Genomic DNA, 72,089 nt, shown 5'->3' on the forward strand with positions numbered 1-72,089 from the left:
TTGGTATTATAAAAGTAGAGAACAAAAAAATTAAAGAAAAGAAAAATTAAATTAAAATAAATTATGTAATATTAAATCAAATTTCAAAATATATTTATTATTATATAAAAGATATAAGTACTGGTAAATTTTGTATAATGTAATATAAGTATACATAAATATTAATTAAATATTTGTTATATAATCAATTATATAACGTAATACAGTAAAGTATATTTATATATTTTCGATACAGTGTTACCTTTTACATAAAAAAGAAAATTGTAAAAATGTTACTTTTTCTTTTGAATGTAATGTAAAAGTGATACCTTTTACTTTTTTATTTGCATGCTTCTTTCTTTTATTGAATAGCGTTTCTGAAGAGTTTTCATTAATCGAAATGAGATTAGAGATAAGTTATATGGAGGGAATAGTATAATTAGGTGGATTTAAATGCAGTTTTATGAAATAAGATAGAAGAGTTGAAAAGGGTGGAAAGGGGATTTTGAAAAACGAATATATGTATTAATATGGTGGTGTCCGTGAAGTGAAAGAAATTTATGCATAGTTAACTCAAAGTCCTTTGGAACATGTTGGGCCCCGCTAAACAAAGATATTTGTAGAGCACCTGTCGGCATTTCTTTTAACTAGCAAAAAACACATATGCATAGTTTCATAGAAATTTAAATTAAAATTAATAATATTTATTTTAAAAATATATATAAAAAATTTTAAAATAATTTTTAAATAAAATAACGGTTAAAAAAAGAGGTTTTTAGAATTACGTTTAAAATAAAAGAAATCTAGAAAAAACGGTTAAAGATATATTAATTATAAAATAATTAATTTTTTAAATTAATAATTAAGAGTAAAATTGAAAAATGAAAAGTGGACACAAAAGAATAAATCATCTTTATATATTGTTATAGATTAAAGGTGACAGTCCAACAGTTTGGTCCGACCCGCCCATAGTAGATCATTTTCTTTTTATAATTTGTTTTATTTTTTTTTACTTTTAAAATTTATTTATATATAAAAAATAAATATTAAAAATATATCTAATTGTATAAATGTTTTATAAAATTTTAATTAATTAATTAATATTTTTAATTAAATAAATTAAAATAATTATTATATTTTCACGTTAAATTATTTTATTATAATTAGTTAAATTATTTTATTATAATTAGTTAAATTATTCTATTATAATTAATAAAAATAATTTCATTTATAAGTATTAAAGATTTAAATTATATTACTACATTATATTTATACATTTAAAAAATAATAATATAACAACTTTAATCTTTTAAATTACTTTTACTTTTATTTTTAATTTAAATTTAACAAAATAAAACAAAATTGGATTAGTGAAACATGATAAATGACTAGTCTTTGATCTGTCAATTTAACTAACCAAACGACCCGACTTGTTTTTGACCCATCAATTTGTCAGGCTAGGTAGATCGGGCCAAGATGGGCTTGAAGGTTAACTCATGAACCACAGTCCATCTTGACACCCCTAATTTTAATCATGTTTATTTGTGGTTTTGTATTTTCTTTTAATAAACTTGAAAAGATATATATTTTAAAGAATAGTTGAAGATCGGATAAAAGTAAAAGAAAGGTGAAAGAGTATAAGAATATAAGTATTACATAAAAGTTTTATATTAAATAAAAATAAAAAATTTGAATAATATATGAGAAAAATAAAATTTATAAATATAAAGTTTTATGTCAGAAATGATATCATGTTTGTATTTTAAAGGTGATCAATCACTTTAATCTATTTTAGTAAAAAAAATCTCATATTTATCTTTGTGTTCAACTTATACGAAAATAAATATATCTTATAGTAATAAGATTTAATTGTAGTTAGGATAAGCGAAAGTGTATTAAGATAAATAGATGGAATAAATAAATCTTATTATAGTAAAAACTAATAATAAAACCTAAATCATACTTATAGAAGAGATTGTATTATGATAAAAAATCCAAAGTAAAATCAACTCATATTGATAAATATTTATGAGCAGAGGGTTATAGAAATCTAAATATTTTGAAAGTTACACATAAAATAAAAATGAATATATATATATATATATATATATATATATATATATATATATAAAGTGAAACCCAAATGACAAATATCTATAATAAACAACTTATATATCAAAGATGATAAATTTCTACAATATTATTTTCACAGAGAAAAATTTTATGCTGAAAGCATGCAAGGAAGTTGAATATGAAAGAAAGGAGATAATTGGTGATGGTGGGACGAATTGCCATAGATAGAGAGGCACCACAACAAATTGGAAGAGGGACAAAGAGACATTATTAGCTGTCTTCAGAAAAAAAAAAAATTATCTGTGTGATAGTAACCAGATTTTTTTTTCTTCTTGAGTCATATCAGAACAGATTTTTGCATGTGATAGTACCACTCAGATTTTTGAGTCATGTATATCAGTTTCATAATGTATATATAATGATATTAGTTATTTCTATTTATATTGTTAACAAAAATAGTAGGCATCACTCTTCCAATGTCGAAAACATGTGCTTGAAAATTAAATTGTGTTTGACTGGGAAACTAAATTTTGAAATTGAGCTTTCGAAAACATTTCGTGCGAACAAGCATTCAAGTAGTTGAAAATCCATAATTGTTAGACCGTGCAAACTTTTAACCAAAAAAAAAAAAATGTTCAAGACAACTGGCTTTTTAGGCATATATATCCTTACATGAAAGCTTTATTACAAAATAATCCCTCAATAATTAATTTTAGCTATTACATTTGTATTTAGTTTTTTTTCCTTCTAATTTAAATTTTATTTTTTTAATAAATGTGATTAAACAAATATTCGCATAATATCAGATATAACCGAACATCTCTCAAATTTATATAGGAGATTCTCCATCTTAAATAAAGTATGCACTTAAATCAACAATTAAATAAACTATATACTAATTAAATATTAAAATTATCATAAATTATCAAAGATTTAAATATACTCTTATCAAATAAATGTTTTAATTTTGGTTAACCGATTCTTAACTTTAATTCAATAATATTTTGAGTTTTGATTTGTTTTATTGAAGATTTTCAATTAAGATTGTTTGTATATTTATTTTTATCTTTATTCTATTTGTTATTTTAAAAAAACTATCTGGGTTTTTTTATGGGACACGTGTCTAAAGGTCAGATTATGTTATTCAGACACTTCTTAGGATCGTGTCTGCTCTGGCGTATCTGTGGATAGGGTCGTATCAGTCTTAATGAAAGGTGTTAAACACTACGTATGCACTCTGACTACATGCTTGTATATGTACCGAGTCAAAGCGGAGAAATATGGTCACATCATCATGTAGGAGCTTCCTAGCTCCTCATCGATGTTCTCCTCCTTCATTGTTATTGTCAATGTAATCGTTACCTCCTCTTTCTCCCATTTTCTCCCTCTTCTCCTTTTTGTTCTCTTCTTCTTCTTTTGTTTTTATCACCTATTTCCTTTTAATTTATAACAAATATTTAATTAAATTTGACGAAAAAAAATTATGTTCATTTTACCAATAAATTTATTATTGATTTTTTACAAACTTTATTAGCGACGAATTTACCAATAAATTTAGAAATAAGAAGTTATCGACAAATTTTAAGACATGGTAAAAGTTGAAATGGAAACTTTGAAGCCCTTTTACTAACTAAGTTTCTCAATAAAAATATTTGTTAATAAAAAAAATTTTGAATTAAATTTCTATCAAAATATTTTGTTGGTAAAATTACGCTAAATTTTATACTTTGAGCTTTGACCATTTCATAATAAAACCTATTGGTAACCAATTTTTTGAAATACATCGGTGATCTATACTTTTTGATTACTGACATATATTTCAGTCACTAAATATGTCAATAAAATAGGCACCAAAATTTCTACCAAATTTGGCGGAATATAATGATAAATTAATCAATGGTCTGTGAGAAAAGGGAAAGAAGGAAAAGGGGGATAAGGAGAAGGATGCGAGTCGAAGGCAATAAATGACGGAGTAATGATAGTGGTGTGGTGGCGACAACGACAATGGTAGAGGGAGTGGTCAAAACAAAGGATAAAAAGGAAGAATGGGAGGATGAGAAAAATAAAAAGGAGGAGGATTTGACGACAGATTGCAAGAATTGAGCTTGAGGAGGAGGAGAGGAGGAAGAAGAAAAAGAGGAAAAGTTAGACATGGAAGAATAACCAAACCATAATATTTTTGGATGAAAAAAGTTTATTGATAATTATTGACAAATATTTATCGTCAAATTTTTATTTTCAGTAATTACCAACGAATTATTACCGATAGATTTGTGGTTGTCGTTAATTATTGACAAAACTTTTTATCTTTCGAAAAAAATTATCAACGATTTTTTACCATCGATAGGTTGTCAATAATATTGATTTATTAACAAATTTTAGGCATTAGTGACAAATTTTGACCATATCAATTTTTCTAGTAGTGCTTGTAGAACTTAAAAAAATAAATTATGAGAATTTCAAAACTAACCATAGAATTGTTGAGCCTAAGCTTTAATTACTAAAAGATTAAATATGTTTGTTGATTTTAAGTTTTAATTCGTCTATATGTCAAAATTTGATATATTTTAATTTTAACCTTTAAAATTTAATGAATATACTTTCTTTAACCAAATAATGTTCTTTTTGTTACATGTTGACAAACATTTCAAGTTAACATTTTAGTTTAAATGTGTCAAGGATATAAATAAATTAAGCGACATATGAAATAATGTTTAACATGTCATAAAAATTTAACTCAATAGAATTGTGAGGACTATACTATTCATTTTAAAATTTGGAACAAATAAAATTTTCAATTTCACATAAAAATTTAAGTACTACTAGTATATTTAATCCAATACTAAATGATATAATATTATATATGATCATTCCACAATTTTTATCCCAGGAATAAACAGAAGATATAAAAAAAAAACTTAGAAAAAGCTTCGATTTATCTTGATTATATTTAATCAAGATCGATGAATAGAAGAAAATTACTTTTTTTTTCTCATTGAAAGTTCAAAGACAAAATCTAAATTTTTTAACGAATAATGAGAAAAGAATTCTCATTCAACAAAAATATTTACAACTCGAAATGATTGATTTTGGTGAATTCAAATTTAAAGTTCATTTAACCAATCCATTAAAGCTTAAAGCCTCTGATTACAAAAATTATACAAAAAAATACGATGTCCAATCCAATGAGTTAAAAGAAAAATTATAAAGTCCAATAAAGATTCAAAATAAAAAATTGTAATTTGAAAATAAAATAAAATGGTTTTAATTTAGTTTCTAAAATTAAAATGTGAGTTCTGTTTGGTATATGCAAAAATAATCTGAAGCTGAGGGAATATAATAATAACGGGTTTTTGAAACAAAGGATAGCATGGTTAGGCCACTGCTCTAAAACCCTAAAAATGGAACTTCAAACCCTTTGTTGCGCTCTTCCCTCTCAACCCATTCACTCCAATCATCGAACTCTATCAGTGAGTAAACCTTAACCTATTCATCCCAATCAATTTCTATGTTACCATTCTAACTCTTCTATATGTTACTCGCAGTCACCACCGTTCGCAACCCACGCTTCATTCTCTAATCAAAGGCAAACATTTCGGTTTGGAAACAGTTCAAAATGTACGTTTTTTCTGCCCCCAATCACTGTGTGTGCACTGCGTTCGTGGTTGCGGAATAACACTGAAAATTAGAAAAAAAAAGAGATTGATTTTGGTGGTTGAAGTATATTGGGTCTGTTTTGACACCAAAACAATTCAACACTTCCAAATTTTTATTTCAGGTTTGAAATGGGTGATTAGGGAACCTGCAGCATTGGGATTGAACAAATTCCAGAGACTTCTTGTTCATGCTTCTGATTCCAGTTTAAATGGAGGTTTGGAAGTTCATCCAAACAAAAGTTCCAATGTGCCCGTTAGTACGTTTAACGGGGTAGAACCGTTTCATGGTAAATCAGGTTCTGTCTCTTTTTGTGGGTTGACACACCAATCGGTAGAAGAAGGGAAATTGGAATCTGCCCCCTTTGAAGAAAAGGGTGGCTCTTACTTATGGGTCTTAGCTCCTACGGCGTTCATAGCATCTTTGATTCTGCCACAGTTCTTCGTTGACAATGTGGTCGAGGCTTTTCTTAATGATACGATATTAATAGGTATTGGTAGAACTTTGTGCTTTCTCTCACTGTCTTTGAATTTTGACCTTTTACGGCTTGATTTTTGAAATTGGATGCCATTATGTTGCATTGCTATGGTTTCTTGCTGCATTATGTCCAAACATAAAAATCTCATTAACTTTGTTAAGACCAATGTAAACCTTTTCTTTCAAAAGGTCAACAATCTCAGTTCTAATGCTGTCCTCTGATTCTGCTCAAACATTATTGCCAATGTATCTAGCATTACTCTTCTTATGTATTGGGAAAATGAATTATATTGGTATATAATGGATAACGTGAACCTCATCGACTATCCAACCGATCCCAAACCAAACATGTGGGGGAGAACAATGTCAATGTGAGAAGAAATTCTTAGAGAAAAGCATAAGAGATGTGTTAGGTTTTTAAGGAGGAGTATTACTGGAGAGAACAAATATCAATGAGATCTGAATCCAACCACATAAGGCATTGTATTTATTCTTATATAGTGCTCTACTTTTTTATTTTTAGCCAATGTAGAACTTAGACTCACACTTGGATTTCTAACAATCTCCCTTGAGTCTTTTCAACCACATTGGTACACTCCCCTCCAGCGGAAGCATTTTCAACCACAAGTACTCCTTTTCGGCCCTTTTCTATACCGCCATTCTTCTTAACGGGACACGCTTATCTGGAACCTTTGCCAAGAAGACTTTCGATATTAGGACCATACTGCACTCGTCTGAGCCGGTTTTAACCATCGTCGACTTTGATACCACTTGTTAGGTTTTTAAGGAGGGGTATCAGTGGGGAGAACAAACACCAATGAGATCTGAGCCCAACCACATAAGGCATTGACACCACTTTCAATCCAAAACCTTAAGGCAATGAGTTTATAGGTCTTTATTCTTATATAGTGTTCTATTTTTTCATTTCTAGCTAATGTGAGACTTAGACTCACATCTAGATTTTTAACAAGATGTTAGTTGTTTAGTGTTCACATTGTTATATCTGGAATAATAAACAAATCACAACAACTGTACTGATTTTGAAAATGTCTCATCCTATTTCATTCCCCTTGCATTTTTCTGTATTTCTGCAATTTGTTGGTGGTGGATGACCGTAAAAGTTAATAGTCACTCACCAGTCAATAGAGTTCTCACTAACATCAGAGAAAAATTGAATTCTCTGTTTCTTTTATATAACTTTTAGATGTTTTGGCAAAATCTTCTGTTTCCAGTGTGTTCTTTGGACAGTGTACTGCTGAGCACTATTCTGTACTTCTCATAATATTGTTTGTAAGAACCTTGTAAACGTAGGGGAGATACATCTCTTATCAACATTTCTATAATAAAATGCAGATGCAGTGAGTTTGTTCACTCATGATGCCCTGTTCTACGTTGGACTAGCGACATTCTTGTATGTGACTGATCGTGTCCAGAGGCCTTATTTGCAGTACAGCTCCAAAAGATGGGGTCTTATCACCGGCCTCAGAGGATACTTATTCTCCGCATTTTTAACAATGGGTTTGAAGATTGTTGTTCCTGTTATTCTTTTGTTTGCAACCTGGTCATCATCACTTGGCATGGCAGGAATTGTTGCTGTAACTCCTTTTTTACTTGGCTGTGCTGTACAATTTGCATTTGAGAAAGTTTTGGACAATCGTGGGTCAGCTTGCTGGCCACTAGTCCCTGCTATATTTGAGGTTTGTCTTCTTTCTTTCAGATTATTTAAGAGGATGGTTTGTAACTGAAATATTGCTTTACTTGTAATTAGTTTTATTACATTCTGAATGGTTTTGGCAGGTATACAGACTCCATCAGCTTACAAAAGCTGCTAATTTTGCTGAGAAGTTGTTATTAGCTTTGAAGGATCTTCCTCCGAGCCCAGAATTGGTAGAACGAACTGGAGGATTGTTCGCATTGATGATCTCTTTTCAATTACTGGGGCTTGTGTGCCTTTGGTCATTGATGACGTTTCTTTTGAGGCTATTCCCTTCTAGACCTGTAGCAGATCATTACTGAGTTTGGCGTGGATCATGGAAGAGTGTTGTATATATTTGCCTAATGTATTTGAAAGACGCGGCTACATTATTGTTTGATTAACTTTTAGTGCAGGCTCTTCATTGAGAAAATCTTGTCGTTGGTTTTCACAGGTATTTCATTTTTTATTTTACAGGTTTTCTTATAAATAAGAACTCGAAAATTACCTAATCAATTTTAGCACCTTGTAGCCAAAAAGCCTGAATTGAAAACGCTGAAGAAAGAGTACGAATAAGGATATGAAAAAGAGAAGAGAAAAGATTTTTTTTTTAATATATTAATAAGATAAAAAGTCTAAAGATACAAATATATTTTGCTTTTCTTGTGACAATGTCTTTTAGCCAAAACCGTGGCACGTGAAATAAAATAAGCTTCTCAATGAACTAAAATGGATTTTTATACAATGTAGAAATGATTTCATGTAACTTCATTAAAAATAATTCTTAATTTTATATATAAACAAATTTTATTGTAACTATTTTTTTTTCTGAAATTGTCTATAGAGAAATTTATTTAAATATAAATTTCAAACAAAACGTTTTAACAAAATGTAATAAATGCTATTTTCAACAACTGACCATATAATGAAATTAGATCACTTTTAATATACTATTATGGGTTTTGCTAATCTGTGGGGTCTTGTTTACAAGTATTCGAAAGCCAGAGATGAAAAAAAAAAACTCAATTTGCACGAGTTGAAATAAAATTGAACGACTCGTAAAATCTAAATTAGTAGAAGAGCATTACAGTGCACCACTGAACTATTTAAACTCAAGAAGACAATGCTATTGTTGGCATCAAAAGGTGGTTTTGGATTTTCATGGCGCCGAATTGATGTGGCAACTTGGAACACATTAATTAAGAAGTACATGTATATTAATTAGCAACTAAATATACATTCTATTAATGCAAAACCAGTCTAATTCATTGAAAAGTTCCACACGCTATATCTTTTATTCAAGCATCTTAACAAATAATAAAATATTGTATTTTTATGCATAAACTATCCTTTTAAATTTCTTAAACAGTGTTTCTAGGTCATTTGTTTACACACTGTCAATTCTCTAAAAGTAATCTTAAACAGTATAATTTTGAAAATGGTTACTGTAAAAGCTTATTATAAACATTTTTAAATTATTCAGTTCACGAGATACCAAACAGTAATAAAAATATTAGAATTAAACATGAGCTAAATATTGACAGCATTCCTTTTAGGATGCATTTATGTTCAAGTAAATCCAATTACGTTGTGGTAAAAGTGATTACAGGCCAAACAAAAAAAAAAATTGGAAAAATGATAGAATGTGTATAAATAAAGGTTTACATGGAAGCTAAAAGGTCTCGCAACTCCGCCACAGAAGGGACTGACTCAGCAGGGTATATCTTGGCAACAAGTTGGACAAAAGTTTCGTACTTATCAAGAAAATCTTTCTGTAATAGTTTTGGGGGGAAAAACAATAATCAGAATTTGTCCTACGCATTTGCGTTACTACTTCCACCTCCCTTCCACAATAGTTTCGACTCCAAAAAAATAATAATGCAACATACTGTAAATACGAAAAAGTTTGAGTACAGCGTACCTTGCATTTATCCCATAAGGAAGGTAAGAGTTCCTCAGAAGTCAAGTTTTTCTGCAACTTCTTATACATGGCAGCAATGGACTTGTCCACCTATAAACCCAACATATTTCACGACGTTAAGTATGTCGTTTACGAAAAAGTATTCAAAGGAAAAAGAGGCACACCCCCTTACCCCGGATAAACTGGACTTTAACGTCTTCCGTAGATCCGCTTTTGACAGCCCAACTTGGAAAGGAATCTGATAAGAAGATACATTTTTATGACATAAGATTCCAGGAAAAGAATTTTAGACTAGATCTACAGTGTTTAGTTCAACCAATGTTGGAGATATGTTGCAATCAATAGTTCACTAAGTTCAGTAAAATAAATCGAATTATACGAATTTCTGATCGATCAGCAAGAGTGTATGGAGATTAACAAACTTAATTATACCGAAACAGACCTCTTCAGGTGCGACATTATTCAATATCAAGTCTTCGATCTTTCGAGCAAACTGGAAAAGGCGTTCAAATTGCTGTCCAAGGAAGAAAAGCATAATGAGTTAACATCTTATAGGCTATAAATTCAAGTGCGGTTGACAGTAAGACATAAATAGAGAATAAAATACTTACATAGTAGATAATCACACTGATATGGCGTGTACAAGCTTGCTCGTAGGCTTCACTAGCCTGATGATAAAACTTCGCTAAAGTTGGCACAACATTTGCAAGGTCATACAAACTGAGAGAAAAGAACAAAATCATGAGCCGAAATATGCTTTTGTCTCTGTATACAGAATTACCTACCAAAAAATGGACGATTGAAACAGCCTCTATTTAGCCAGGTGATGCATAAATGTTACCTATTCTGAAATGCCGCATAGTTTTCTATAAGAAAAATATCTGCATACTTTGGATCTGCTTGTGCATTTTTTTCTAAAGTTACAAACATTATGCTGACCTGTCAAGCAACAATTCCCCAGTAAACAACATACCAATATTGGTCACATGTTTAAAAAAAGAAAAGAAAAATGAAATACAAAAAAATTATGATTTAATACTACTTGGATAGCAAACAAAAAGGTCTAAAGCAGTATCCATCAATAAAATACTATATGAATTATTTATCAAGAAGCAATGCCTATCCTATTCCTAACTTTCTGGGAAACTTGTTGTGTATGATCGTTTAAATCAGATCATGTGTGAACTCTGTGACTTATGGAGAATCTGGATCAAGACCAGAAAGTTCCACATTGAGAGTTAATTCTACCATAAGTGAAACGAAATGGGAGTGTCTGGGTCATGACCACAAAGTTCCACCTTTAAGAGTTAATCCTACTCGAACTCAAATGAAGCAACATGAAGAAGAGACATTTGAAGGAGAAAGTTGTTACTTGCTACACTCAGCCTTGACAAATGATGTTTTTACAAGTATAATGAATTTGGAGACAGCCAACCAAATATGGGATGAGACATCACAAAACAAAACAGTTCTGAAAAAGAACCACTTACAAATTTTGTGTATGCTTGGTCAACCAAATCCCTCGACTGTCCTGCAACAAACTGCTCCATCCGCGTTGCAAGGGCTGCAAATCTATATGCAAACAAGCGACACATTACTAAACACTAGACATGAAGATAGACACGATATTTTAAACACATTCACCAAATAGAATCGGAGTCACCTTAAAAATTTCAAAAATATTCTTTTGAAATATCATGCAATTTAGAGAACCTTGTTAGAATCTTGAAGACATGTTAGAATTCTATGTATATAGCAGCTTATGATATCAGGATCAATTAGATTGATTCTCCAATTATGTTATTAGTCTAAAATAGGGTAACTGAATATTCTACAATTTTGTTTTCTCCCCTGTATGAATTGAATAGCTACGTTGTGGTCTAAACACACGGAATTCGTCATGTCTTCTCGATTTTTCTCTTTTGAACATGGTATGAAGAGTCTACGAGAAGAAGGAACCCCAATCCATGCTTTTCCGGGTGGACCCACTGCTAATAGGTGTTAATTTTTCAGAAACAGCACTTTTTTCAGTTTATGTTTCTTTTCTCGTCGTCATGTTCACCTCCGATAATACTCTTCATTGTCGATGACTTCTAATGAGCTTTCCAGCAAATCCTTTTTGCAACAAGACTCGCCCTGTTGGTTTGGTTTTGGATTTTTGGTCCTTCTTCCATTCTGACACTGTTTGGCTGGTTGATTTCTGTTTAACTGTTTTCCACACTGTTTGACTGTTTTTCTCTTCGTGGCTAACCCATGACGACCCCTAATAAAGCTGATGTGCCTGCTTTCAGCAACTTTGTCATTGGGCCGCCATATACAGATAAGTTGGACAAAACTACGTAAGATTTTGGACAGTTTCTTCCTGCACCTCCATATGTTACTTCTTGAACTCCTATATAAAAAACTTTTCATTTTGTAAATTTTTGGATTGGGCATTTTAAAAGTAAAAAAAAAATTGAATTATACAAATTCCAAAAATTAGCGAGAATTAAGAAAAAAATAATAACAATTTAATTTTTTTTTATTTTCAAATTGTACGATCCAAAAGTCGTTTTCCAAATAAAATAATGACTACGAAATACACCATTCAAAAGCCATTTTTAACTTTTGGATTACATAATATAAAAAAGGTAAAACGGATTTTTTTTCTTATAAAAAGAAATTTATGGAGTTTATCTTGACCATCTCATTACTGAAGAAAAAATTGCTGGTTGAAAGTAACACCTAAATGGTGTAAAATTGTTCTCAACTTTGTGCAGGCATCAAGTCCTGTTCACCCCTTTGTTAGATAAATTTTTCGGTAACACGACATGTGTGAATGAGGTTGGGCACATGCCAAATCTACTTACACTGATGACATTCATAATCCATATCGAGTATGTAAACACTTCCAGACGTGATTGCAACACAGATACTTGATGGAACCATGCCGACCTATTTGGGTTGTATAAGTGGTCTTTGGACCTCTCTTTTGTTGGCCTCTCTCACTCGAACCCTTGAACCTCGACTTTGTGAACACCGATCATATAGTTCAGTCATTTTTTTTTCTACTTTTGACTATATTTTCACCGTGACAAATAATTCAAAAAAACACAACTTGGTATTGTTCATTATCTTTCTTTTCTTTCTATTCATAAGGTTCTTGTGTCCCTGAAGCTCGTATTAATTAATCTATTGTGCTGCAAAGTCTCTTGATTGTGTAATTTTTTTGTGTGTTTCCTTACAGGATTGGAGGACGAGACAAACAATTGAATGCAGGGGATTCTCCATCCCTTCTCTACCCATCTCCTCCTCCCTTGAAAATTTATCAGCATTCTACTTGTCTTGTACTGCCGCTACCTAGTACCAACAAAACCATACCACAAACTCACCTCCGACACCAACTCCTTCGCCTCATCCTCCAATACTGCCTCTTGACTATGAAATTCCCATTGATCTTCGAATAGGTATACCTTCTATTCGTCATCTTTCTCATCATTATACCTTTTTGAGTTATAGTACTTCTCCTTACTACTATTATCGTTTTTCTTCCCTGTCTTTTACTTTTTCTACTAAGAATGTAGGTGAAGCCTTTAGCCATCAAGGATGGAAACAGCTATGATGGACGAGATGTGTGTATTACGGAGCAGTTAGACTTAGGACCTTGTTCCTCTACCACTAAGGAGGTCCATATGATCAAGGTTGTTTCATAAGGCAAGGTTGACTGGCTTCAATCTCGTCTCATCACGAGAGGCTATGCTCAAATCTTCACATTAAATTATGGGAATATTTTTCTTCAATTGCCCAAATGTCTTTTGTCCGACTATTCATGTCCATTGTTGTCGTTAGTCATTGGTCTCTCTATGTTGGTTGTTGAGGGGTATAAAGTATTAAGGTTGGTCCATACAACAAAGTTGATATGCATAAAGCTCGTATAGTTGCAAAAAGGTTATACTTGATCTTTAAGTTGAATTATGGAGATACTATTTTTTCGATGGCCAAAAGTGTCTTCTGTCTGACTATTTCTGTTCATTGTTGTCATTTGTAATTGAACTCTTTCAGTTGGACATAAAGAATGTCTTCCTACTTATGTGACCTCAAGCAATCACCAAGAACAAGGTTCAATAGGTTTAGTACAATGATGTAACAGTTTTACATGACTCAAGGTAAGGCTGACCACTTTATCTCCTATCATCAGTCATTTACTTGTTACATCTATTGGGTTATTTACGTGCATGACATTGGAGCACTTCTTCAGGAATTTTCAAATGAAAATTTTTGGCAAACAAGAATATTTCTACGGCATACAGGTAGCGACCATAAAAAAATTGGATCATCATATCCCAAAATATTTTGAAAGAAATGTGTTCAATTCCAAGACACTCGACACCTTAATGGATCCCAATGTCCTCCTTGCCAAACTAGGAGAGTCTTTTTCAAATCCTGAAAGCTACAAACAAATGGTAGAGAAGTTGAACTATCTTACTCTTGTTTGAATATCTCATTTCTAGTAGGTGTACTAAGGCAATTTCTTAACTCCATATATAAGGAACATTAGGAAGCAACAACTTTCATTGTTTGATATATCAAAAGAGCTCTGGAAAAGGACCTTTTGTTTGAAGACAAAGGACACACTCGAGCTCCCTTCTATTGTATATTTGTCAAAGATAATCTTGTTACTTGGAAAAGTAATTGTAGTCAGGCCCAATGCAGAACAAGTGAGGAAAAAAAAGTGATAAAGGACCGACTATATATAGGCTTTATTCTAGAAAATGAAAAATCCCAATTGTCTTAAGAGATGAGGGAAAAAGTTAACACCAAAGGTCTCTCACCTAGGAATGTATGGTAGGACACCTGTTTGGCGAGCATTGCGCTCATTTCTTTCAATTTGATGGGAAGCATCGTCCACAAACTGAAAAAAAAAATTCCAGTCGAATGAATAGGGTTAGCATCTCAATCATCTCAATGCAGTGGCAATTCTTTATAAAACTAGTCACATACTCGACCGAACTGAAAGGATATGCGAGCCTCCAAGTCATCAAGCAAAACGCGTACATATCCTGCTGCGTCACCTTTCTGACCTGAGAGATAGCGCTCTGTAGTTCCATGCATTGATATGCAGCACAAAGGATCAATCTTGTATGCCCAATCCACAACAGAACCGAAGTCTTCCTAAAATCAGAGAAATTATAAAGCATCTTTAGAGCAGCAAAATCCATCAATTAATATACCAAAAAAACATCTGGAAACTCTTTACAAATTGTTCAATTATATGGAACCATATATTTATCAGTTATAGACCATAACATGATATATGCTATGTTCAGCTTATAAGAGATAAAATATCAAAGACTGCAACTGAGTAATTGTTTTGGTCCCTGAAAAATTAGCCATCAACCATTTTTGTCCTGAAAGAAATTGCTCCTGAAGTTTAGTTTTCAATCCATGGATTATTTTAGTCCCCATATTAATTGATGTCTCACAAGATGCAGACGCAGCTTCTTTTAGGTCCTTGAAAGATAGTCCTCTTCTTCTATCATCCATTCTCATCCATGCATCTTATGTAGTATTTCTTGTGCCACAATCAACATTTCGATTAGAGCTAACTCATGTCGCTTGACATAAGGACGATTGAATATTCAATAACCTTGAGAACAATTTCTTTCTTTCTTTCAAGACTAAAATGACTAACCCTTGATTAGCATAGGGACTAAAATGTCTACCACTTCATAAAAGCTGCACCCCTTTCTCTTGAATTTGGATCCTCTGACATGAGTTAACAGTTATACTAAGGGAGAAACAAGATACAAAACAAGACAACTAAATTTTCATTACAAATAACAAAGAAAGAATTTCTTTCTATTACATACGTACTTGAAGTCCATCAAGCAAATCCTGAAGTGCTTCATTTAAAGATGCAAGATCCACAGCCATTCTACCTGTAAGGCAGAAGAAATGTCCAAATTATGGAGCAATTGATCACCTCAGTAAAATAAATCATAGTAGTTTAAGGAAAAAAGAAAGGACACTTCTTGAAGGTGAGATATGTACCAGATGCAACACCATCATCATCCTCATTGTTGTGTGTAGTTTTATTACCATTAACAGTTGAAGGAACTTCAAAGCACAGGAAGTGTGCAAAAAACACGCTCTAAAACACAGGCCATGAATATTTATACATCTGAAACATGAAATATTAACAAGTTTGGTGGAAGGGAGAATCCTAAGAACTTTCACCTCATCCACCAAGAGTGGGATAAAAATCGTGAGCATCTTTGCATATGCATCAGAAACTGTTGCAGTGTCAGCAGCATTTACATTTTGACCAGAACCCGTGAAGACATCAAGCCAAACAGAGGGGGTTTTAGAAGTTTTCACACCAGCACGAAGTTCATTAGCAAATTCCCGGGCCTATAGAGGAATCTTAAAACTTCAGACTCCATATGCCCAATATTTTACCAAAGCATAACAAACCAGGATATATAAACCAAAAATCAAATAATAAGTATAACAAAAATTTGTCAATTGTAGCAGGTCATAAACATCCAAAAGAGTCATGATAAAGATGAAGCCAGTTAAAGTTCAAGGATATCCTATTCAAATCATAATTATAACAATTTTATTTGTCAATTGTAGCAAATCATAAACTTCCTTTAAGTGAAGGCCAAAAGAGTCACAACAAAGATGAAGCAACATCAAAATTAAAGATGTTCTGTTCAATTTTTGCAGAATAATTCCAAGACATAACATCTCTGCATTAGGTTAAGTAATGATAAAGGTAAAACCACCATGTCCTCTGCATATGTTTTTGAGACAGTTGCTGAGATGGACCCAAAAAATATAACCATTAATACCTCCAATTGAAGCAATAAAAGTCTTACAATTTTGTGTTAGGACTTTTATTTCAACCTGAAAAACCATTAATAAGTGTTTTATTTCATTAATTTACAGATTTGAATAGTTGTAACATATTAAATGAATATTCATGTATTAGACAGTTTCCTTGTATAGCTATAGGGAAAGCTTCCTAATATTACGTATTAAATGGGTTTCTCTGGATGATGTGAAATATTCAGTCAGATTTGATAGATTTTATTCTCAAGTTTAGGAATAATATGTGATATATTATTTTATGAAATACATCAGATTTATATGTGCAGAACCTGTTGACAATTTTAGAAAATAGGTAAAACTTATTCTACGGGACAAATTCCATTGATTATGTGATTGTTTCTACGTATACAATCCTTGTATTAATATCAAGATAGTGTAAGCATACAGAGCAAAAATATAGCAAGGTTAATATAAAACTTCGTAAAATGCATATCGAACAAGGAGAATGGAATTGAGCCATGAAAGAAAATATGAGGGTACTGCAAAACAACATATAACTTAAAGAGGAAACAGACAAGCCAATTGATAAAACCAGACGCATAAAGATAGACCACTACTTTATCGAGGAGAAACTAAACAATGGTCCTATAACTACAGCCTACAAGGTTCCCTTCTGAATTCAATTGGCTGAAGTATTCATCAAGGAGCTTCCCACATAGTGGTTTTCAGATCTTGAAAAAACAAGACTGATATTCTTTGAGTAAATATACAACCAGCAATATTCCAAAATATAACAATATTTGCAAGGATCCCTTCAATTGTTGAGATACACTTATTTCCAGTATTTTAAAATCAAGATTTTATTAGGCTTAGCCTATATAATGACAGCAGCACTTATATATTTTTATCAAGAAATATATTTTAGTTTTCCCCTTATTTCAACTATAATGACTGTTTCTCAATTCATAAAAACCAGGTCACGGCAAGAATTTTACCACCAAATGACCAAAAAAATAAAATAACACCAATACAGTGTGAATAGGTTGTTATCTCAGACCTCCTTGCGAAGAAGCAAGTTTAGAGAACTGCAATAGGCTTTTCTCAGTGGACCCAAACAATTCTTATCAAGAATCTGCAGGTTTACAGGAAACTAATTAAGGAAGAAACAAAGAAATTAACTTGGTGAATATATACACACAAAACAGAACTTTAAGCAGAAAGTGTAAATCATCCATAATAAAACCTTTAAATGTTTAAGAAGGCGTGCATATGTCCTGCACTTGAACCTCAAGTCAGCATGATCTGGCCTTTTCAACTGCCCTCGCTGATTAGAGTAAGCAAACAAAGTGACAAATGAATGATTCTAATTTCTAATACTTCAAAAGTTTATCATGAATTTACCAGAAAATACCTGAGAGAAGTAATTTTTATCATTCAACATAAAGTCCACAAAAGTAGCGAAGTAATTTCTCATGTACTCAGAAGCTTTCCCAACAAAAGTAGACTTTATTATTTGAAGTTCTCCTCGCTTCTCTTTAACCTGTACAAATAGCAGAAAGAAACAATTCATTAAAACAAATGAGTTTTAGATCCTATACATGTTTTCCAAACAGGCCATGGCAAATATCTATTTGCCACTGAGGCACAAAATTTATATCATTGAAAATAAACAGTTTCCATACCCATAAAAACGGAAGCAACTAATGAATGCAAATAAAAATTGTCACCTTCAATCTATTTTCTTATTTAACATTAACAAAACAATATGCAGACATGGGCCTTGAACTTCCTATTTCTAAATAATTAAAACTTGCTTTAATATTATTAAAAGTAAGGCAAGGAACATACTCCTCTCATTTTTACATAAGTAGGATCTATGTGCTTTTCTAGACCACGCATGGCAGTTGTCAACCACTCACATGCTTCTATGTTTTGCTGCATTTCTGCTTCATCAAATGAATCTCCTGTCAAACATGCTGAATACTACATCCAATGAAACATCATTGATTACCAAGCCATTAAAAGTTCATCAAACTCAAAATATGGGAATTCACCACTGTCAGCCATACCTCTGCAGGGATACTCAATTGCTCAAGAAGCTTATCAAGCTCTTCAATAAGAGATTTGTTATTTACATTTTGCATTTCCAATTTGTTATTGCGGGTTTCAATCTGGGATACCACAAAAGGATTGAGACAAATAAAAAAAGCTCATTGAAATTCTTTAAGTCAAAATGGAGATGCTACTAAAGGTTAGGTGTATAAGAGATCCTTCATACAAACAGAAATATCAATGAAGCAAAGCTGCCCAGTCTCAGCCTATTTCTAAGAGAAACCCTAAAAAACACAAGGTTTACACCAAATAGAAGCCAAATGCCAAGTCTCTATCCCAAATAAGTTTCACATTCAAAGACATCTTTATAAAGAAGTGAGAATTATGCTCCAACCATATGCACCAATGGCTGGACTTCATTGACTTGAACAGAGAACTGAAATTGTATATTATTTTCTATTTTCTATTAATTTACGCCAGCAGATACAATACGCATCAGAGAGATGAAAAATAAATGCTACCAAAGAGATTTTAGGCTACAAATTTGTACATAATAATAGTAAGAAAGTAATCCTAGTCACACTAATAATTTATAAGCATTAAGCTGGCAAATGATGTATCATGTCCCACTTGCTCGAAATATATTGAAAGCATTATGTGGGAAGTCCCTTTGGTTAGTACATCGCCTACTAGGATTTTGAAGGGGCACGTAGAGTAGTTTTGAGACCACTCTCCAACTTTTCCTCAATAAAGTGGCACTTTTTGTGTGTTTTGTCCTGTCATTGTTGGCAATGCCTTAAGGGCTGTCACAAGTAGCTTCACAGAATCTTCATAATTAATTATGGGGTTGTCAAAGTATTATTTTCATTCATAATATTTCAGTAACTCCTTGAGCTGTGGTATAGCTTGGCTAATATCCTTATTTCTATACACATGCTTAGAAAATATTTGAATTGTTCACCGACATTTTTCTCATTGTACCTTTCATGACCTAACCACAGGGAAGATGTTACGTGCCTCCTCAAAGGTTAAAGAACAACATAGAGAAAAATGTAGACGATGATTCATTTTAGTATTAGGTGACAATAGGTTTAGATTATTATATTTGATTGGCTTTGTTTATAGATGATTTTGAGTATATAAATATTGGTTGTTAAATTAAATAATTCATAATGATCTAATCTATAGATTTGTGTCCCTATGTCCTATGTTTTGAAAACTGCATATGTCAAAGTGTTTGTGTTCATGTCGTGTTGTGTCGGTGTCGGTATTTGTGCTACATAGATTGATAAACATGGGTTCCAGTAAATACACTGACATAAATACCACAAAGTAAATTGCAAAGCAAATGATTCTCCCAGCTTGAACAAGCACTTACTGATTCAATATCTTCCCTCATGTGACGAAGTTTTACGTTGAACATGCCTAACCATTCATTCATGTCTTCCAGACAATTTGTTGCTGACTCAAGCCCGTGCAACACCTGCAAAGCATAGATTATCAGTGCGAACCATTTCATAAAAAATATTAAAATAATTTTTACTTCATAATGATGAGCAACATGAAGATTTGTAAAACTAAGCAGATGTTTCCTTGTATCGCAACAACTATAATGGTTGAAGTGACAATACATGAGCTTAAAATATCAAAACGAGGTTTTTAAAGTTCGAAGAGGGCGATAAAATTAAGCAAATTAGTTTACTCGATAAACAAGACCACAAAAGTGTATGGGTGCTCAAATAATTGTAATCATAGCTCGATGTAATTTGTTTAGTCTATAATTTAAAGGTTATACCAGCAAAAGAAAGAAAATAAACTTAAAGAACAGTTATACCTCATCTATCAAAGGTTCACTTTCTAAAATGGCATGCACATTTGCTGCTTCCAGAGCCATGAGCTCTCTTTTTAACCTTTCAGAAAATGCCTCTGCTTCACCAACACCCATGATATAACTGCACATTCAGAAAACTTTGGATGGTGAAGACAAGATAAACATCTCATATTTTACTCGAAAAAAGAAGTTTGATAGATTAACATGATGGGGGTAATGTGACTGATGAGGCTAAAATAGAAATTTAACACTGGTAATATTAAAAGAATGGAATAAGTAGGGGCATGTGCTCCCCATTTTGATACAGGTAGGTTTGTCCTCTCCAACTTTTTCAAAATTTCATATATATGTCTGAGGATATATTTTGTGAGAATCCTTTTTATTTGAGAATGAAACCTTAAAAGTTATAAGACTTTTTCGAAAAACTAATGTGACCTTTGTTTTTTAATATTGACCATTTATGATACGGCCAAATGGTCGATATGTATTTTTATCACTTTAATTTGATTTTTTTTTCCCTTCTCCTTTCTTGGCTTCCCGCACAACAAGGGATCTCTCGTGCAAAGTAATGTGGTGCAATCTGCTTAATAATGAAAATTGTATTTGTGTTAGTTTTCTTTTATCTCTCTAAATTTTGGCATTTTATGCACTACAAATATCATATCTTACCTTTTTTGTACAACTTTACTACAAGCCCCTTTTTAACTCTTTATATTTTGGTATGATGAGAGTTACATAGTTGGTAGAAAATTATTGCAAGGTGACTCATTTTAAGAAATTTTCTTTTCTTTTCTTTTTTTACAAAAACTGGTAATAAAAAAGTCAACGATTTTAGATTAAATTATGAAATAAGAAATAGCTTATGAATAATTTTTTCAAATTTTATTTTGGTTCCCCAGTTTTTTTCATTCAAGATCTGCCACGGCACCTTCTGCAACAATTTAATTCTCATACATGTATTGTAAAAGAAAATATCACCCAACAAAAGCACTTCTCCTAAAAGAATAACCTAAGTATCTTTGTATCCACTAACACATAAATAAATACTTTCATTTGAACTTTTTAACATGTAACAATCATGTTAATACTTGGTACTTTTTTGGGGGCCAAACATCATCACAAGTATTGTCCTAAACTTTTATGAAAACTAATCCCGCCTGGGTGTTAGATTTGATCTAGTCAAAAGGTGCTTCTAGTGGGTTTTGAAACCCTGAACTCCAGGTAAAGTGAGATACATAGAGCTAAAATTTTCCAACTAAGTCACATCTTGCTGTTACTACAACATGAATTCCCTGTATCAATATTAATCACAAAATATGGACAGAACTTTGCAAGGGAAGAGAGAGAGTTTCTATGACATTGCAACAGCCCTTTGCAGAGAGAAGACATGAACTATATCCTTATTCATCACAGATATTAAACCTCAGATACAAATTAAGACAGAAAATGATAGCACCTACGTTCCCAGAAGAGCCTCTATGTCCTCTTCCTCTGCCTGGGAGACAAGTTCCTTTTCAACATAGACTTTCAATTCTGATTCATTCACAGAAGATGCAATAGAAGCACCACCGTGTTCGTTACTTTGAGCGGAAACTGCAGGTGTATTTTCCTATTTCACATTTTTAAAATAAATAAACGGATAAATCAATAGTGTGTTTAACAGCAATCAGTCACCCAGTAACTATTTTTCGAAGTTAACGCCATCAGCTTAAAATCAAGGACTTCTAGATCACTGATGAGACAGGGCGCACTCTATCCATAAAGATAAATAAATACAGAGTAATTATATTAGTCAAAAAAGCAAAGCAATTATCTAATACAAAATAAAGTAACGTAATTATCTAATACAAATAAAGTAAAGTAATTATCTAATACAAAATAATGATTGCAGCGTGACAGTAAAGGCAGTAAATCAACTTTGAACTTAAGTGAATAGAAGACCATTATTCACCTTAGCCCAAAGAGCCATCTCCACAACATCGATACCAACAACCTTCGGTAAGCGACCCAGGACATCTTTGCAGATATTTAAGATACAAAGCAGGAGGCGATTTCTATAAGACGAGTAACAGATGTAGTGAGACAAAAATCACTCTCCTGACAGAAAATGATAAAGGATCAAACCCTACATTTCAAAATTATACATTTAACGGTATAACCTGTCATCCGTATTGCGCATTGTCCACTGTGAAGGAGCCACGCTCTGGTTTCTAAGGTTATCAAACCCCTATAAGATATATATGCATTAGCAAATAAAAAGAGACATAACAGAGAGATACAAAAGGCATTTAGAAAGAAGCTTCATAATAGAAACTGGCTGCATCTCGATTTGGTTATGTTCCACAGCCTGGGAACATTGTATTCAGAACCAGTAAGATACGACAACAAGAAAGAATGGGATATTACCAGTGTAAATGTACATCCACTGGGGTCATTTGTTACAACTTCCATTTTTGAGAGGTGCTTCAGCTTGTATAACTTAGCAGGCTGCAGCACACAAGAAGTTTCGTAGTAAATAGAAATATGCTTAAACCTCCAGTTAAGACAAATTCAAGGTGGAAGAAAGAGACTATGCTAACATTAACTGTGCAGTTAGTCGGCTTCAGTTTATCTATTTTTTTATACTAAGGTTGTGCAATTATTTGACACATAAAGCAAGGGATAACTAACCGATGCAGCAAGGGTGAATGAAACTAAACAAGGGTAAGATTTATACATTACAGTTGAAAGTAACAGAAAAGGCAAAAGATGGAAAAATCATTTCAGTTAGGTCATAAAAAATTAAAATTTTGGCCAAAACAAAAAAATGTCTGCCACACGCAGGACTTTTCACTTTATTGAGCTACCAGTGAAGGAGAGAATTGGGGAGAGAAGGACATTACCTCAAGCACCCCTCCACTTAAATACTTTAAAACTCGAAGAAAAGCTTTTGTCCGCTGACCTTTCGCTTTTGCTACAAAAAATAACATTCTGTCACCAACAGTGCAACAAATACAGAATTCAACAAATTATCACCACAGTAACACACGATGAAGTGACGACATTCAATCACCTATCCATAACATCACCAGTTACGAATAGACTACGAGTTAAAGTATTCAAAATGCTAACTCCTCCCACTTATACCACTATTAAAGTGAAAAAAACGGCAATCACATGCTAAAATAAGGGATGCATAGTTTTAGTTTCTAATCACATACACACCTGATGTCAACATGAAACTGAAACCGCCAAACTAACTGGATTAAAAACAAGCTAAGTCCTATGAAGTAAATTGTGCCGTACTCCATAAGTTAAAACAATTAGGTGAAAAGGTTTCTACAAAAATTAAGTCTATAAATGGATTTTAGCCTTCAAATTCAACTTGTTTTAACCTTTTTCCTTTTTCTTATAGTTACTTGTAAAAATGTAAATTCAATAGTCTGTAATACAACAGCCAATAAGACATAAGAACCGAAAAAAAAACATCTAGAGACGTATCATCAACGAGACGAAACGAGCACGTAATGCACAGCTACTAGTACTACATTTTAAATGTTTTGAGCGACAGCCACGGAATGCAAAACTGCTACATTTGAAACATAAACAGACCACGCTTGGCAACACAAGTCATGATTCAACGATTCACATATTTGTTGCGAGGAAGGTTCTAGAAGTGTGAAAAGTTATTCCGGCGTTGATCGAAAAATGTGGAAAGAGAGTGAATAGGGAGAGAGTGCGAGAGAAATGGCGCGTACTGCATAGAGCGAGAACCCTAGGCTTAGCCATTTGACGAATCTTAGTAGATTTTCCCCACGTGCCGTGGGTCTTGACGGTCCGAATGCATAGAATGACCTTTTGCTTGGTGCCCTCAACCGCGAGCTGGCATGCTCGCCGAAGCTCGGCATCGTCGGCGCTCGATTTCGCCATTTCTTCTCCGATCTGAAACCAGGAGCGTGTGAGAAGTTTGTGCGAAGAGGGAGTGTGTCTGTTATTATTTTTAGCCGTGAGTCTAACCAAATGTCATAAACGGTTTTCCGTTGGCGCTTTCTCCTTGCGTCCGTGGTGACTCGTGTCGCTTCACTTTTTAATCGCTACGAACGATTCGTGGCGATGCGATGCGACTCGTGGTGGTCCAGGCCCTAAAAGCTATTCTCCACGTTCTCAATTACACCCCCCTCATTTCGTGGCATCACCTTATACAATTCACAAGTAATTTCTCACTATTCACTTCGAAGATTATTTAGGAGAGGGTAATATTTCAAGGATAAAATTGAGGCTTAGAAAATAAATAGATAAACTTAACTATAATATTAATAAATATGTTAATCAAGTTAAACAACCTATTATTTAAAATTAGCGGTACTAATTATGAATGAATTATTATTATGGGTTCTCATGATAGAATTAGAATTTAAAAATTATTATAAATTTTGTACTTAATCAGCGATTCCAAATAATATAAATTATTAGAATAAAATATATTAATAAAAAATATTAAATTAATTTTTAAATATATAAAAATAAAATATTTATTTATTTATTTTATTCTTATATGACTCTTTTGTATTAAAAAATATCGGTGGGATAGGATGGACCAAGGCTCCCTAGAGCTTCAAGAAGCTCGGCCACTGGATATATAATCCATAAATAATTTAAAATATAGTTCTTTTATACCGATAATGTATGAAAATTAAAACCTTATATAAATAAAATCCTGATTTCTCAATAACACTGTCAAGAAAATCAAACTACTAAAATGTGTGTTGAAATAAATGAATGAACCGATAATGACAAAGACATTTGCTGATGTAATACTTCATAATTTTTCAATTGCTTTAACCATGACCTTAGCCTGCCCTGCCCCTACTTTCTTCCTATTTAAAAAATGATAAAATTCAAACACCAACATGTTTAGTTTGTTTTATGTATGCTTATTAATTCTATATTTTATTTTTAGTTATAAATATAATAATGTTTAACCATGTTCCCTTTAATATTTTGAAATTAGTTATGGAAACATTTATTTATTTTAAAATCCTTTGTAGAAGGTTGAAAACAAAAAATAAAGTAAAGTAATATGGTATTTTTAATTATAATTATAATAGTTAATCATAGTAAGCGCTAATTGAAAATAGTATGACAAAACAAATCAAATACGTCCACTAAATGCAGGTCATGATCTAAATTGTCTAATATCAACTTTGGTTTGGTGTCTGTACACATTTATATTGCCTAATAAGAAAACAGATATACCATAGAAAAAATAATAATAATTGCGAAAGTGTGGTTGTAATAATTAATACATATTAGAGTAGAGGTAAAAATTTTCTGATGATGCATAAAGAAGTTAAAACAAGTAAATTGGAAAAACATATATTACGTAAAAGTTAAATCATGTTCTCTTTATTTATTGTTAAACATACATGTATAGAAATAAAAATGATTTTTTATTTGTTTTTTACTCAAAACAATGTATTGTTATTACTAACGTAAAATTGAGTGTGCTGAGAAAAGTGTAACAGAAATATATTTGTTCAAAATAATTATTCTATTTATTACATATAAACAGGTTAATTAATGGGTAGGGATTACGAAAATTACTTGAGACACGTAATTTATATCCACTAATTTAAATATTTAAATATTTAAATAAAATCGTCAAGTATAGTTATGTATCCTAATTCTCAATATGTAATTGTGAGAGAAACATAAAAAATGTTAATCGTGATATTTAGAATTAAAAATTACTCATTTTACAAATACTTTTCAGTAAAAATAACTATGAATAAATTATATTACGAATCTAAATATGTAAACCGGTGACAATTTAAATTTATAAAAAAAAAATATTAAATTATAGATTTAAAAAATAATTTGACAATAAATTATATCGGTTACTTCAATTCAATACGAAATTATAAACTTATAAATTCACGAGTCAAACGGTTAATAAGTGTCTAAGCAAAACATTTTTGCATAAAATTTAAAATATTTTTTTTCAACAAACTAAGTATCTAACGACGTTTTGTTCTGCTAATTTGTATCCTTCAAGACACTACTAATTAGCAAAGTATATGGGCTTAGCTAATTTTATTAAAAGTTATAAATTAATTATAAGTATATCATATTTAATTTGGGAGGAAATAAAATTCTCACCGTTGGAGTAACGTAACAACCAAAATGACACAGGAAACTGCGTTTCTTTCTTTATCTTCCGTCAAGAAAGCATTCACTCTCATTTTACACATTGTTTGGAGAGAGAGAAAGGGAGAGAGAGAAACCAAAGTAAACAAAGCTAAGAAAGAATCAAGTTGGGGACATCATCTGCTGAAATTCGTGAAAATCAAGGAAGCCATTGCCGTCAAGATCGAAGGGTCGAATCATGGCCACACACTCATCATGCGATTTCACATCTCCGAGTTGCCGCAACATTTGTTGCAACCCCTTTGGAGTTATGCAGCCACACCCTTTCTCAACCTCGAACATCTCGAACGCGCTTCGTAGAACATCCTCCACATCCTTACTCTCATCTTGCTTCATCAGTTTCTCAAAGTCCCCGAAATCCAGCAACTCGTCACCGTCCGAGTCAAACTCGTTTATCACTCTCTCCGCCACTTTATGACTCACCGACTCACCAACCGACGCAAAGTAGTCCGTTAGTTCACTGCTCGAGATCTTCCCGTCTTTGTCAACGTCCAAGTGATCGAAAACGTCTTTCAGCCCGTTTTCGACTTTTGGGCCGGGAGGCCCAATAAGAGGTGCCGGTGCCGGTAATGGTAATGGTTTGGGCCTGGGAGTAGTTAGACATGGAAAGGTTATCATCTTGAACAAGTTTTTGTACGAGAATAGAGATGCCATGATTGTTGGAGCTTCTTGATTCTTGTTATTGCAATTACGATTACAAGGGGTTTTGTTTTGTTGGGTGTGTGGTGTGTTTAATTGATTATATACTAAGAAAATTGGGTGATGCAACTAGTGTGAAATTGGAAAAGGAGTTTGAAGTTTGAAGTGTATGAAGAAATGAACAATGGGGATGTAATTGCAAGGAAATTGCCTGAGAGACCGACTTAAGACCTCACCTTTGGCAAAGCAAATTCTTTAATTAATTTCAAGAGCGCACAAAAATCTCCAACTTCTTTGCATTTTCCGACTGAACCCAAGAAAGGGTTAAAGAAAGTGGGAACGAAAGTCTATTCACTGAAATGTCAAACTGCTCAATGTAACTATTAACTACCCTCCATATCTCTTCTTTTTTAATTCACCGTCTCTTACTTTTGGAAGATTATAATTTTTATTTAATTATATTTTATCATTTATACTTTTACTTTTTACCTAATGTAAAAAAAAAATTATAAATATTTTGCTAAAGTAAATAAAAATATTATACTTCTTGATTTTTTTAAATGTCGGAAGTTTCACGTAGCATAGTTTCCGCAAAAGTCACCTTTAGTTGTTACTCTCTCATCAATTCCAACTTTCTTAAAATAACTCAAAATGTCATCACAAATTTATTTTTTGTAAAGTTCGTAGGGTAAATAAAAACAAATGATTCAATTTAGGTAGACGAAATAAATAAATAAACCTATATACGATATAATCTATTTCTTTTACTAATTTTTTTAGATCTTGAAAATATTATGTTTAGTCAACTATTGAAAAATGAAATACATAATTTAATATTCAAGTAAAATAAAACAGTTACATTCCAAAAAAGTATATGCTTTTAATAAAATAATACTATTCTTAGATTGTTTTAAAAATTGAATTTATTTTTGAATCAGACAAATTGGTTTTAAAAACCTACCAGTCCAGTGTAAATTCATTTGTAACACAAGTTAAATAGATTGGAAAAAAATGTTCCAGTGCAAACCTGAGGTGATCGTTGGTTCAGTACAATTGGAGAAAGGTTTGGAACTAAGAGAGGCCCATGCTTTAGAGGGCTACTACTTCTTACACCTCCATTTTTCTAAGTGTACCTCAATTCGGTATACGAAATGGATGTAGATAAAATCTGGAGGAGTGCAGGAAGTAACTACTAACCTAGAAAAAAAAAAAAAGTGTAAGAGTTATGGTCAAGTCTCATATGTTACATTTTTATTCAAACTTAATTTAGAAAAAGTTTAGCTGGACGTTTAAACGACTAAATCAATGCCAATAGTCTCAGTTACAAATTGACGTCACAATTTTTTTTAAGTTAAAATTCTCCCCTAAATAATTTTTTAATCCCTTATTGCCCTTTCTGATATTTTAACATTGTTTTTGAAAAATAAAGAAAATACAATAATTTGTATTGATCCCAGTAAAAATTTATAAAATATTGTCAAAATAAATAAACCAATATATAAATTAATAAAATGTCAGGTAAAAAGTAAAATTATAAATGATAAAAAACAATTTATGTTATCTTAAAATTTGAAAATGAAGATTAAAAAAAAAAGAGAAAGTATTTTGTTTATTTAAATAGATTGGCATTGCTACAAAATTGCAATGCGTTGTATCAGTGTTTCGTGTGATGAGAAACCAGTAGATATCGGTGAAGTGAGTAAAAAAAAAAGAAAATGAATTTAATTAAAAGACATTTATCAAGGTGAATTAAAAATAGATAATGAATGCATTAATTTGAAAAAGCTACGACTTTGTTGGGTAAAGCCAATTAATTTGTCAAAAGGACAAATGCATGAAAATAATTAAATATTGTTGGGTCTTTCATCACTGAAATTCTTCCATGTGAGACAGCCCAACCAATTCGGCTAGTATCTATCACTAAGACCAAATTTTAGTTAGGTAGAATAATAGTTTAATCAGTCAGAAAATAGATTATGAACCAATCTCATCTCATGTCATTATAGGTTATAAGTTTGGTAGTCTTCATAATAATTATTTTAAAATATATTAATATTGATTTTTAATTAAGTAGCAAAGTAAAAGTTTCACACTAACTATTAAATATGCAATACCATGTCAACAAACACTTCATACATTAATAACTACAGTAAAATGTTATCCGAGAGAACTTAAACCTAAAAGGAAGTAGTTTAATCTAAAGTATTAATCCGTTAATTAAAATAGCCTTTAAAAATAATAATAAAACAATTTATTTCAATACAAAACTCTAAACATAAGATCACGAATGTGAAATCTTTGTTATAAACTTGTGAGTATAAGGACATGAGTTAGAATATTTAAATGTTTTTATCTTTTGTATCATATGATTTTTTTATTTTTATATTCATGTAAACTAGATTAAATTGTTTAGTCATAGTAGTTATGCTTGTAGGAAAATGTACATTAAGATTAGATTAGGCAAAGGTAAAAACTGGGTTTAGTAAGGTTTTTTTCACGAATGTTATAAATTTTGCATACAACTATAAACTGTTGTGGGTGACATCAATTGTTTCATGATGGAGGCCGGGTGGACTGAGTCACAATCGAATCATAGCATTTGGACACATACCTTAAGTAGAAAGAATTACACCCTGACTAACAGTTATAACTTTTGACCAAATGGTAAGCATTCAATCAAACAATTGGTAAACGCTAGATCTAACATATACTATCATTTCTTTCACTTTTATGTATCAATTCTTTTAATCTTATCATCAAAATTATATTTCTTTCTTAATGGTTCAATGAAAGAGCTTTTACAATGGTTCAAAGATTACAATAATTGAAAAATATAACTTTTATAATGGTTTAGAGAGAATGTATCATAAATAATGTATTACAAGTTTTTGGAATGCTTCTCCATGAAAACGCTATGTTTAAGAAGACACAAAATGTATACACACAACAATTATAAAAAAAAATAAAAATCTTTTTATCATATTTTATTAACCAGCAGAAAAAAATTGAAAATTAAATTCATCAATTTTTCATCACCTAGTGTCAGAATAACTACTGCGCCTATTTATTATGGTCATAAGACTTTCTCGTAGAAAGGAACATCATGAAATGTTTCTAAGTATCCCACAATAGAAGTTAAAATGTTATAGAAAAAAACAATGGACACCCTAAGTAAAAAATATTACAATTGTTTATATCCATTAATATTCCGAGATCAAAAGTAGACCTTATTTTTAAAATGTCCTTTTATAAATGATATTTATTTTCTTAATTAAATGTGTTAGAAATCCAAGTGTGATTCTAAGTCCCACATTGATTAGAAATGAGAAAGTGGAGCACTATATAAGAATAAAGACCAATAAATTTATTACCTTAAGGTTTTGGGTTGAGAGTGATGTAAGTGTTCTAACAAAATAATTTTAAGATTTTGAGATAAATATATGAAATCTCATTATTATTTATTTACTTTTCTCATTTATATGTTAGTTAAATAAAAAACATATAAAATTAGACAAAAATTGGAAATTCACTTATTACCATCGCACTTGTATATTAACATAACAACAATAACACATGTAATTATCTTTACCCTATACACATATTTCAAAATTATTTTTTTGTACAGATACAAATAATATAAGTTACATGAGTTTAGAAATTTTATATTATATAATTTTAAATATTCCGATCAACTTGCTCTAAATCTTATTGTTGTAGTCTATTTAGAATATCTATCGAGACATTTGCAGTAACTGCAAGTATTAATTGGAAGGAAGAAGATGTATCAAAGGAGACATATTTGTGTGAAAAGACAACAGTTCATAAATAGCTATATTATATTTCGAAATTTTATTCTATTTTCCTTCCAAATAAACACTAAAAAGATATTTTCTTTAATTTTGAGATATACAAAATAAAAGATAAAAGTAACTACATATAATATTACAATTAATATCAATTTTTAATATGAAGATATTAATCACATACTGACATACACCATCTTCAACCACTTATTGACAACCACGCGTTACTATGGAAAGCTTCATTCATCTTTACAGATATCTTGACGTTCTCGCACGTTTCTTTCCTTCGTCTACCGACACAGCTTTTTCTTTTTTCCTTTTTCAATTAAATATTAAGGCTAAATGGATCAATGATAATTGTTTTATGTTTATGGTTCAAATGGGTTTTTTCGTCACCACCAACGGGATTATTGAATGAGAAACGCTGAAACGGAAATTAAGAATATTAACAAAATTTCTCGCAGGTTAATAACCAGTAAATTAATAATAGTATTATTAACTAGTCATTGACCTACTATCCTTTTCATGCAGAGAAAACAATTTATAAATTCAAAAGAATGATTTTTTCAAAGAAACTTGTCATTATTTGTTCAATTTTTTTATACAAGACTTGTTTCTATGTGATGGTTGGCAAGTATTTATATCATACATTCATTGCAAATTTGACTTTGACCTTCTGTCGATTTCCATCACTGTGGTTAGCTTTTTTTTTTTTTCTTTTTCAAATTGATGTTATAGTACTTTATTTTTAAGTTAAACTAGTACACGAGTAAACAAAATACTTTGCTTTCCGTTGCGAAATAAAGAAAATAAACATAGATCAATTAACGTTAACATACGAACATGATTCTATGCAAAAAAATTAAGCTAAAGCTGCTATAAGTTGTGAACTAGAAGAATAAGTAAAATATATATTACGACCCTCAGATATTTTTTATTGTTTACCGTGTTAGATTTAAACATTGAAAAAAGTGTAAAGAAAATGATTTTTTTTTTTGTCATGTAAAATAAAATGCTTTCTAAACTCCAATATAGTCAAAAGGTTAATTAATTAGTGTCAAAGAACAAAAGAATCAGTGGTGTCTTTTATTCAGGCAACAAATTAATATAGTTAAACAATTTTTTCTTGTATAATTAATAATCCATATTTATTGCTATTTCAGTCTTTCGATAAATTATAATAACTATTCAATGAAAATAAATGTGTATATTTAATTAATGATTTTTTTGTTATTATTTACCTTAAAAGCATTTGATTTTATGGTTAGATCTGCATAGTAATGTTATTCTCAGGGCCATGTTCAGTAAGGAATCCAATACGGTGGTATCAAATCATATCAAACCAGTGTTCTAGATTAAACTAAAGTAAACATCCACGTGCATGAGATCAAAACCAAACTAACCTCGAATTATTACAGTGGGGCAGAAAAAGAAGAGGATTCGAACGCAAAATATATACACAGAAATTTATTATCAAGTTGAAATAAAAATTTGAGGAATTCACGCACCCAAAATACGGAAACTCTTTCTATGCACAGTTATTCGATAGTTGATACAGTAACAAAAGCACAATTACAACAACAACAACTGCTTGTCACTTCAAAATTCACCACCCTTTCCTCTTCCTAGTTTGAATCAGCATCGCCTTATTTATGTTCGCTTCAAATCTGTACCATTCTACAACAAAAATCTTGTCACCCTTGCATTGAACCAATCGGAAATTAAGCTCAAAATGTATTGTATATATCTCTATAACTATATATATACTCTACCATTATATATGTATGTATAGTTGTGTGTATATATATATGATGGATCGTTGGATGGATCCTATATATGTATGATGGAATGAATGTGAAGAATGGTGTTCAAGAATCCAAAGAAAAGGGAGTGTTCAATAGATCGTAGGGTGCCCAAAGCGCGTCCAAAGGGCAGGGTCTGTTAGCGTCCAATCGAACCCAGGGTTTACCTTTGCCACTCCAATGCAAGAGACTAACAGGGCCAGGGTGGAGATCTCTGCAGAGTCCACGGAAGTTATCGCCGCCGAGACCGTGCTGGTTCCACCTGTGATCGACGGAGGCGATGTTGCCGGCGAAGACAAGCAAGAAGGGAGGGAGAGAACCCAGGTCGTAGATTCTGATCCTCTTCTGAAGCTCCATCCATTCCTCGATTTTGGTGGTGTAATCCCCCTCTCGCCACCGCTCCAAATCGATCACCATCACCCCCGTGTTGAAGTAGCAGGGCTTCCTGTCGGCGAAGGTGAGGGAGAGCGAGGGGTTGGACCAGAACGTTGGGGTGAAATACGCGGTGAAGTTGGCGTTGCAGTATTCAGGGGCGGCGAGGACCGCCTTGTCCCCCAACGGGGTATCCGCCAGCTTGGCAATGTCGTCGACGAGGATAAGGTCGGAGTCCAAGTACACCACGCGCCGCACGCACAGCGGAAGGAGGTTGGGCAAGTAGGAGCGTGCGTAATTCAAGGGGCAATCGAGCGCCGAGCGAATGGAGGTGGAGATGAGCCCCGAGACTTGGGAGTCGTCGAAGGTGTAGAGGTGGAAGTTGAGGTAGGGGAAGGAGTTGGATATGGCGGCGCGTAGGAGGGACGCGCCGGAGGAGCAGACGAAGTGGAAGAAAATGTTTTGCGGGCAGGAGGAGTGTTGGAGGACCGAAAGGATCGCCGCCATGGATCCCCGGATGTATGTTGTGTCGAGTGTCATTGCCACGTGGACCGCTTCCTCGGAACATATGTAGGTGTCGGCGTTTTGGTGGTTGTTAAGGTTGTCTTGGGTGTCGGTGATGGAGGCGCAGTCTGGGGAGTTGTAGAATTCGGGGGCTTCTTTGAATTGATGGGTGAGGGTGGTGGTGGCGGTTGATTTGGCCTCATTGGATAGTGAGAAAAGTGAGAGAATGAGAAAGAATAAGAGTGGTGGTTGCTTTGATTTTGGTCTTCTGGGTTTTAATTTCATAGTTGTGTTTGGAGAAAGTTGTGATGAATATTGATGGAGAACGAATGAAGAATATAAGGAGGGGAATTTGGTATAGTGGGTGAGTTCACATACGTCGTGGATGGTTTTGTAGCATTTTCATGCTTAGGATATTGGGTCCCTCTTTCTTAAAGTTTGAACTTCCTTCGTGTCTCAATTACTTCTCTTCTTCCACGCATTTTATTTATTTATTATCACCTCTCAACCCATTCATTCATTAAAACTTCAAATTAGTAATTCAGGAACCCAACCATTTAGGGCGGGCTCCACTTACTTTTCCAGTAATAAATCAATAAATACCTTCTTTCTCATGTTAGCTTTTTCATAATTTTTTTATTTTATTTTAAATTTAGAACTAGTTCCCCGCGTTACCACGTACAATGTTTGTCATAAAGTTTTATTCTTCCTATACTTTTCTTATTTCATTATTCTCTATATACTTTTTTCATGAAATTTTATTCTTTACACTTCAACAACAGAGCTTCATGTTCTTAAACAAACTAATTAACTACTCTACATATGCGTTAACTTTGTTTCGATTACATGATGATAGGAACGTGGTGTTCATTAAAAAATAACTAAACCTCGTGTGCCTTCTTATTAAAATTCATGATTTACTCTATTTACTAAACATCTCTGTGTAAGTAATAGTATCCTTCCTTTTCTTTTAAAACGGTCATATTTGAATGTTTACCATTAACAATAACTTTTGACAGAAAAGTAGGATCAGTTTGTTTCGAAATATAAGAATTATAAAATTTGTTTTACTTCTTTTACAAAGCTTTTTTCACGTACAATTACCATTTACTTTTTTCTTGTAATTTTAACATTTAAACCAGTTTATTAAGTATGAAACCAAAACTATACACTTTCTTTCCCTAGTATTATATTCAAGTGATTACTAATTCATCTTATCCAAATTAATTATTTTTGCTAGTCTGTCATAAAACAGGCCATCCACGTTGAATTTTAGGGCTTCACGACAAAATTCTCTATGGCCTGACCCTAAATAATTATCACGACATGATATGATTCCACATGCCTCTTCCGCATTAAAGTATATAAATAATTATTCACATTTTACTCATTAAGTTAGGGATTTTTGCTTGCTCTTCCGTAGATAAAGTTTTACATTTGGTTTATTTGGAATGGAATAAGATTGTTTCTAATAACAGCAATTTGATATTGGAAAAGGGAAAACTCAAATTTGTGACTAAATATATATTATATTAGAAACTAATATATATCCCTGAAAGTTGGATGAGAAATTGAAAATGGTGGAGAGGACTTGATGGTAAAGTGACAAAGACATAGGACTTGTAAAGAGTGTGTGGTGTTTCTTCGTATTCGCTGTGTTTCTTGGTTGCAGCAAACGTTGTTCTTACGACTTTCTATGTATTCATCTAATTAAGCAACACATACTGAATTAATGTTGTTGATGTTTGTGGTCAAGCAAGCCATTTTTGTTCCTTTTTGTTTTCTTCTTGCAGTACATATGTTGAACTATCACGCCTTCATTGGAAAACTATATCTCAGCAACCGAATCTTCCATAGGCATTTTCATTCTCATAAAAGGATTGTTAATTAAGTAATTAAGAGAAATTGTGTGAAGAATGATTGAATTAAGGGTTTAGGTGAGTGTGCAGTGTTAATGGGTCCACTTAGAAACTGGTTAGAGTCATGCTGCAAAATGTCAGACGTACGAATGTCCCACTTATTGCTTCATAATCAGTTTCATATTCACATCTCTCATCTTATTTTTACGTATTATTCATCAAATTCTTATCACATTTTACACGTGGAATGGTCGTGAATTAAATAACAGTTTTTAACTCTCATCATAACACAAACCATCATCTGATTTATAATAATTACCATTACAAAGTCCATTAATAATGATATATGATTTAAAGTATATAATGGAATATAAATTTTATTTTAGAAATTAGTTTTATAAGATCTGAGTTAGAACTAAAATTTATTTCTTAAAATGGTATTAAACTCATATAAAACCTACTCTAATAAGATTTGAAACTTGTTAAATTTATCGTATTACTTATGATTAGATTATTATTGAATCATTATTAATTTTCGATCACACGTTCAAAATATATATATATATATATATATATATATATATATATATATATATATATATATATATATATATATAAAAGAAGTTCAAGCTATATATAGAAAAAGAAGGGAATGAAAACAAATCACTTGCTATTAATTATACTATTGTAAAATATTCATAATTGTTGGATTTTTTGAGAGAATATCATTAGAGAAATATAACACTAATAAGACACAATTAAGAATGTCAACTGTGGATAAATATTTATCACATACCCGTCTCCATATCTATACATATCTATACGGGTATATATTATGTGGATACTCATAGGTATTTATAAAAATAATTAAAATATTTAATAATATATTTTAATCATAAATTCAAATAAAATACAATATATAATATTCATGAATTCCAAACGAAGTTCAAATAACTCATCTAAATATTATTAATGATAGTTTAATAAATTTTTTTAAAACTATTTGATAAAAAATAACTCATACATAACATCCCTAGACCTAACTCACACATAAAGGATTGACATCACTTTTAATCCAACACCTTAAGATAATAGGTTGATGGATCTTAATCCGTATATAATACTCAAATTTCTCATTTTTACTCAACATGAGGCTTGAACTCATACTTTAATTCCCAACAATAACTAACTTTTGTCTTTATATGTATTAAGTGATCAAATTTTAATTTTAAGAATATAAAACACTCTTTTAATCGGCATATGTGAATTTATAATATTTTGTTTAGATTTAATTACGTCTTTGGTTATATTTTCGTACGAAAATATCAATTTGGTGGCACATCTTTAGAATTGTTAGGAAAGTACTAACACAGAAATTATCAAATGATATCCATTCAAAAAAAAAGTAGTAACATAATTAAGACAAGAAAATTTTTGGATACCACATACATAACTAAATATTTTTTAATACTTACCGTTGAAACTTATAAAAATATAATTAAGAAATATAAAAAATAATCACATTAATCTTAAATCTCCAAAATTGAACTCACAATATTTCTCATCTTCCTTTTAAACTTTATCACTAAATGATTCTTATATCCCAACAAATGATATTAAACATAGCGTTTCTAAGTAAAACTTTGTGTTACAACCTTAAAAATGAACTTTATTAAAGGTGATGATTTATCGAATAGAAAATATGATTACCATTGGTAAATAAATCTGATTTATATAGAAAAAAAAAAGAGTTGTTTTGTGAAGAAGTTTGAAATTTTAGAGAATAAAGAACAATAGAATATTAGTTAAAGAATTAATATATTTTATGCAATAATATTATACAGAAAAATTTATATTTGTTTTCTTTTTTATTTTTTAATCTAAAATATATTTTCTTCCTTTAAAAACGTCACTATATGTATAGACACACAGGAGTCTACTTTATAACAAACTTTAATTGATGATAAATTTTAAATATTATGATCTATCCTTATAGTGACAACGACAAAACTTTAATTTAATATTCATATACACTATTAAAATGTCTCATCTTAAACCACTTTAACGAATTATTCATTATCTGCTTTGTGTGTGAAGACGAAATAAATATTTCATCGAAAAATTAAAGTCAGTAATACAGGTATTTATAATTTCATCATATACTAAAATATTAAATAAACAATAACACGATATTATAAATTAATCGATGATGGCACTGGAAGCGAGATATATATATATATATATATATATATATATATATATATATATATATATATATATATATATATATATATATATATGTTCATTTTTAGACGATGATTGTGTTTATTTTAAAACAAGAAGAGGAGAATATTATTTAAGCATATCTAAAATGTCAATATAACTTGCTTCAATAATAAATATACGCACGCCAAAATTTTCATCAACATATTTTTTGGCGTAAAACGAATATTAAAATGATATATTTTATTTAAAAGAGATATTTTAATTATTCCATGGCTTATATTTTTGGTATACACTATGTGCGTCCCTTATCGCATTGCGAATTTTAATGCAGGGATGGAAGTGAGCAAAGTTATTTCTGAACTATTTAAAGTTTGATTTGCTATTTTTTTAAAATTTATTTGTTCTAGTTAAATAAACAAACTCAAATTTTTTACTGGATTTGATTATTTAAATGAATTCTGTCTAAATGTAAAATTTTTTATATTAAGAGTTCATAAATAACTTTTACATGTATACATATATTACATGCAATTAGATTTATATATTATATTATATTATATTCAGGATAAAATGATTTAGCGGTTAAAATAAAATAAAATAAAAGTTATAGATTTTTCCTGCTAACACCTAACAATGCTAACATCTAACAATTGTCGATGAAAGAAAAATAAGTTGGTATGTTCACAATTTTAAAAAATAATTTAAGAAAATTTTAGAAAAAATAATAATTAAGTTATAAATGAACTAAACAAGTTTTATTTTATTTTTTACCAAACTAAAGTTTTTAACGGGATTCCATTAAATAAATAATTGAAGTTAAAATGATTATTATTATTATTATTATTATTTTTAATTGAAGTCCAAATTTGAAGAAGTTGACTTTGAGAAAGGCATTTACACCCTAATGATAGTATCAAAGACTGTTTGTATTGATTAGGCATAGAGAGAAAACATGGACATGTGCTACAAAACACAAAAAGATGGCTCTGTCCCTCACATGCTCTACTCCAAACAATACTTGTTCACATACACCTCTACAATACTTATCATCACTCACTTACAATTCTTCCACCAAAACATAAAGTAAATTTAGACCAAAGCATAGGATTTGGATCTAGAAATTTTAGATAATAAAGAAGAAAGATACTATATTTATGTTTTTATGTATCTAATACTTCTATACTGTTTATAAGTCAAAACTAAAAATAATTTAAATATATTTTTTCTATGAATGTTTTATAAGAATAAAATTATAAAAAAGTTTAAAATTTTCAAATAAAGAATGCTTTAAATATAATAATTGAATGTAATAATATTATTTTAACGGATCAAAACATTTTTTTATCACTGCTGTCAAATTTTATAATATAGTTACAAGAATACATTTTAATTAGAATGTAGTACTACTACAACATCACTGAAAAAGCATGTATTAATTCGTTTTGTATTATTGTTCCTTAAACAATTTTCTCACGTGTAACATGCAGTTCTATAAAAAGTGAAAAGACATACCACATTTCTGACCTCATAGTTAGTTGTTCGTTGGGATTTAATTAAGGCGTGCTGGGTAGAAGTGAAAAAAGAAGCAATTTTAATAAACAAAAATTGACTTTGATAAATGTATTTAATTTATCAAAGATTCACTTGACTTTGATTTTTTTTTTAAATATTTTCATTTTTGAATTTCTTCATTTCTTATTGATTTATTATAGTTATAAAAAAGGACTGCTTCTATTTCTTTTGAATGACTTCTTTGATGTCGTAAATTTTGTAATAACCAAATTAATATAAATTGTTTTAAAGTACCAAATAAATGTTTTAGTAGTTGTAAAAAATTAGCAATTGGTTTAATAAACCATAAACGAAGAAATCCATTTCATATTATCATTAGTAAATTGTGAATGAGTAATAATATGAAATATTTTATATTTTATACACTTGTACATTACACGTATCCAAAATCTAGTATCATTTTATTTATTGTTGTTATTATTATAACAATAGCATCAACAGAAAATTTAAGATGGTTCTCACAAAAAAACACTAATTTTAGCAATGAAGAGACCAAATATATGAATCCAAGTACATAAAAAAAAGATACGGAAGAGTTGATGATGGTAAGAGTTGGAAGAAGAAACATACTATAAATGGTGGGTAATAGTAAGGAAACAAAAACTTTTGTATAAACAAAACTAGGAGGCAAGGGAATGCAAAAAATGTTCTGCTTAAAGATAAGATGGAATGGGATGAATGGGTTGGACTAGAACATAGCTAGATAAAACTTTCTTTACATTGTTAGCATATATTATTACTACGAAATCCTTTACTAAGAAAATATGAACTGCAATATATCATTTCGATTGAATAGGATCTATGACTTATGAAAAATATAACTTTCTTTGTTAGCAAGATAAAAGGCGCAATTGCATAGAAACATACAACATACGCAATTGCACAGAATAGCAGGGTTAAAATATCTAACGGTACCATTCAACTCAACAAGAGGAGGAAAAAAATTAACAGCACACCTCACTTTTTCCCACATTCATACCACAAATCGGATTTAATCATCATAAGAATTTCCTTTCAATCCCTTTGACCAGAACTTGACAAAGGAACAAAATCAATTCGATGTTAAAAACTAGATCTATGAATTCTTGTAACTCAATAATACATAGATTGTGATCTACACATCTTAGGGGAATATGCATATCACACCCAAATCATCCTCTTTAGTAGCAGAAAACCAGAAAATGCTTGTAACTTCATAATGTGTGTAGGAGAAAATGTAATCAAAAGAATGTTGTTGTTTGCATATACCACTTCACGAAAGTCGTCACTAAATATCAAACTCCTTTGCTACGTGGTTTGTATATGGCAACAACACTTAAAACATAAAAAATGTTGCCCAATTAATCTGAATTTAATGGATTACTAGGAAGTCAACAGATTCTACACTATCAATCAATGAGAAATTAACATTGGTGTGATATTTGGTGGATATACTTTGTTCCTCACCAAATTTTCCTAAATTCAAGGAGTGCTCACGTTGTGTAGGACATACAAGGTGCAAATTACAGTTGAAGGGAAGTGTTGACCACACTATCTCCACCACACTCTTTCTGACATTTACTCTACAATATTGGTTAAAATTTACTGAAAAATACAAAACCAAATGAGAGGCTCGCTAAATGAGAAGTACAACCCACCAAAATTAGTGATTTTCCATAAATTTCAACCAATAGTAGAAAATGTGATAAAAATAGTGTATTAAAGAGTGTACTGCTAGCATTCTCATTCAAGAATTGTCAAACCTCAGGTTATGCACTAAAGTCTCTTAGTTCCCACTAAAAGATAAAAAAATAAAAAATCAAGTGACAGAAGGAAAAAATGGCCGTAAATCATATAGAACTAAAGGACGGGGGAAATTACCTTGGGTGGTGCGGTGATTTGCATTGTGAACATTGAAACTATGAAGGAACTCTGCATGTTGTGGGGCTGCTGCATTTTGGGTCATGAGGGATATTGAACAAGAGGAAATAAGGAAAAGAGAGAAAAGTAATTTAATATTATAAAATATCTTTCTTCCCTCTCATTCCTCCCAATTTGGAAGGGAAGAAAAATGAGACAAAACAATGGTATATGTTCCATACCAGTGCACCTTGTTCCATCATCTTCTTACATATCCAAACAATGGAATTTAATCCCATCCCATTTCATTCAACCTCCTTCCACCAATCCAATCAAAGACTTAGATTTCTATATACTTGTCCAAATAATGTAAAAACCATCCCTGGTCATACAGCAAACAAAATAGAGCACAAAAACAAGATGAGTGTAAACATCACAGAATGTGCACAGACCCACGTCTAAGACTTTTGATATTAATAATAAGTATAACCCTTAAATCAAGAATGTTAAAAGTACAAAAAGTACTATGCATCAACATATTTTAGATATAACACCAGATAGTATTGTCAACATGTACTAGAAAAAACGAGAACACAGGAAAACAAAGAGCACAAACTCACTATTTCATGTGTCTTGTAGTCTCAAACACTTAATGACCATGAAATTAATATCTATGCGTGATACAACTGGTATCTTTATTACTAAGAATGGGTGTTCTGCTTTAAAACATGGATACCATGCAAGTTGGGTGACAGAAAGAACAGGACAACAAGAGTAATAAGACAGTATTATTCTATGAACATTATCCTTACTCCTCAGTTACAAAACAAAGCGCACCAGAAGACCTATCATAGCAGAAGTCTTGTTCTGCTAGCAACCTGAGATGGTATCCAATCTATTGCCAAATAAAAGCAAGAAGAACACAGAAAACAACAACTAGAAGCAGCTTCTTCAAATAATAATCTTGTTGACCTTGATGTGTGCGAAGAGGATATCCATGAGCATGGATACCATGAAATGTATTAGAAAACCCATGAGGAAAACCAGACGCTCCTCCATACAAGGCCCCATCGTGAAACCCATGCAACTGAAAGTTGAAAAAGGACGGTATAAAGCCACCAAAAGCTGCAGGCAATCCGAAATTCCCAAATCTTGTTGATGCCATTGGCGGTGGCGCAAATCCTCCCAGGCCACCCATAAATCCAAACCCATGATGAGGGAAATTATTTGTTTCCGGTGGAGGAGCAGTTTCAGGTCTCTGACCGGCCGGACGATGTGGGATATTCATGCCCGGAATAGACTTGGATCTCGGGTCAGTGGAGGTCTTTCCTCTCCCATACAGGGGAACCAGCTTCTCCTCCTCCACGAGGGCCTTGCAAACCGGGCATTCTCGTGACTGTGAGTGAAAGTGAAGCCATTTGTAAAGACAAGGCCAGCAGAAAAGATGACCACACAAAGTAATAATGGGGTCTTGAGCCAATTCAAAGCAAATGTTGCACTCAAAATTGCCAGCATCATTGCTATTATTGTTGTTGAAGTACGAAGGGCTTGGGGGTGACCTCCCAGTTGATTCCCCAAACCCACTTGCCATCTACAAAATCAAAACATTCAGATTCCAACACAACTTAACAGTTCTCCCTAACACACATAACAACGGCCACACACAAGACAATCCTCGCAGACCACACTCTGTGATAAAAATAATCAGTATTTTACATGTGATATCTGTGAACCGAAAAGGGTTTCTTAACAAACAAACACGCTTTCAAACGCAGACCAACGTAAAACGACAAAGCCCTATTGTTGAACGGAACTGAAAGAAAATAGGTCACATGCAAAAACAAAGAAAAACTGAAGAAAGTGAAAAAGATGTGGTAATCAGAGGAAATCAAACAAACAGGAATGCATGAAGGTCACAAAATAGCCAGAAATCGTTTGAGGAAGAAAAAAAACTAGTCAATTTTGAAGTCTTTTTTACATGCAAAATTGAGAAGTGCTGCAAAGAAGATTATAAGGGTTTACAGATTGGGGGGAAATTGACAGCGGGAAGAAGAAGAGGAAGAAATCGAAACTATAAAGGAAAAAAGAGCGCAATAGAAAATGACAAACCTGGAGAAAGGGAAAAAAATTGAGAGAAGAATCGATGAAATGAGTAAGTCAATGGTGAAAAGAGAAGAAAGGGGACAGTATCATATTCATATCATGTGCTTCTTTGCTTCCAATTTTGGTTTATCTGCAGACTACAGATCCAAACCAATCACCAACCTTCTTTCCTTTTACTGTTCCTGCAAATCAACGATTCAACGATTCAACCCAATGTTAATCACCTTATTACTATTGTTTACAATCTCTTTTCTAATTCTCCACTTTTTCTTCCTTTTTTTTTACAAGTTTTCAACCATTTTTTTCTTCATAATAATATTTTTGTTTTCATTCATACTCTTATGTAGTACATGATTTTTCTAATGAATATATAATTTAGAGATAATAATAATAATAATAAAAGAGGGGTACTTTTAAGATGATTGAGATTCTTTCCCTATCATTCATCTCATACGTATCTTAATATTGAAAGTTTAAACATTCAACTAATTTATTACATAATGAAATCTAAAGTAAACTCCTATTGATAAAGAGAGAAATAATGAATTCTTATTTGTAATGAAAAATAAATATACTGTTGTAGTAAAATATTTATACGAAAATTTAACAACTAAATTTTGCCTTATGTTATTCTACCGTTCATATTTATTAAGATGACTGGTTGTTAAATGTACGAAAAAGGTATTTTAGAATAGAAACATGTACAAGTTAAATTCATAACGTCGAAATTGAAAATATTTCGTTTATATAAATATAGCAGACAATTAGTACTTTATATTCAAAAGAATGTTAAACATTTAATGTTTTTCAACTAACATCATAAATTAAAATAAAGGATTAAATATGCAACCTTCTTATACTATTTTAAGTAACTAAATTATTTATTTAATTTACCTTTATTTTAACTGTGAAAGTATATAATACAATTTGATATCTATCATTAAACTCAAATTACAAAATTTGAGTTTAATATATGGATAATAATCAATTAACTGATATGTCATTAAAAACGATATAATAAGACAAAGTGAAAATAATATTTAAACAATTTAAAAATGATTTTTAAATTGTAAATACATTTTAAATAATTTATAATAATAAAAAAACTAATTGACATTTTTTAAGGTGGTTGGTAAAAAAACTAACTTATTACACACGTTGAAGTAAGAACTTTGAAGAACACGTTTTCGTCAAGTCTGGCGGCATCCTATGATGTTCTTTCAATTATCTCCATCAATTACCATTATTTTTAATTATAAATTCTTAACTATTTCATAATAAATATGTTCTCACACCTTATAGATTATAAATCATTATTTAATATTTTTAAAATAAATATTTACATTAAAAATAAAATTCAATTTTGTATTTGACCTTCATATTGCGAAAGGCTATTTTTAGTTCATAGGGGTTATACCACAAAGTTCACATGCATGCTTTAATCTATTTTTTTAACTGAACTTTCTATAGCCCAATCATAAAGCCCAAAGAACTTTACAAAAATGTTGACACCAATGCTATTATCCCTGGAATTTTTCTTTCTGCACCTTTATTATTATTAACTGCATCTACATATTAAGATTAGGAGACTAAAATACCTTCTGACTGCCCTATATCACCGTTGTTGCATCATCACCATTGTACTTCTGTTCTTCAACACAGAGTAAGAAGAAGGAAAAAAAAAAAAAAAGAGAAAGAGAACTTATTTTGATAAAAGAAAAAAAAAACCTCATTGTAGAAAATTCTTTCTAAAACGCATTACATGTTTTTTGAATTTTTTTTGCATGTAACATGTTATGTGTGTTTTTGGAAAGTTTGTTCCAAAATTATTTGATAAAAAAATCATTCCGGAAAGTAGTATACATGTTCTGAAAATCTTATTATGAAAATTATGTTTCAAAACACTTGTTTCGGAACGCATTTCATGTGTTCCAAAAACCATATTTTGAAAATTTTATTCTGAATATTTTTTTTTTCAAAATAAATGAATAGAAGGTAAAATCATTTTGAAAATTAATAGGGTGCTATTAAACATCATGGGGTGTAGGAAAGAAAAGCCTATAAAATATTTAGGTCAACTTTATAAAGCTCAATTCTAAAGCCCAAACAACATTTCAAGTATTCGTACAAATCGTATACCTTACACAAAAATTCAAGTTAATAAGTTTCAACACATAATAAAATTTAATTATTAGTTTTAAATCTTCCACAAACTTATATGGATAAAAAGATGTAAACACACAGCATGCAATATTTTTCCAAGTTTTATAATGTTGTGATGGATGGATCACTTGCCACAGGATTTTAAAACTACATTTGAAGAATTTATTCAATTTGATATATTTCAACTGTGAATTTATAAAACCGGTTAACAAGTCTACAAAATTTTACGATGATAAATTAAAATGATTATATTTATTCATTTTTAAAATTTAAAGATTAATATATATATATATATATATATATATATATATATATATATATATATATATATATATATATATATATATATATATATATATATATATATATATATATATATATCAAAGTTTGAGTATTTAAATTTAAATACGGAAAACATATTTAACTTTCCTTTAAATTTAATTATTTTTAAATTAAAAAAGATTTTATCATTTTTTTAAATTATAATTTATTTAAATTCAGTATTTAAAATTAAATTAATTATCTACAATAAAAAAATGACACGCATAACGTCAATGTATTGAGACCTGGAAAAGAATTTGTAAATATACATATAACAATCCTTCTAGATGACGACAATACCACAAACTCAACACAATTAGTCAAGGTCAAGGCTGAATACCACAGAAAAGAATAAACATAAACACAAAAGTCTCAATAAACAAATCCTAAGATGGATTCAACTTTGGTGTTCTAAATTCTATCCTAAATTCCACTCCCTTCTTATATTAATTCATTGTCGCAACTAAAAGAATTGTTCATCATGGTTCGCATTGCAAGAAATTCACAATTACTTAACTCACAAACAAACACATAGTTCAAATGGTATCTTATTGTTACCTGATGGAGAAAATCAAATATTGGCTGATACAACACCCTTCTGTTGTCTCCTTCCGCTGGACCCCAACCCAATTATACGGCGCCACCTGGTCCTTCCTCGTCTCCGCCATTTCTTTATACATCGCCGCCGCACTCATCCTCCACCTCCTCCTCAAACTCTCCCGTCGCCGTCGTTCGTTTCCGTTAGGACCTATCCCCGCCCTCCACAGCCTCATCATGTCGTTAATCTCCGTCGCGATATTCACCGGCACACTCTTCTCCGCCGAAGCCGAAGCCCGCGACACGCGGTGGCTGTGGCGGCGCAGCAGAACCACCTCTTTCGAGTGGCTACTCTGTTTCCCCCTAGGTACTCGTCCGTCCGGTCGAGTTTTCTTCTGGTCGTACGTTTTCTACCTGTCACGCTTTCTTCACCTGCTGCGCACCTTCTTCGTCGTTTTACGTGAGCGACGGTTGTCGTTTTTGCGACTGTTTAACAACTCCGTGCTCCTCGTGATGTCGTTTCTGTGGCTGGAGTTTTCGCAGTCGCTTCAGGTGCTGGCCATTCTGTTTTACACGTCGGTTTATTCCGTCGTTTGCGCGTTCCGGTTCTGGACGGAACTCGGATTGCCCAGCAAAACGCCGTTGTGGTTCACCGCGAATTGCCAGCTGGCACTGTTGGGTTGTAATTTGGCGTGCCACGTTGGCGTGCTCTCGCTGCATTACTTGAGAGGAGGGTGTAACGGAATCGGGGCTTGGCTTTTCAACTCTCTCTTAAACGCTGCTTTTCTCGTTCAGTTCTTGAAATCCTACGTCAAAACGCATTCACAAAGGAAAAGTGCTTCCTCTTCTTCTACGTAATATAGCTTAATCTAACGCTACGGTTATTGAAGTTTTTTTGTGATTAGAGGACAAATGTTCATTTTTTCTTTATTAGGTTTTTTCATCAAATGTAATGACTCCCTATGGATATGGATCTAGAGCTCCTAAAGCTTTCATTCACCACTTTAGAATTTAAATTGTATAGTAAAAAAAAATGGAAAGAAATACAAGTGACACAACTGGATGATCTTCTCATTCATTTTATACGTAAAAATTATAATATTTATAATCTAAAATCTTAAAATAATAAATTTGACTGTTAATATATGCTGTTTAACTTTAATGTAAACATAAAATTGTACTCAAATTTTTAAAAAAATGGAAGCAAGTAAAAAAAGCTAAGAAAAAATGTTTTTTTTTTAATAATCATGGAGAATCCACACAAAAAAAAAAAGATTGTGCATATTTTAATGATTTTATTTTTATGAAATATGAAAACAATAAATGAATACATAGACCAGTCTTGACACCCTTACTACAAGGTACTAAGAAAATACCAAAAATCTAAATAAAAATAAATTAAGCAATATTTGATGTTCGTATAGAGTGAAGAGTGATACAGTATTAGAGTTTTTGAGTTATAATTAATAGAAAAAAAAAGGATTATGATGGAAATAAAAAACAGATGATGATTTTATTTATATACCATACCAATTGCTATTATCATATTATGTCATGTTCCAAGTTAAATATAATTAACAAGTGATTCATGAGTGAATACTACGCAAAACCTTAAAAATAAATTACATACCAGTGGTGTGGATAGAAATGTCGGTTATCTATCAGATATATAAAACTCAAATATTGTTTCGTAAATATATTTAAACATTAGATTTATTTGACTTATTTGGATTTGAGGATTCCAGAGTCTATGGTTATAGAAACAGTTCGTGGGGTTAATAAATTAAGAAAAAATATTTTTTTACAAATTTTTATTAACAAAATTTTGACAACGTGAAAAATACCTTAATGGACGAAAAAGATGTTTAATGTAATTTGGAAAAAGGAAAAAAATTTGGTATGTGTTAAAAAACAAATTTTATTAAAATAAATTTGTCAAAATATCATACTACATAAAATAATAAAATAATTGAGGGGCTGCTAACCCTAACCATTTTTATACATTCATGAAATGGTCAACATGCCAAGTTCTAACCTTATTTTTCGTGAATTAAGTGTGCTTATGTACTTACGCACTACATGAATCTACTAAAGGTAACATAAATCTTGTGCAAACTTGTATAGAAATAATTTATGAATTTGATAGACACAACACATCAATACTGGCATCAAGCTTCCAGAACGAGATGCTTCCACTGACTCGTCAAAAATACCAAACATTCTCACTTTTCTTTGTTTTCCTCAACATTTTTCTTGTGTTTTGCTTTTGCTTTGAAATTCCTGCTACTGCGAATAGACATGTGAAAAGTATTACGTTCTGGATATATTAATTTTATGGTCAGGTGAGTGCTAACATCAGAATGGACCCAACCTCATACATTTATTAAAAATTGGATAAAAGTTAGATGTATTGGTGTTGGTGTTGTTGTCAACCAAATTTTGAATTTTATTACAATAATATCATTAATATCTGATAAGAAATCAATTAATAAATTATTAAAACAAAACTCTAAAGTTGACCTTCAAGGGGAAATTACATCTAAGTACTTTCCTTAAAAAATTCATTCTGCAGATTTCTACGTTGAACTTACAAGGAAGGATATGACATTTAATTTGAATGCAATATTAAAATTCATCTTTGTCTTAAATTTTAACCTAGTTCTTTCGTATTATTGAATTAAAAAGAATATATTCACTATTTTGTAAGAGAAGACTTGTCAGAAGAAAGAGTGGTTGATTTTGTTTGTGAGAACTGAGAAGGTGAGAAACTGGGAGAAAAACAAAACCAGTCCGGTTGGTTCAACCCCTCAATCAATAGGGAAATATTGCACTAATTTCAACGCCCTACACCCCCATTAAATTTCTCATCCAATCCATCAAGCCGGATTTTTTTTTCCCGTAATCGAAGGGGAAGATTTCTTTCCAGAAAAAAAAATCCGAAATTATTTATTATCTTCCGAAAAATAATTTCACGAGAAGTAATAAGGTGTAGGAAGAAATATGATGGGGGTGCAGGGACTAATAGCCCTAGATGTACCACCGGCAGGCATACTCATTCTTATAGATCATAAAATGTAAAAGGTGGTTGCACGCAGCATTTACAGTAATCCTTGGAGAAGATTTATCTCCAATCAGGAGCATATGATTAGAGATAATCCGCATAAATGATTTTTTCGATTTTCTTAATATATGTGAACAGACGGTGCGAAACAAGAAATGCGCAAAATTGAAAATCAGAATGTAATAAAATAAATGTCAAAGAGAAAGTAACACTCTCAGTGAACAAGTGATATATGTACAAATACAGACATGAATGAGCAGAATTTTCTTCTTTTTTTCATTTCAAGGCCTTCGGCCCAACCTCTGACAAACATTTCAATTACCATTTCGTTTTTTATCCTTTACCCTCTACATTATCTATTCCTAAATTCCCAATTTTCTCTACAAAAGGCTCTCATCTTTGAAAGCCAAAGCTGCAACCTCATCCAATTTTTCCTAAACAATTTTGGATGAGTAAGCAACCCCTAATTCTGAGGATTAAAAAATTACAACCCAAAATCCCAAAAAGATTAAAAAAGGAAGAAAAAAGAGTTAAAGCTGTCTATATCTTACAGATATTCCTTTCAAGGAACTATTTCTCAAAGAAAATGTGCTTCGTAGACGATTAAACCATGACATTTTCATCTCACCAGAGCCAGTGCATTGACCCTCCCCTTCCCCGTCACGGCTGAAAAGGGTCTGATCAGAGCAGTCAAGCGAAGCTCCACATGCCAGATTATAAGATTCGCATGCAGAATGACATACCCGAAGCCTGTTATCTCCATCCTTCTCACACTTCTGGATCGAGATCTGAAAATTAAATGCCAACCATTTCAGACAGATAAGTAACACAACCAACCATGCATGCTCTAATATCCAAAATAATTCGTACTTCATGTTTTATACAATTTTATGCTTTTCAAAAGCCCACCCTCAAACCACAACAAAATGGAAGACACAAACTGAGAAAAAGAAATTGTCACCACTCATAAATCTTGATCTCTAGTACAATTGGATAACCACTAGAGTCACACGTTTCCACCGTTCTAAAAAAAGTACATCACTCGTGTTCGAATTCGGATATTGAAACTTGGACAATCATTAAACAGAACAACTCACATTCAACTTATACCACGGTTTTGTCAGAATGAATGTCACATGCGGCAACTTAAATTATATATGAACTGACTAGGAAAGGAAACGGAGGAATGAAAACAACAGAAATCAGCTTGCGAAACAAAAATTTAGGAATAACTAAAAACCCAACCATATTTCAATTCTGAAACAGGAAAAGCTGAAGAATAATTTTAGTATGAAATGACGACATACCCAGCAGGCAAGACGTTTAGCAGTCTCATCACAGTAGGTGCTGCCAAATATATTAAATAGTTTCCTAGCACCTCCAGGGAATAATCGATGGTAGTTGGGTAAGACAACTACTTCTTCAAGCTGTTGAAGTATGCTAGGCTCACTGGGAGCACAATGCTGTCCTGATACATCATTTCCCAGAACATTTTTGCACACAGAAAGACTAGAGAGGAGCATGGAGCTGTTCTGGCATGTATAACCCGCATAGTCAGAACAGCGGAATTCACAAACCCCATTATCACAAACCCCGCCGTGAAGGCTGCATTGCTCGTCACACACAGCTGCACAAAGTATGAAGAAAAGGTTAATAAGCAAATTATGTTTCTTTAAGATCTATATATATGTTTTTCACACTTGCACAATTGTTTGAAAAGATTGACTGAATCTTGTTTTCCCCTTTTCCAGGTTTCCTAGAGTATCTTGGGAACCTTTTAGGAATCGATTGGTACAATTAACCTTCAGTTTGTCCAACGAAGTATGTCTTGAGGGCTCAAACCTTCATTTGTCTTCCAGTATCACAGTTCACTTATCAGTACACTCAACCCCTATACCAGTGTCTATATCTGTTTTAATTATTTTGATTTTGATTCAAATAACTTGGAACAAAACAAATGCTAGAAAGCCTCAATTATATATAAGGGAGTGAGCTTAATTATCCAAAAGGATCCATGGAAATAACCAATAATCGCTACTTCATCTTCTATACAATAGTACACTTTTCAAAAGCTCACCCCTAGGACATCTTATTGCCTTGGAGTTTGTTTGGGAGTAAAGCTTTCATTAATCGAACATGAGGTTGGTGATATTCAAGAGTGTATTTTACAGTGTATGAAACAAAAATAGTATAGCCTTTTAGACAGGATGGTGAGAACTTAGTCCCCAAAATAAGCGAGGGATAATGTTGTCCACCCTCAACTAATAAAATAAAAGGAAATACACAAGCTGCGAAAAAGAAATTGCCACTGCTCATAAATGTAGATTTCTAATACAAAGAAGTACTCTTGTAGCAAATATCTAATCTAAAAAATTGGTACGTACCAGTGGAGCAATCAATGCCAGTATGGCCAGGTTTACATTCACAAATCCCATCGGAAAGGCACACTCCATTGCCATTGCATTTGCTGGGGCAGGAACCTGGAAGACGTTAAGAGTAAGCACAATGAGAAAAATCCACTGCTGCTAAGCTGAAGGTAACTTAGAGTCGAAGCACGAGTTAACAGACATTGACAACAGTATAAGCACAAAGATTGCACAAATCATCACATAAAAATAAGAGTGAAAAATGAGAGCTCACGTCTACTGCAATCATTTCCGTGAAATCCAAGAAAGCATTGGCATTTTCCATCAACACAATCTCCATTGAAATTACATGAATTAGGGCATTGACCAGACACAGCTACTGGGTCAGTGTTACACAGCTCATGGTAGGCAGGGCAGATTAATTCACCTATAGAAAAATGTAATAAAGAGTAAATTGTCTTTGCAATAAATGACAAATTAACACCCCTGCGTAAACAACTAAACATAGACAAATAAAAAAGAAAACAGCAGTAATATCAACCATTAAAGCCAGGGAACTGAATGGGTCCACCAGCTTGAGGACACACCTTCCAGATACCATCCACTGCAACCTGTACAAAAGTGGAAAGAAAAGAGAACTTCATTCAGTGAATTTGGTAACAAAGGAAAAGGAAAGGAGGGCTGAACATACAATGTATATACCCAGACCTAAGAAAAAAGTAGGAATTGCTACCCAAACCTATACAAAGAAATTGCACATCTCAAACACTATATGATTGCTCAATCAGATTTATAATTATTTCTTCAAAATGTAAGTTATCTATCAACATAAATGAAGATATGGGATCAATAACAATGCCCTGTTCACCCTATTACAAGAAAAAAAAAATTATATCATTCCAACAAATGCATGTCAAAAAGACAAAAAATTTAGGACACCTTTCGAAAAAACTTTCCTTCCAGTTCCAGGATTCAGTGCGATGTATGTATGTACATTGATTAATTCTAGGGACTGAAAAATGTATTGCATTAATTCCAGGAGGAAACAAATGATGCAATGCAGTGGACTAGAATGAAATGACATTTTAATGATAAAATCCCTAATTCCCAACTAGTATCAGTACGTTAGTAGCAGAGGGGCAAGAGAACAAAATCAACAAGAATGACTGATTGAAGTCCAAAAACTCGAGAACCTGGAACTGATTCAACCTTGCCATTTTCGGCCTCTGTGCAAACAGATTAACTATCTATTTTAACAGATTATAAGGCTTTTCTCTCAACTTAACCTAACACAATGTATGTAAACAGTGCTAACAGGATCAAAGGATAAAACTTAGATCAAGTTCCTTTCATTCTTTTCTAGACATCACTTTTCCAACTAAATGATAACACAGACTTATTATTTAAAATACTGTAACAAATATTAAATGGAAGTTATTTATTATTGGAAAGAGCATCCATGCCATCATTACAACGAAGAACTTTATGGCAACTATAAGAAAGAAGAACACAACTAAGATATAAGTTCCTTACTTTCTTACACACTTTCCCGGCAATCAAATTCTCCAATTGAATGATAACAAATGGATACATTATTCAAACTATGTGACAAATACTTAGGACAAATAAAAAGATACGATATTATTTAGAGAGCTCAATTGTCCTCTCTTAGGTTCTCATATTTATACCAACAGTGGTTGTTCTCACACAGAATGAGGAGGGAAGAGTTAAAAACAAGAAAAGTCATATCTGGAGTCCTAGGCATAGAGATAGGTACAGCACAAACAGCTTTTCAATAAAGCTATTTCATACCTATTCTAAAACAAATATTTAATGAAGTTATTTATTATAGGAAAGAGCATCCATTTGTCATCATTAGAATGAAGAATTTGATGGCAAAAGTACAAGGAACTAGAAATAAGTTTTGTCCATCTGAAATCACTTAAAATATTTTAGAATGATGATATTTTGACCCCCTTTATTTTGGATATAACTACTTGACAATTTGTTATAATAATTTAACAATATGAATGTTTGAATTAACAAGGTAGCATTTAAATGTTATATTATTAATTAATACTATTATAATAAGGTTGTCGAGTAGTTGTATCCAAAACAAAGGGTGCCAAATATCATTTTTCATTTTTTCATTAAAAAGTCTAGAGAATCAAGCAGTACCAGCATTCCAGGTCAAAATCTAAAAAACTAAACCATAACCACTATAAGAAGGGTAATCATTTCACCTCTACTGATACTCAAAACCATACCTCCAAAGAATTGTTCATACATCTGTGCTGATAACAACCATTTCCCTGGGTCATAGAACCTCGTACAAAGCCAGTCCGTACTAGTGATGAAGCCATACACCTGTACCAGAAAGGTAAAAATAGTCAGCAACTCCACAAGTCTGTGTAATAAAAATATAAATCTAAAGAAGATTCAGGGCATAAATATTAAGTCCCAAATCTTACCTTGAGTTACTTCCTCTGACTTCACCTAGCATTCTATCAGGTGCTCGAGCACTGTTAGTGTCTGTACATGATCCATCAGAGTAAGCAACAAAATAAGTGCAATAATCAGCCAATGAGGATTGTCCGCCTGCAACAACCAGTGAACAGCCAAATATTCAGAGTTCAAAATATTTACAAGTAAGTCACCCATGAATAGTGCCAAGAAAATCTATCATGTGTAACAGAAACAGAAAAATAAAAGCAGAAACTACATATCAATCAGGATGCAATAGCATTAAAGGTTTAACAATATCTTGACAATCCAGAATAATACCAAAGAATCTGGCAAAAAACAAAATTAGGAGAGGCATGAACACATATTAAATATCTTTGCATCGACATGCATGTTAAAAATGAAGGGATGATTCTAAATACCCTTATTAGCTTGCGGAAAATATCGAGCCCACTGAGGGAGATCTCCACTATAAGTTAGGATAGGGCAGTATCCCTCTGCCTCCCTGTTATATGTACAGCCAGAAAACTGTGTTGTGTTGCAACGATAGGCTCCCTTCCAAAGATTGCAAGGGGATGTAACAAACTCAGTACCTTGGTTGAGACCCCAATCAAGACGGTCTGCCATACTATAGTTGGCTTTGTACCATCCACTATCTTCTAATAGAGCTAATGTCATTTTCGAAACAACAGATCTTGTATCCACAGAACCAGTCATAATTTCATTCATCAGAAGCCTTTTTTCCCAGTGAGATCCTGCAAGTCATTCACAAATCTTGGATTAATAGTATATCTCATTAATCTTACCCGGAGGAAAGAGGATCAAATTAATTTAATTTAGGTGAATTTTAATGCTCAATCAGGCGATACAGACCTGATGTGCCACGTCCTCCACCATCTTCCAGCTCCAAACCAGAAAAATTTCCCGAGAACGCCTGCAAACAAGTCACTTCAGTCATATGCTGGATCCTTTTACAACTGAAAACAGTAAAAAAGAAAATGGAAGTATTCTGGATAGGTTGCTCCCAAGAAAATACCGCATAATGATATCGAGAATGCATGACAACACGAGGAAGCACCACACGTGTTACCATTCGTCCAAGCTTTTCATCCATCACTTGTTCGGTAACCTTAAAAAATCAAAGTGTATTGATTAGATTATAAAATGTGTCATTAAAATACCTGGAATTGAAATTAATGATGAAACTGAAATTTTTCAATACACCTATTGAGGAAAAAAATATATGCCCAAAAATTAAATCAGAAAAACAAATATGCTGCTCAATTAAGGGATAAAAAAGCTCAACATCGTTAATTCATTATTTTTTTCCCCTAAAATGTTTTCAAATTCAATACAATTATAAAATTTAGTTTAAAGACAAATCATAGAAATTGCATAGAATCACCATTTGCAGGAATGTTTTGTCTCTATCAATACAAGCAGACATTTTACTCAGCTTTCATCTATCAAGCCTCATTATAAGAAATGACCAATAAACAATCATGACTCGAACATACTTGGTGAGACGTGGTACAACATTATAAAAGTAAACCAGAGTTGACCATGCAGCAACAAAAGGCAGTTTATACCTGATTACGCCGTCTTTTCCTTTCATCTCGAAAATGAGCAAAGGCATGCGGATCAAAACCAAGAACATGCATAACCTGAAAAAAAGAATCAAGTGGATGAACAATGTCACACATAAAACTTCTCATGCATCCACACACAGATAATACAACAAACCTCATGTATAAGAGTAGCGGAAAGTAAAGTCTCTGCCTCAGCAGTCAAATGGCGAGGCGCAACATTAACATGTCCTGCAGAGGAACAGAAGTACTTTCAGTTCTGAGGCATTCTAAATGTGAGATGACAAAAAAACCACTGAAACCAACATGTTTATGGGATAATATACCAGCTATGGCACGACCCCATTGATCTCGCTCGCATGCCACTGCCCAAGCAAGTGTATTTCCAGTTGTGGGTCTTGTAGTCACCAAAAGAACCAAGTCAGCATCAGAGACACCCTCTGGAGAAGTTGAACAAAAAGGTAATATCTTAAATTCAAAAGTACAAATCTGATCTCACATCTAATTTTTACAAGAAATGCAATTATATAAATTTACCCTCAATATATCCGCGAGGAAGCTGCACGCCTCCATCTTGTCCACATGCAGAATACCCACTTAAACGCAAGTTCCCCTTGACAGGTTCAACCGCCAATGCTCTCCTAAACCAGTCAGCAGTCTGACCTAATGCCTGAAATTGGTTATGAAGGATTAATATCTGTATCCATTTATGATAGTTCCTCAAAACAACACTTCTCAAAGAGGCATAACAACATAACTGACACATCACCAAGTAATTTTCTCAAGCAAAAAATATTACCCCCCAGATGAATTAAAGCAAACTAAAAAGGATAAAATAAATGACCTTACGAAGGCGACGTTTTTTGTCCTCTCCTGAGATATCTTCAGAAGTGCAGTTATACCAACAATCACCAAATATTGGAGGATTGCCATGGGGATCACAAGAAGGAAAACCGGGAGGATAAGTCATGGGAGGCTCCCCGAGCTGTTAATATGAAATTTAAGATTTAATTTCAATAAAATACATGAAATATAATACCAAAGTTGTAGGTAGAAAAAATCCATCCTAAATATTTCTTTTGCATTCTTATTGAGCACTCACTTTAACAATATCGCCAATTGCTCGACAATCCCTGTCAGGGGAGTGGCCAACAGCATCATAATTTAGATATATCCTAATAGGCTCCTTTGCATCCTCTTGAGAACCTGAAGAAGTTGACACATCAAGTAATGCCCTACCTTTGTGCTTAAGATGTTTTAAGCGACTGGGCTCATAAACCTGTGGGGTAACCAAATACACCTTGCGCCCAGGCCGCTTCCTCTGTTCAAGAATCTGATCATGTATGCAAGAGTGGCTCGCAATGTTCTCAGTATTCCTCTCCAAGCGTCCCTGAAGTTGGTGTTCGTGGAGATTTGCGTTGTGGGCCTCCACCCACGCCAATATCAATATAATCTGCAACACGAAGAAGAATCTTATGAAATCTTCCATCACTTACAAGAGCCAAATCTCAGATCAGAAGAATTTCAAAACTAATAATGTGAAACCACAGACAAAGAATCACCGAAAAAGACCAATAAATAACCTGTAAGAAATCAGCCGCCAAAGAGGCTAGTTGAACAGCTTCACTTAAATTTTAATTCAGAAAAATATAGTTTAGAAAAAAAATTCTAGGAAAATAACTAATCCAGCACCTCTAGATGAATCATTGCTCTGACAACAAAACCCTAGCCTCCACAGTTCAGTTTCAGGACAAAAATAAGAAAAATACGAAAAACACATCAACTTCAAATATTCACTTTCTCACTGCTTACAGCGACCAATTAGAGCCCAATCACAGTTGAACATTTATTCCACAAAGTCATACATCTTACACGACAGAGCAAATTTGAACTAAAAGAAATGTAACAATAAAAACAAAAACTCCAGAACTAGCAGAGTTTTACCACGAAAACAACCACCGCAAATCTAAGCTTGCAATGAAATCTGGACAGCGCGCATGAGGTGCACCGAGCCATCAGCTCTATGATAAGGCGAGCACTGAAACAAATTCCTTTCCGATTCCATCAAATCGGCCGCAAATTTTCGATCGGCTTCGGAACGCGCGAGAATCTCCGTCTCATGTGCATTTTGGACATTCAACTGCGTGAAGAGAGGAAATACGAACAGCGACTCCGATTTGAGAGGAATGAAGGAACAATGTTGGAAGTGAATAAGGATAACTAAGAGAGTGGAATTGGCACGTGGTAGTGGCGCGTGGAGATATTGAGAGAGACAGATAGAAAAAGAAAGAGGAGCTTCGGAGTGGCGTTGATAGGTTCCTCTTTCTGATCTCTGCAAATGGGCGAAGAGAGAACAGACACTGACAGTGAACCCAAGAAGAAGAAGAAGAAGAAATCAAATAGATTGGGTGGAGAAGTGAGTGGAGAACATCTTCCTTTTTTTAACCATTTTTGGCTTTTCCAATAATTAAAATACTGATAAATGGAAAATTAAATTAAATTAAATTAAAACGAAAAAAAAAAAAAAAAAAGTAATGCGACATCTTATCTTGATTTAAACGGTTTTCACATCGAACGCTTACTAGTTATATTCACACGGTTCTATTTAAGAAATAATACATGTATAAATATAATTTTTTTAATTACCTCAATTAATTGTTTTTCATGTATGTTTTTATTTTTAATTATATCTTAACTTATTAATTACTTATTTTCTGATAGTTATGATGAAACAAGTGTTTAATTAATTTAGCTTTTATTCTAACCATTTTGGGGTTTTCGGATAAAATTCAACTAAATGGAAAAGAAAAAGGAAGAAGTGTGTGTTGTGTTAATGTTTTTTCTATTCTTCTTATTTGTCCCATAAAAGTGTATGGGGAGCTGATAAACAATAAAATAATGAAAGTATAAAATCCACAACTTGCATGCTTATTATAAAATAATCTGACACAAAGTAATGATATTTTTGTAATGGGAACTGCTACTCATGAATCCTATGCTGCTTCATCCAAGAAAAAATACAATATAAAAAGGTGTGATTCCTTCGTCCTAGCAAAATGGCCTACCAGATTAGATTAAATTAGAAAACTACATGCCACCTCAAAGGGGGAAAAATAAGTAACAAAGGTCACAACTGAGGTAACAATTATGTGCAAGAATTATGTCAGTATAATACAATTAATTAAAATTTCAAATATTTATAAGATACCACAACAGTTTAGGCCAGTCATTTTTTCTCTTCAAAGATACATCGAATTTTAAGACTTAAATTAAAAAAATATACAAAATATTTTCACACTAATTAATTCATATGTTAAATATAAGATATTTTAATATTTGTAATTGTTGAGGATTGTATCCGTACAACCTACTCATTATTAAATACAGTGGTAATATAGTGAGAGCATTGAGTGCAGAGATACTCTTTTATAGTAATAGTTTATTGTGCATTAGAAAATATCCAAAATTCAGGCTATTAATTACATAATATGTGATTTCCATAAGTTAAAATTATATGTCACTCAGTTTATCAATTTCGAAGTAATTATTATAAATTTGAAAAAAAAATGTTGTTTTACGTGAAAGATCACCAATCTTTTAACATCTCGAAAAAAAAAACATGTCTATATATATATATATATATATATATATATATATATTAAAAATATTTATTTATCTTACAATATAAAAAACAAACAATATATACATACACTAAAACATAAAATACATAAGATATAAAAGTAGGTTAATAATTTAAAATTTTAAGTAACACATAATAAATAACATCTGTTGATAGATTTAAATTCACACAAATCTTAGTTCAATACCACATTCACGTACTGTAAAAATAACACATATATTAACTAAAGTGTGTAATTAGTGCTAAATACACAGATATACAAATATCATTAGGTGTATCTTATAAATAATACATTCATCTCATAAATATTTTCTAAAAGTACACACAAGTATTTTTTTTTTTAATTTAGACCTTATAAATACTTGTTACACTTGACAAACACAGTGATATTTATAATTATTTAATATTAAAGTGTGTTAAGAGATAAATTTAAAAAGAGTGAGTGAATGGATTTGAGTAGATGAATTTTTGTCTTTATTTTAAAGGATTTGAAAGTGAAAGAGAATGGAGTTGAGAGTAAATTTTGTCACGTTTATGAATAATATGATAAATTAAAAAAATAATAAATTAAAATATAAGATGACTATTTTATTCTTATAGTAAAAATTAATATATTATTATTTAATAACAATACTTATTATTATTATTGGTATTATTTATTATTAATTATGACTATTATTGTTTATTAATAATATTAATTAAATATTATATATAATAAGAATAATTAATAAATCTAATTAATTGTTTAATTTCCATAAAAATTATTTTTTTAGTCAACTGGACCTCTTTCGTGAAACTCACATACAAAGGGCTGAAGATCATACTCTCTCACGACCACGTACAATCATCGAAACAAAATTCTTACCTATCACAATTATTAAAGTCGACCAAATTTTTTTGAAAAAAAATATTTATAGTAATAGTTAAAAATTGTTTGTATTATATTATATTATATATATATATATATATATATATATATATATATATAAATGCATTACATTTGTCATTTTAAAATACACGAAATGAGATCTTTAAATAAATAAATAAATGATGAGGTAGTGGAATTTGGTAATGTGAAGTAGGGTTATTGCTCCTTTGTTTCGGTGTGATAATAATATAATCAAATATGACCCACTCACCTAAATCCAGCTACTCACAACAAATTTTAATCCTGCTTTTACAATTTTCTTACAAAAACTCTTTTCAAAGGGTAAAAACGATGGTATACTTAAATATTACTGATCTTTGAATGATACAAATATAGGTGTTTATTACAGTCAAATAAGTGATTTATTTTTTCTCTTTAACCGCGTTTGATATCACCGTTTGAGGTTAGGTATTTTGGTAACGGCAGAGTTTAATCACCGTTGACTCTGGAGTGTAGTACAACTCACCCATTCCAATGTAATTAAATCAAAATTAGACTCCAATTCTTTATCATAATTTCAATGGTTCTAAATCAAAATTCCTAACATTTTCATGTTTTAGTTATTCACTCTTTTTATACAATTTCAGTTAAAATTATAGGTTAAACTTTTTGAGAAAAATGAGTTATAACTGTTTATCTGATAAAAGTAGTGTTTGACCGATGCATCTATAATATTTTCTATCGGAATTGTGTATTTTTCATTGCATACATGACGAATGGGATGATGGTAGTTGGTCAAACCCTCACTCACTTCTCAACTATTGTTCGTTAAGTTATTTTTCATTAACAACTCAAAATCAATAAACACTTATACTATATGAAATAAGATGGTTAAAATTGAGATTATGATTAGAATAATTTCACACAGTAGTAAATTATAAAATCATAATGTTATATATATATATATATATATATATATATATATATATATATATATATATATATATATATATATATATATATATATATATATAAAATTAAAAGTCATTCAATTAAAAGAATGAAAGATGCAACAAAAAAATATTTATAATTTTTAATTAGGTATGAAGTTTTAGTGGAATATTTAGGAAGATGGTAAACACAATTATTATGACATGTTTAGAGAGGAGAAAAAGTTAGGCCAAAACTTGTTCCTATCACAATCAATACTTCATTTGTTATGTCAATTATTATAGCATGGAAGGTGGACCTCAAGGTATAGCATAGGAGTCTTTCCATGAAATCAAAGAGATACAATTTTTTTTTTATCTTTTATTCGTTTGTTGGTGTGCACCAGATTTTTTCTTTTTTTAAGGTTGCAACTAATCCTTGATAAATAAGTAGTGCTTCTTTGGTAGCAACAAATCCTCATAATAATGGTGTAAAAGAATCTGAACTTTTTTTATATATAAAAGTATTTGGTGATTGACCTGCAGAGTTAATAAACAATTAGGTTGCCTACCACTCATGGGGTTTGTGTGTTTTCAACTGCAACACTGTTTGTGTTTATGTCAGTAACAACTTTGTTCTAGGTAGCTTCATATACGCCACTTATCATAAACCTTTCATTTCTTTCACCACAAATCTTAGTAGATATTTTTAGCATCAATGGCTTATTACTAGAGTTACTGTTAAGTCAAAATTTATGGTATGTACAACTTTTTTATTTAACAAAAAATATAATATAAGTTTAAGTGTCATGATTGTAATTCGGTTCAGTTGATATTTATCACAGGACAATTAATTATAATAATTTTTTTCTCGACAATTATCCTACAAAAGATTAATACTAGACTGTGACTTGTCTCACTTAATTTTTTTACAAAACAATTTTGCAACCTGCATCATATATATCAGAATATTGATAGTTATGTTGGGTATATAAAAAAAATTGGTTTCTTTTTCATTAATATCAGAAAAAGACGAACTGGTACGAGACATGGCTTGGTGAAACTCAATGCTCTCGCACATGAAGAATGTTTAATGCGTGGTGCAGTGGTGCCTACTGTGGAATGCATAATCATAACTTTAAACCCAAAAAAATTTCCACTTATAACTTTTATGCATATTTTCTTGCAACTTACAAACAAAGGCACGTGCCTTAACGATTTTGATCGACCATTCAATCAATTTAATTTAAAATTTAAAAATAATGAATTTATAATTTTTCTTCCTGTATATATAATATAAGATTTAACTGTGTATAGTTTTACTTTTTTATATAAGCGAAATATTTAACATCAATGCTTAAAAGAGTAGAAGATGAGATGAAGTATTGAGTTACGTTATATTGTGTATTCAGTGTTATATTTTAAAATAATAATACTTATTATGAGTAAATTGCTGATATTTTATTGAGTCAAACACTACAAGTTTTCAATTTTTATTTTATTTTAGACCTTCGAAATATCTAACAGACTGTATATGCAGTCATCTAACCTCAAAATTTAATTAGAAATATAACATTTATACCGTCTAATACACAATTATAACTAAGTTTGAATTATAATCTTTGAAATGTTTCGAATTAAATTACAATTAATATTATAGTGGATTTCTTAATTCAAGTACGTTTTTTTTCTCTGTTAATAATAGATTGTTATAACCTCATTTAATTACAAATGTCTGTTTATGACCAAAACTACTGTTTTTACATTAATAGTCTCAAAAGTCGTTGATAATGGATTTAATTGATTCGTAGTGTAGTTTTTGTCTACTATCGTATAAAAAATAATTTTTTTTCAAAGAAAAATATATAATATCTTTTAGTAAGTATCTATGTGCTTGATTTATACACATATATATAAATAAACACGTTAATGAATAGATATACCAAATATTTTTAGTAGTTAGGGTACTTGTTGCCTTCTATAGGTATAACGTATGATCAAGTAACGTCTGGGAAATGCAATAGTGAAGCTTTTTGGAGTATTTGTATGGTCTAATTTCAGATTCACACTTCAGAAGACATTAATGTTAGGATCGATAATTTATATTCCCGTTGGATTATCAGATTATGTATATTAGTGTTAGAAACAAAAGTAAATAATATTTTTTAAATAAATTTTCGTTTTTTATTATATATATATATATATATATATATATATATATATATATATATATATATATATATATATATTATTTTGTGTTTTGTAAACATCAACGTAATTTGTATTTACAATAAACTAAAACTTTTTTAAAGATTAAAAACACATTTGTTTTGAAATGGAATTAGTTGTTTAAAGGCTTAAATACCTTTTTTGTCCTTATTTTCGTAATGTTTGTTAGGGATGATCCTCATTTTGACAGGATGTTTAAAATGATCTCATTTTGACCGAATGTTTAAAATGGTCATCATTCTCGCAATTCATGTTTTATTTGGTCATTTTCTGTAACGCGTTTAAATCATTAACGGAGCATTATACAGGTGGCACGGTTTGTATTAGGGTGTGTTACGTGTACTGTACATATTGCTAATTAACGTTAGTTTTTTAATTTAGGGAAAATTTTGCAATTAGGGAAATTTCTTCATCTTTAATTATTAACTTCACTATTTTCCAAACTGCTCGGTGTGTGCTCCTAACAGTCTTCCACATGAGTATATTTAAGTCTTCACACGAGTATCTCCCTATGATGACCATTTTAAACATTCGGTCAAAATGAGGACCATTTTAAACATCCTATCAAAATGAGGATCATCTGCAACAAATCTTACGAAAATGAGAACCAAAAGGTATTTAAGCTTGTTTAAACATGAGAAGTGGTTGTATTTAAATTGGCCAACCTTCCATTTTCCGTCCTATGTCATTAAAGTGTGAGAAAATCGTTTAATTTTATATTTTTTTTGTCATAAAAGCGTCACGAATGTGAAATTGAGGGATTATAATGTTATTATGGTGCATTTCGATAATAGTTTGACAGAATTCAATAAATTAAAATATATTAAATTTTAATTTGTTTCCTGTTCAAATAGTTTACTCTATCTGGATAAAAAAATTATTAAGTTTTATTTTTCAAGTTAAAATAATTGCTAAATACAAAAATGAGTTATTTTTCAAGCAAAGGCTGATAAAAAAACTATTTGACCTTAACATGATTTTTTTAAAGCTCAGTTAGTTTTGATTAATATTTGTTATTATAGTTTTGGTTGAAATCACGTAAAATTATTTTTTCAATATTGGTTGAAACAACACTATTAAATAACATAATAAATAAATAATTATTGTATTGGTGAAAAAATAATTATAAATATTGTTGAAAAATAACAATAATCAAGTTTAGTATGGAATATTTTTTGTCAGACTAAAATTAAAGAAAAATCAAGTGTTGAAAAACTTACATAAAATTCCAATTAACCCAACTAAAATATATCTATCAAATGTTAAAGATATTCCACTAAGCCATACACCTTAAACTACTCAGCTGAAATAAAGGGAAAAAGTAAATGTAACAAATAAAGAGAAATTTAAAACTTTCCTTTTTTAACTGAAATTTAAAAATTTAAAATTTCTATAAAAACAAATTATCTTATACATTTTTTTTTTCTCATCAAAATGTATTATCAAATTAGTCCTTGTTATTAAGAATGACAAATGAACCCATCTTTCTAAATATGTTTTAAATAAATATGTGTTTTAACATAAATCTCCATATTTACTGGAGATATATATATATATATATATATATATATATATATATATATATATATATATATATATATATATATATATATTTGATCTCGTATCATTTGTATATCTCGCAGATAGGGATGAAATAAAAGTTTTATATATATCTTCTCTTAAATATGAGATGAGAAAATGGGTAAGTCCTTAATGATCCGTGGGAAGTGAACTTTGGTGGTGTGTAATGGTTTTTTTATGTAGTTGTTGAGTTCTGTCAACTAATCATTTAATTAATCTTAATGAATTTTTACTTCGTAAATGGATACAGGATAATAAAATCCTTGTCATTCATACCCCCCAATGAAAGAAAAAGAATGTGAATGTGAACAAAATTTAATGCTGCATGTGTTGCATACCCCCCAATAATCGAAATTTCATACCCCCCAATAATCGAAATTTCTCAAAACAACCCAATTACAAGTGTTGCATCAAAGGGCACTGTTTTACATAACACCTGTGTGGACCTTTTGGTGCCAGGGAACGCGCTGGTGGACCTCAAGCCAGACACTAATGTCCACACCACTTCTATTTAAACAAACTCATTTCAAACAAAACGTATAAAAAATAATATAAATAAATAAATAAGACTAATTATTAATAATATATATATATTATTTTATAATAAATTAATTGATTAAAAAAATATTTTGGACTTATAAAAAAAAATTATTACATCTTCTCTTTTAAAAATAGTTATCACATATTAGTGCCTCAATTATACGGTAGAGCTGCATGGGTTTCTGAACTCTCACCATTTTAATCTGTTTGTTTAATTACAGACTAAGCTACGCTGCTGTCATTTTCAATGCACATGACAACATGAATAATGCATGATATATTCATACAGATAAAGATATAAACCTATAAAAAATGGTGGGTCATGGCTTAGCTACAAGTTGATCAATTTTTTTGTTCTCTATACACGTGTTCGTATGTATACTAGAAATTGACTACTGTGCCAGTAGCTACCAACTACTACAATGACTCTTGCAATTTATACCACAAAAACAAAAACAAACAACGTAAAGATATTTCGGACTATAATCCAGAGTTCTGAAACTTCTCCCTTTCAAACATATTTATTTTTTTCAACGAGATACGACATTTCTAAAGGTGAAGAGTTATAATTGAGCTTAACTAGTAAAAAATCTTAACTAATTGGATATGTACCTTATGATCACTGTGTTTTGAAATGTTAAACAAAAGTGATAAATGAAATGTGGTGGTGGTGGTGGAGAAAGGGTTTGAATGATGAATGTGGTTTTAAGGCGAAAAAGGTTGGGATTTGGCAGGAACATAACATGCTTTACAAAGGTAGTTGTACCTTTGAATGTCAAGATTGTAAATCTTCATAAGACGCTGTTGTTTTGTCTTAAACCTGCTTTGGAAATAGTCCTGGAAGGTGGGTTGTGTTGATGTCCTTAGGAAGAACATGTATGCTAAAGAGAAATACGGAGACATCAGATAAAAACATATGGGCTCCATCACATTCCAGCCTATTTCCCAGAAAGTAAGTCTCATCAGCCCAATTGTTTGAACGGTTAAGAAGCCCAGCCCACAGTAAAGCTCGCATCGCACCTGGGCCTTGGCCTTTTCATCAATCATTGACTTTTGCTTTTCCATCATCTCCAACTCCTTCCTTCTAGGGTCCTTTGGATTTGGTATTGATTCAGATATCAACCTCCCAATTGTTTTAGCTACCTGTAAATTCAAACAGCATTACATTTTATTCATTCATCACACTGATATTTTCACAAATCCCTCACCAATAAGCAACATTTAAAACTTTTTTTAATTAACTTTGCAGCAGTTAAAAATTATTATTTTTCAAAATTGTGTTCATACAGCCATTACTCTCTTTAATTGAAAGGAAGCTTTAGATATGAATGAAATCGTGGATCAAATGTGATTTCGAAATGAAATAATCGTCTTCCAAAAAATCTATTCACCCGTCTTGTTAAAAACTTTAACTCACAATTGGGATAAAATATTTAGGAAGAATTTTTTCGTCGGGACACAGTTCATATATTACCAATTAATGTTAAAGATGCATTCCATTCCTATCACTTTTTATGTATATAAAATAAAAAGTAGCTTTCATTTTCGAAAACAAATTAATCAAAGTCGACTAAAATCGTTGAAACTTTAAGCATTCTTAAACATCTTCTGGCAAGATATGTATAAAATAGTTGTTTAACTTAAATGTAAAGTAACCAACCTTAATATATTAAACAATAGTTTATTTTCTTGAAAGTAGTTTTTCATGTTTGAAATCCAAGTATAGTAAATTAATTGTATTTTAGAATTCAATTTTTTTTGGTATATGTATATTTTACGTTTTGCTTTAGTTAATTAAGCATATCTTATATGTACTTTAAATAATTTTAAATTTTTATTTTTCACGTGTTCTATTCACTTGCAATTTAAAATTATTTCAAATTGTAGTAAGATATAGGATTTAAGGTTTAGGGTTTAGGGTTTATCAATTTTGTTTGATAACTTTTTACGAGTTTTTAATTATATCATTTTAACAGATAATTTGAAAAAAAAATATTTACAAAAAAGCATATAAACTTTAAACTTAATCGCTCGTTTATGAACATATTTTATTTTATTTAATGATATGTTTAAAATATAAATAATTTTAAATGTAACTACTTGGAATGTAACATTCTCTTTGAAATCTTTACTAAAAATATTAGTCTTGTTATGATTTATTTAGTATACACTCTCTCTACACTGCTTCAAACTACCCTCAGAATTAGGAGATCATTAGAACCTTCGTCTCGTTTCGAAGTAAGTGATGAGATTTAAATATAACTCAATTTTTTAAAATTCAATTTATAAATGAACATAATTAAGATAGGCTCACTCAAATACTATGTTAACAAGTAGATTCTCACCTAGCAAAATCAGTTACACCATAAAAAAATGAAATCTACTAAATTTTACATCCTAAATCTTGTTCTTACTTTCATTAATTTTATTCTACAATAAAAAATAATTGTTTACTTTTGAAGAGACCAACCTGTTCTGGGCGTAGAAAAACGACGTCACCGGAAACGATGACATTTCCAGAGTGATCCAATGTCTCGGCGAACTCCGTGGCTTGACGTTGATTGTAATCACAGTGCTGAAGACAGATTCCAAAGTAGTGAGAGTAAGAAATTGAGGTGTGAGGAATGTCTCTCAGCTTCGCTTTCACTTTTTCCATCTGCAAAGTCCTAAGAGTCTTCCTCGCATCATTGATGAAAATTCTGCTGGCATCCGGAGCCGTTGGATGATTAACATTAAGATCAACGGTCCCGATGCCTTTGAATTTGTCCCTGAGTTTGTCTCTCGCCGGAAGTGAGGGAATGTCGGAGTGGCCATACACACTTCTAACCTCAAGAAAGCGGCGGAAGAAGCTTTTGTCGGAGGATTCCGGCGAGGTTAGGACAGTACGCAACGACATTTTAACAGCATCGAAAAGACGTTTTGGGAAAACTTTCCCAGGTGCCATTGACGTGTTATGTGTGTGTCTTGTGTTTGCTTTCAGTGGATGCATGAAGAATTGAACTTCAATTTAAAGGCTTTCAAAACCCTCTTATTGGGCCCTCTCTCTCATTCAAACTAAGGCCCAATGTCAAGAATATTCTTGCTTTCACAGTCATCACAACCATCATATTCTCCTTCCCATACTTCTTCTTACACGCTATTATTCTATTTTAAGCTAAATTTTAGTTTGGGAAACAAACATTTTCTGATTTATGTAAAAAAAAAAAAACATTTTATTTATTTATATACTTATGTTAACTTTTTAATGTTTTAAATTTTACTGTTCTGGTACCCAAGTTTTAAGATAAGGCTTAATATTGTGATTTTTTTTATCAGCAACTTAATACAGTGAATTATAGTGTTGTTTTTCAACTATATTTTAAGTTTTTCAACTATTTTCCTTTTCAAAATAACATACTCTGTATTATTTATTCAAAGAACAACATTGTTTATGTCTTATGTTCAGAATTTCATTCGGATAACCAAGATATATTACACCATTGAAATCTTAATTAATACAACACATACTTTTTAAATAACTTATAAAAGTAATTGACACGTAAAAATGTTATCAATTTCATGCATCTTTGATAATGCAAGTAATATAGTATTTTCTTTTTCTTATAGATGATATCTATATAAATTTTATAACTTGTATTAAAACACTTTAAAGTTCAGGAAATGACCAGGATTTAAAATTTACGAAAAAAAAATCCAGAGACAAAGTTAAGCATCTACTTACAAATTAGTTTTCAACTAATTTTAAAAGTAGCTCGTTAAAACTTTAATCTAGCAAAACTAATCTTTAATTCTTCAAAGTTACAAATATTTACAATTGATAAACACAATGAGTTTATCCCTCTGTTATATTTGTCCTTCGGCCAATTCTTCAAATTTGGGTCGTCCCTTGAAGACTTGAAGGGTGAGTTATAAATATGTTGAAGGGGATAAATAAGAACTTAGAAATCTTCTGCATGAAACTAAATAAAGTTCTGAATGATTGCGGAATAAAAAATTAAATGTGCGTGCAAAATATCATAATATATAAGATAAGTCGAAGTCTAAATGCATTCCAAGAATATGCAACTTAAGGTACCCATCAAAATGTATTAGAAAAAGTAGTGGCATAGAACTTAAGGTACCAAAGAACTTATAATTATTAGTCAGGACGTAATTCTTTCTATTTAAGAAACGTATGAGTCCAAACACCATGATTCGATTGTGACTTGACCCATCCGATTACCTCCGTCACAAAACAACATTACTACTCATCTAAAATTTGTATTACAACAATTTTTGTCTCATAAATATGTATAGAGAAAAGGATTAAAATAAATTTATATTAAAATTAAAATTAAAATGTAGACAAATTATATAAGAAAACTTCTTCCCGTTCACTTATACATATGAAACGTTTTTAACTTATAGATAAATTACTTTAAATTTATTTTTAAATATATACTAATACTTTTGTTCAACCATGTCCATAATTTGAGCATTGTAAATTAAGAAACAGTATTCATTTCGTTAAAAATCATGTTGGAGGTATATAAATGATAGTCCATGTGATCAAATTTCATTTTTCTTTACAAATATACAAATATAAATTGTAGAGTTAAATTTTTGTTATTATAGATTTAATTAAGTTTTAAAATTTCATAAATTTGAGTATTTTTAAATAAGTTTTATTTATTTTTATCAATTTTTCATATTTTAAACTTAAGTTCATATGTCAATATAACTGTTTAACTCCTCAAATAAACACCACAAACTAAAACATTAACAAAAATGAAATTATAAAATTGTAATTATTTTTATAAAAAGTTATGTTATTTCATTTAATAAATTAAATAATAAAATTAAAATAGAATCAATTATATGAAAAAACAAACAAATAATAATATTCCATAAAAATTAGATTAAATCATTCCATTTGACTTTATTTTCATAAAAAACTCTTGAATATTTTCTTTTTTTTTATATGTCTCAATTCTGATTATATTTTGAAAAATTCAATATAATTAAGTTATTTGTATTAATAATATTAAATAAGTGTTATATAATAATTTTTTATTTTATTTTAAATAAAAAATTAGTCACGTATCAAACTAATGTTATGTTATGTAACATCTCATGGCCTTGGTTTTTAATTTAAAATAATATATCTAATAAGTTTATTTACATATATATCATGTTTCTATAAATGTAGAACACCAGAAAAATGGCAAGTGTATGAAAGTATGATACCTAATTATGTCGCATGGAAGACCACAATAAATGTGTATGTTTAATATTCAATGAAATTGACATAGTGATGAATACTTTGGTACACACAGATTTCAAATTTGAACTTTAGTGTCTCCATTTTTTATAACAACAAAAACTACAAATTAAATTTGGACAGACACGAGGAACCTTTTAATTAGAAATATTCACCATTAATGCACACCATTTAACATTTTCTTAGATTACAATAGTTAATTTTCACTCATCTTCTCATTTTGCATCACTACAAATAATATAAACATAATATTCTGATATATTTAAAAATAGCTATTACCATAAATAAAATTACATAACATATAGTATTTATTTTTTTTAAATGTTATTAAAATGTTCTTAACAAAATATATTGTTTTTTTATAAATCTCACTTTAGTTATTTTATAAAATACTTTATCATAAATTTCAGTTAAAAAATTAAAAAAAAAATTAATAGAAAAATAGTAATTGTTTGCTATTTTTTATGATTTTTTTATAAAAAGATATTGATAATTTTTTATATCAATGGAAAACACACCATCTAAAAGTTTCTTAGTAAATTTTATAAATAAACTTGAAACCATGCTATTTAAATTTACAAGAGCTCCTTGTTTTTATATTTGTAAATAATTTTAATATTTCCAATTAAATAGGACAAACAAAATTAAAGTAGGGAAGGGTTTCGGAGGAATTATAATGAGAATCTAATTGAAGGGCTTGAACAATTTAAAACATTTTCCGACACATTTTTAGAGAAAATATTTAAGTTAAAATTTTATTTCATGGTGTTTACCACTTTTTTTTTTTTTTTCCTATTCTTACTATGTAGACATATAATCTACCAGTAATTCCGTCTCGTCGTATTTACTTTTTGTATTTTTTTAGATCAGCTCATAATTTTCTTTTGATGATAAGAGAAAGAGAAAAAAGAAATTAGGAGGGATAAAATAAAATGAATTGTGAACATTTTACTCTAAACTTAAATAAAAAATAGATCTATAAAAAATTTGAAAGATATTTTATCTTTTATTAATTTTGGCATAAAATAGTTATTTTTTATTTACTCATTTTGGAAAAGTTATATTTACCTACCCTAATATTTCATCTTTATTTCTCTATATTCTATATTTTCGCGGAAATAAATAGTGAGTATGGTATAGTTGTGTG

General features: G+C 31.0%; 8 protein-coding genes across 12 annotated transcripts; 2 read left to right on the forward strand and 6 right to left on the reverse strand.

Moving 5' to 3' along the window:
• Nucleotides 1-5,395: 5,395 nt before the first annotated feature.
• Nucleotides 5,396-8,309, forward strand: LOC114162279. Its single transcript, XM_028046107.1, has 5 exons — nt 5,396-5,522; nt 5,598-5,670; nt 5,831-6,196; nt 7,537-7,880; nt 7,981-8,309. Exons 1-5 carry the CDS (start codon nt 5,454-5,456, stop codon nt 8,197-8,199), a joined length of 1,071 nt encoding a protein of 356 aa, XP_027901908.1. The 5' UTR covers nt 5,396-5,453; the 3' UTR covers nt 8,200-8,309.
• Nucleotides 8,310-9,402: 1,093 nt separating this feature from the next.
• Nucleotides 9,403-24,592, reverse strand: LOC114162185 (exocyst complex component SEC3A-like). Of its 5 annotated transcripts, XM_028045987.1 has the most exons (27): nt 24,490-24,592; nt 24,231-24,414; nt 23,376-23,446; nt 22,900-22,980; nt 22,653-22,720; nt 22,445-22,547; nt 21,954-22,102; nt 20,497-20,614; nt 20,041-20,145; nt 18,680-18,781; nt 18,459-18,593; nt 18,022-18,150; nt 17,854-17,934; nt 17,668-17,742; nt 16,014-16,187; nt 15,828-15,927; nt 15,651-15,715; nt 14,778-14,948; nt 14,609-14,688; nt 11,860-12,189; nt 11,288-11,369; nt 10,639-10,736; nt 10,409-10,517; nt 10,240-10,311; nt 9,970-10,035; nt 9,798-9,887; nt 9,403-9,648 (listed from the first exon to the last, which is right to left on the reverse strand). In XM_028045987.1, exons 2-27 carry the CDS (start codon nt 24,400-24,402, stop codon nt 9,538-9,540), a joined length of 2,937 nt encoding a protein of 978 aa, XP_027901788.1. In that variant the 5' UTR covers nt 24,403-24,414; nt 24,490-24,592; the 3' UTR covers nt 9,403-9,537. The 5 variants fall into 5 exon arrangements, with proteins under 5 accessions (XP_027901788.1, XP_027901789.1, XP_027901790.1 ...); XM_028045988.1 differs by lacking the exons at nt 11,860-12,189; nt 24,490-24,592 and having other exon boundaries at nt 24,231-24,477; XM_028045989.1 differs by lacking the exons at nt 22,900-22,980; nt 23,376-23,446; nt 24,231-24,414; nt 24,490-24,592 and having other exon boundaries at nt 22,638-22,720.
• Nucleotides 24,593-26,656: 2,064 nt separating this feature from the next.
• On the reverse strand, nt 26,657-27,673 carry LOC114164277 (probable calcium-binding protein CML41). Its single transcript, XM_028048884.1, has one exon. It carries the CDS (start codon nt 27,331-27,333, stop codon nt 26,782-26,784), a length of 552 nt encoding a protein of 183 aa, XP_027904685.1. The 5' UTR covers nt 27,334-27,673; the 3' UTR covers nt 26,657-26,781.
• A 4,904-nt stretch (nt 27,674-32,577) lies between these two features.
• Nucleotides 32,578-34,304, reverse strand: LOC114196262 (probable galacturonosyltransferase-like 1). Its single transcript, XM_028086850.1, has one exon. It carries the CDS (start codon nt 34,082-34,084, stop codon nt 32,990-32,992), a length of 1,095 nt encoding a protein of 364 aa, XP_027942651.1. The 5' UTR covers nt 34,085-34,304; the 3' UTR covers nt 32,578-32,989.
• Nucleotides 34,305-41,834: 7,530 nt separating this feature from the next.
• On the reverse strand, nt 41,835-43,679 carry LOC114163933 (E3 ubiquitin-protein ligase RNF185). The gene is made up of 2 exons (XM_028048327.1): nt 43,405-43,679; nt 41,835-42,886 (listed from the first exon to the last, which is right to left on the reverse strand). Exon 2 carries the CDS (start codon nt 42,884-42,886, stop codon nt 42,191-42,193), a length of 696 nt encoding a protein of 231 aa, XP_027904128.1. The 5' UTR covers nt 43,405-43,679; the 3' UTR covers nt 41,835-42,190.
• Nucleotides 43,680-46,362: 2,683 nt separating this feature from the next.
• LOC114163932 (elongation of fatty acids protein 3-like) lies at nt 46,363-47,418 on the forward strand. Its single transcript, XM_028048326.1, has one exon. The coding sequence runs from the start codon at nt 46,423-46,425 to the stop codon at nt 47,275-47,277; it is 855 nt and encodes a 284-aa protein (XP_027904127.1). The 5' UTR covers nt 46,363-46,422; the 3' UTR covers nt 47,278-47,418.
• Nucleotides 47,419-49,694: 2,276 nt separating this feature from the next.
• LOC114163267 lies at nt 49,695-58,312 on the reverse strand. The gene is made up of 17 exons (XM_028047471.1): nt 57,840-58,312; nt 56,998-57,348; nt 56,740-56,880; nt 56,433-56,565; nt 56,222-56,335; nt 56,053-56,126; nt 55,899-55,973; nt 55,346-55,438; nt 55,183-55,243; nt 54,732-55,064; nt 54,318-54,444; nt 54,114-54,213; nt 52,388-52,457; nt 52,121-52,273; nt 51,865-51,960; nt 50,788-51,107; nt 49,695-50,268 (listed from the first exon to the last, which is right to left on the reverse strand). The coding sequence occupies exons 1-17, from the start codon at nt 57,909-57,911 to the stop codon at nt 50,011-50,013; spliced, it is 2,571 nt and encodes an 856-aa protein (XP_027903272.1). The 5' UTR covers nt 57,912-58,312; the 3' UTR covers nt 49,695-50,010.
• A 7,880-nt stretch (nt 58,313-66,192) lies between these two features.
• Nucleotides 66,193-68,643, reverse strand: LOC114195849 (calcium uniporter protein 4, mitochondrial-like). The gene is made up of 2 exons (XM_028086265.1): nt 68,153-68,643; nt 66,193-66,825 (listed from the first exon to the last, which is right to left on the reverse strand). The coding sequence occupies exons 1-2, from the start codon at nt 68,624-68,626 to the stop codon at nt 66,388-66,390; spliced, it is 912 nt and encodes a 303-aa protein (XP_027942066.1). The 5' UTR covers nt 68,627-68,643; the 3' UTR covers nt 66,193-66,387.
• Nucleotides 68,644-72,089: the final 3,446 nt, after the last annotated feature.

This window comes from Vigna unguiculata, chromosome 9 (genome assembly GCF_004118075.2).
Source record: "Vigna unguiculata cultivar IT97K-499-35 chromosome 9, ASM411807v1, whole genome shotgun sequence".
Taxonomy (NCBI): domain Eukaryota; kingdom Viridiplantae; phylum Streptophyta; class Magnoliopsida; order Fabales; family Fabaceae; genus Vigna; species Vigna unguiculata.

Bases quoted from the DNA above. Each gene is read 5' to 3' on its own strand.
- LOC114162185 (XM_028045987.1), bottom strand. From the start codon at position 24,402: ATGGCGAAATCGAGCGCCGACGATGCCGAGCTTCGGCGAGCATGCCAG. The intron at 10,518-10,638 runs GTAACATTTATG...CTTTTCTCTCAG, and splicing joins TATGCGGCATTTCAGAATAG to TTTGTATGACCTTGCAAATG. The intron at 10,312-10,408 runs GTAAGTATTTTA...TTCCTTGGACAG, and splicing joins TCAGTGTGATTATCTACTAT to CAATTTGAACGCCTTTTCCA.
- LOC114164277 (XM_028048884.1), bottom strand. From the start codon at position 27,333: ATGGCATCTCTATTCTCGTACAAAAACTTGTTCAAGATGATAACCTTT.
- LOC114163267 (XM_028047471.1), bottom strand. From the start codon at position 57,911: ATGGCTCGGTGCACCTCATGCGCGCTGTCCAGATTTCATTGCAAGCTT. The intron at 57,349-57,839 runs GTAAAACTCTGC...TTCGTGTTGCAG, and splicing joins TTGCGGTGGTTGTTTTCGTG to ATTATATTGATATTGGCGTG. The intron at 56,127-56,221 runs GTATATTATCCC...GTTCCTCTGCAG, and splicing joins ATGGGGTCGTGCCATAGCTG to GACATGTTAATGTTGCGCCT.
- LOC114163933 (XM_028048327.1), bottom strand. From the start codon at position 42,886: ATGGCAAGTGGGTTTGGGGAATCAACTGGGAGGTCACCCCCAAGCCCT.
- LOC114196262 (XM_028086850.1), bottom strand. From the start codon at position 34,084: ATGAAATTAAAACCCAGAAGACCAAAATCAAAGCAACCACCACTCTTA.
- LOC114195849 (XM_028086265.1), bottom strand. From the start codon at position 68,626: ATGGCACCTGGGAAAGTTTTCCCAAAACGTCTTTTCGATGCTGTTAAA. The intron at 66,826-68,152 runs GTTGGTCTCTTC...TTGAATTTACAG, and splicing joins TTTTTCTACGCCCAGAACAG to GTAGCTAAAACAATTGGGAG.
- LOC114163932 (XM_028048326.1), top strand. From the start codon at position 46,423: ATGGTATCTTATTGTTACCTGATGGAGAAAATCAAATATTGGCTGATA.
- LOC114162279 (XM_028046107.1), top strand. From the start codon at position 5,454: ATGGAACTTCAAACCCTTTGTTGCGCTCTTCCCTCTCAACCCATTCAC. The intron at 5,523-5,597 runs GTGAGTAAACCT...TGTTACTCGCAG, and splicing joins CCAATCATCGAACTCTATCA to TCACCACCGTTCGCAACCCA. The intron at 7,881-7,980 runs GTTTGTCTTCTT...TGGTTTTGGCAG, and splicing joins TAGTCCCTGCTATATTTGAG to GTATACAGACTCCATCAGCT.